Source organism: Magallana gigas, chromosome 3 (assembly GCF_963853765.1).
Source record: "Magallana gigas chromosome 3, xbMagGiga1.1, whole genome shotgun sequence".
In the NCBI taxonomy this organism is placed as follows: Eukaryota; Metazoa; Mollusca; class Bivalvia; order Ostreida; family Ostreidae; genus Magallana; species Magallana gigas.
Genome location: NC_088855.1, coordinates 26,923,656 through 26,984,603, shown reverse-complemented (window position 1 = coordinate 26,984,603; position 60,948 = coordinate 26,923,656). Strand labels below are relative to the sequence as shown.

The 60,948-nt window shown below is 33.2% G+C and overlaps 7 protein-coding genes and 1 non-coding gene across 10 annotated transcripts in view; 5 read left to right on the top strand and 3 right to left on the bottom strand.

Moving 5' to 3' along the window:
- Positions 1-236: 236 nt before the first annotated feature.
- Positions 237-308, bottom strand: Trnag-ucc (transfer RNA glycine (anticodon UCC)). Its single transcript has one exon. It is a non-coding gene; the product is annotated as a tRNA-Gly (tRNA).
- Positions 309-2,048: 1,740 nt separating this feature from the next.
- On the top strand, positions 2,049-7,369 carry LOC105327162 (ADP-ribosylation factor-like protein 2-binding protein). Of its 2 annotated transcripts, none has more exons than XM_011427477.3 (7): positions 2,049-2,161; positions 3,110-3,164; positions 3,280-3,341; positions 4,731-4,837; positions 5,197-5,282; positions 5,401-5,497; positions 6,011-7,369. In XM_011427477.3, exons 1-7 carry the CDS (start codon positions 2,125-2,127, stop codon positions 6,173-6,175), a joined length of 609 nt encoding a protein of 202 aa, XP_011425779.1. In that variant the 5' UTR covers positions 2,049-2,124; the 3' UTR covers positions 6,176-7,369. The 2 variants fall into 2 exon arrangements, with proteins under 2 accessions (XP_011425779.1, XP_011425780.1); XM_011427478.4 differs by lacking the exon at positions 2,049-2,161 and adding an exon at positions 2,498-2,651.
- Positions 7,370-7,371: 2 nt separating this feature from the next.
- LOC105327160 (gamma-glutamylcyclotransferase) lies at positions 7,372-12,056 on the bottom strand. Of its 2 annotated transcripts, none has more exons than XM_011427474.4 (4): positions 11,946-12,056; positions 10,832-10,945; positions 8,950-9,095; positions 7,372-7,826 (listed from the first exon to the last, which is right to left on the bottom strand). In XM_011427474.4, the coding sequence occupies exons 2-4, from the start codon at positions 10,937-10,939 to the stop codon at positions 7,550-7,552; spliced, it is 531 nt and encodes a 176-aa protein (XP_011425776.2). In that variant the 5' UTR covers positions 10,940-10,945; positions 11,946-12,056; the 3' UTR covers positions 7,372-7,549. The 2 variants fall into 2 exon arrangements, with proteins under 2 accessions (XP_011425776.2, XP_011425777.2); XM_011427475.4 differs by having other exon boundaries at positions 10,832-10,941; positions 11,946-11,979.
- LOC105327161 (beta-1-syntrophin) lies at positions 11,402-18,926 on the top strand. The gene is made up of 6 exons (XM_011427476.4): positions 11,402-11,866; positions 13,282-13,664; positions 13,935-14,077; positions 14,928-15,124; positions 15,550-15,758; positions 16,228-18,926. Exons 1-6 carry the CDS (start codon positions 11,413-11,415, stop codon positions 16,318-16,320), a joined length of 1,479 nt encoding a protein of 492 aa, XP_011425778.2. The 5' UTR covers positions 11,402-11,412; the 3' UTR covers positions 16,321-18,926.
- A 1,297-nt stretch (positions 18,927-20,223) lies between these two features.
- On the top strand, positions 20,224-23,223 carry LOC105327159 (origin recognition complex subunit 6). The gene is made up of 7 exons (XM_011427473.4): positions 20,224-20,395; positions 20,861-20,999; positions 21,370-21,533; positions 21,697-21,786; positions 21,933-22,045; positions 22,282-22,350; positions 22,790-23,223. The coding sequence occupies exons 1-7, from the start codon at positions 20,331-20,333 to the stop codon at positions 22,921-22,923; spliced, it is 774 nt and encodes a 257-aa protein (XP_011425775.1). The 5' UTR covers positions 20,224-20,330; the 3' UTR covers positions 22,924-23,223.
- A 4,184-nt stretch (positions 23,224-27,407) lies between these two features.
- LOC105327158 (RCC1 and BTB domain-containing protein 1) lies at positions 27,408-36,460 on the bottom strand. The gene is made up of 15 exons (XM_011427472.4): positions 36,349-36,460; positions 35,577-35,780; positions 35,323-35,430; positions 34,904-35,070; positions 34,537-34,627; positions 34,322-34,389; positions 33,785-33,892; positions 33,289-33,431; positions 32,990-33,180; positions 32,529-32,584; positions 31,054-31,124; positions 30,544-30,597; positions 29,956-30,053; positions 29,071-29,201; positions 27,408-27,808 (listed from the first exon to the last, which is right to left on the bottom strand). Exons 2-15 carry the CDS (start codon positions 35,743-35,745, stop codon positions 27,668-27,670), a joined length of 1,596 nt encoding a protein of 531 aa, XP_011425774.1. The 5' UTR covers positions 35,746-35,780; positions 36,349-36,460; the 3' UTR covers positions 27,408-27,667.
- A 48-nt stretch (positions 36,461-36,508) lies between these two features.
- On the top strand, positions 36,509-39,770 carry LOC105327157 (uncharacterized). The gene is made up of 3 exons (XM_011427470.3): positions 36,509-36,634; positions 38,292-38,666; positions 39,449-39,770. The coding sequence occupies exons 1-3, from the start codon at positions 36,580-36,582 to the stop codon at positions 39,595-39,597; spliced, it is 579 nt and encodes a 192-aa protein (XP_011425772.2). The 5' UTR covers positions 36,509-36,579; the 3' UTR covers positions 39,598-39,770.
- A 5,711-nt stretch (positions 39,771-45,481) lies between these two features.
- The window catches only part of LOC105327156 (CKLF-like MARVEL transmembrane domain-containing protein 7), a 19,975-nt gene continuing 4,508 nt past the window's right edge, over positions 45,482-60,948 (top strand). The window contains exons 1-4 of the mRNA XM_011427469.4: positions 45,482-45,582; positions 53,742-53,879; positions 55,571-55,738; positions 56,480-56,584. Of these exons, the coding sequence (XP_011425771.3) occupies positions 53,763-53,879; positions 55,571-55,738; positions 56,480-56,584 (390 nt within the window). The 5' untranslated portion in view covers positions 45,482-45,582; positions 53,742-53,762. The remainder of the gene's footprint in view (positions 45,583-53,741; positions 53,880-55,570; positions 55,739-56,479; positions 56,585-60,948) is intronic.

Genomic DNA, 60,948 nt, shown 5'->3' with positions numbered 1-60,948 from the left:
GATTAACGACATCAAAAAAAGAAAGTACAATAGATTGTTTGTGCTATCAAACATATTGTAAATCCCAATGCTGATGATAGAACAACCTATTTTGGCCGTTAAATTGTAGTAGTGCAGTTTTTGAAACAATTTAGGCTAAGATAAAAATTGTTAAAGCTCCATTCGGTTTTGAACTAAAAATTCTTGTTAGAAAACCAGGGTTTTACTGTGTGTGTAACATCTTATAAAAAAAACCATGCGTCGGCCGGGAATTGAACCCGGATCGACTGCTTGGAAGGCAACCATGCTGACCATTACACCACCGACGCGATGATAAATGTAGGTTTAAAACTGTTCATATACAATGCAAGGTTGATGATCCATTCGGCGTGTCTCGCGAGTTTTCCATCTAGGGTTTACGTTACGTTATGTTACGTAAATTTGCTAATGAAGTGAGAGTTCTTGAAAAACTTTTTCAGTATATTTCAAAACATTCCTATTTTGATAATGAGAAAAGAATCATTGATAGGAATTTTAAAATCAGGTCGGTTTTCATGCAGTGGCAATCGTAGCTATAGTATAGGATTTTTTAATTAGAATGGTGTATTCAAAATCGGCAGGGAGTGCAGGGCCTGGGGCAAAGGCTCCAGAAGCTCCTGGATTTTAGGTTTTAGCTTTTGATTTTTCCGGTTTTTTTGATGATGAGATTGTCTCAAAATGTTACAATATTTTACATACTGTACACGTGTAAAGAAAATGTTGAATTAAAAAAAAATGTGTATATGAAACAGAAATTAACTTGCATAACTCATATGACTTTTGATATAAGGCGTTTTGAAACAGCTCCATTTTTTTTAGAAACAAAACATATACGAACCATAGATAACAAACTTTTGATCAACAACTTTAAATTCAGATGGGACATTTGTCAATACGTTTTAATTTTTGTATGCCTGCTCCACTGGTTGTTGGGAAGTGCAGTTCTTTATTATTTGTTCCCGCAGACATTTTTAAGCTATATGATCATGTAAAATTTATAATCATTTATTTAATTTACCACCGGAATTTTTTAAATTTTTAACTGTTTTGTACTACCTAAGTCCTTAATACTAATAAAACTTCAGACTCCTGTTCACGAAAGCACATTACTTTTTTAAAGCTGCTTGGTCCGATCTTATATCAAATTTTATGCACGCTTTTAAACGATGGCTATGCTTAGTATATGTATAATAATAGATATTGCAGTAGTTTTACCCGTCAATTATGCCAAATTTCAATGAAGAAAAATACGTTCAAAATTTGCTAACAAAACAAACGAAATTAAAAGGTATCGCGTTATTTCGCCTCATGTTAAATTTCACGTATGGCTGTATTACGAATTAGACATCACTTTAAATAAAGGTCGAAATGATCAGACAAATTATAAATAAACATGTCTACGTTTTGTTCGCTAATATTTCTAAAGTTTGCTTTCTTTACAATTGATGCATAGCATGCGGGTTGAATAACCCCAATCATTCGGGGGACGAAACCAAGCGGTTTCCTTTTCTAAACATTCCCGTGATGCATTCTGGTTTGTTTTTTCGTTTGTCCAAAGAGAAATTATTTTATTTACTTTGAATATTTCTAACTTTGAAAGGAGACTGATTCTGCTGGTGTAAATAGGAGAAAGTCCATAACTTTATAAGATAAATGATTTGTATGAAAAAAAAATTTGATACTGTAATTTCAAAAAAATCGGACCAAGCAGCTTTAAACAATTTTACTATAATGAACAAGGTACTTGGCTTCTCTTTGAAACCATCTTCTCAAATTATATAAAGTCAGTTACTGTAAATTTACGCCAACACTCATACAGTTTTCAATATCAAATATCCGATTAAACTGACTGATAAAATATTTAACATTTTGTTTAATTAATATGATGGGGGGGGGGGTCTTTCTCCTTCCTAACTTTTTTTTTTCGAAACAAATACTTCTCTTAAAATTCACATATAAAAAATTAAATCTGAAGTGGTTGTCGCAATTAGGCGATTTGCACCGACTTCGCACCCACGTCCCCACCCCCATCCCACGGGTAATATCCGGATTCGATCGAAACTGAACTGATTATTATTATTTAATCGTATCCGGTGGAATGCCAGCATGGCGTCCAACTCCAATACAGAAGAAGGGAAACCGGGTATGTGTTATGTTTATTTACAGTAAAAATTTAGTTTTAGTTTAACTTGTAAGAAAATGTCCGTAAAATATATGCTAATCATTTATTTGATAATCCACGGGTGATATAAAAACGCAGATTATAATTAATGATTGAAGTAATAAATATTCTTTGTTTTCGTAAATTTACTAAATTATTTGTTCTTTTCATTTAAAATTCTATTGATGTTATGTAATGTTGTGTAATTCAATTTTAAAAGAATAGCGGCATGTTGTGCATTTGACACCAATCTCTACTTATCACGGTTGGGGTTGTAAACACAGCGAGCGCGCGTGAAACACCACCAGGTAAAGGAAAATAATTATAGCATGAACTTGTTCGAACACGAGATCGATCAGAGTTTTAAAAACAAGTTTAGTCGCGAAGGTCAACATTAGGTAGAATTGGTCAAACGGGTTGTCTAATTTACTTGGATTAATACTTTCAATCATTAAAATGAGTGTCTGTGTTTGTAAGTATTCACGTATTTTTATTGAATGTGAAAATATAAATAGTAAATTTTGTCTTTCTGTAAAATATGATAGATATATTCTGTGTATCAAAGATGAACCCAGAGAGCAAGCTACAATGTAAGAATTTGTGTGTTAAAAAGGTTTAAGCTGTTATGTTCATTCCAATTTAGTTTCAATTGGATTATGTTAAATTTATGTGATTTATGTTAGAAGATTATGTCAAGATTTTGTTTTATAAACATTATATATAGATATTTTTTTTGTATTTTTAAATGGAGGGGACTTTTGGGGTGGTTGCATGAGACTTCTGTATTATGTGCTATTCTAAGATAGTAAAATAGGTTTGTTTTGGAAATTGACTGGGAAGGTCAGTTGGCTTTCTGTCCACTTTCATCAGGTATTTAAAAAAAAAATTATATACTTACTACTATTTTTGTAAAATTTACTATCATTGTAGATGGGATAGAACCTATGGAGTTTGCCTTCCCGGAAGAAGACTTAGCCATTTCAAGGTATAATGTCATGACATGCAAAACAACCATATCATTAATGTTTGAACAAAAAAATAATGTGTTCTATCTAAAATAAACGCTTTTACTATTGTATATACTTTGTTTCTTTCCATAGTTCAAATGCCATAGATACAAAATTTGATGAGGCTGTAGGCCATATAGAAGACATTATAATGGGTAGGTATATTCCATTAACTGATGTATTGAATAATTTGATTTTGGAAATGTTCAATGCAGTAAGGTTAAATTTCTTGTTTTCCTTACCTTAGGCCAGCATTTTTTAATTTTTAGATTTACGAAATATTTTTCAAATTATTTGGGTAGGAGGAGGGAAAAAAACTAAAATAAAATTGAAAAATTTGTCCGTCGAGAAAAAAAAATAAAAATAAAACAATTTTTCAACAATATTTTTTTTATTTTTAAAATAAGAACACATGTCCAGGAGCTGCCATTTTTTAAATATATAAGTAATTTTGGTTGTTGATGATGTTCTTATCATAACATATTTTATCCATGGGCACTGAAAATTTGTGTTAATATATTGTATATGCATGTATAAAAACGAAGGTTTTTATTTATATATATACAAGTACATACTGTACATATACATTAAAACCACAAAAATTAAGGGAGTTTTCACTTCTTCCTTGCAGAAAAATAGGAAGAAGTTTGAGAAATCATTTATTTGATTAAGTTAACAATGCTATTCACAAATTCAAAATTTAAAATATTGTTACTGAAAATAAATTGGATTAGAAGCATGTCCATAAATGTCAGTAAAAAATCAAACAAATTTTTTTATTTAAAAAAGACGAACTAATTTTTAAAATTTTATTTATTTATGTAATTATACCTTTAATAAAGGAAATGTTTCGTTATTTTGTTAGCTTAATGACAAATAAAATCATTCTCTTTCCTTCAGTCATAAGACTCCTGTGTTCAGTGTGTTTAGGGTTATTAGTCCAACCCTATGACCCACTTACAACCATTATGTAGAGGATCTATTTCCAAACGGTTAAATTATGATTATTTTAGAATTTATTTTGCAAAAATGTTTTTTAAATAAGTAACTTATCATTTTCTTGCCAAGGAGTTTTTTTTTAAATTTACGGAATTGTGATAGAAAAAGAATTCAACTTCTCTTTCTTGAGGAAATTCTGGCTAAGTTGCCGATCACAAAACTTAAAAGGGTCGTAAATTGTAGGGTTGGACGAAAGCAAACAGAAGTAGGCCCAATGGTGTTTTTGTGACTTCTAGTGCCTGTGACTTGATCGGAAAGAACTTGGTCTTTTTAATTAATCAATGCATGAACAACAATAATTCAGACTACACATACGTGATTGCATCAACATTATTTTTATTTTTACCAGAAGGGAAATTTCGGGTCGGAGGAAAAAATAAAATTAATAGCTAGTTTAGGTCCTTTTATTTTTATTTGAATTTTTAAAAAATAGGGTCGGCGGGTTTGTAAATCGAAATTTCAAAAAATGCTGGCCTTACTTTTAACTTAATAAAATGATTTAATTAACTGAGAAAAAATTAAGTTTTGACATTTTTTCTTTGTAGAGGATGAATTCCAGACTTTACAGAATGATTTTATGGAAAAATATTACCTTGAATTTGAGGACACTGAAGAAAACAAATTTTGTTACACAGATATACACAGGGAATATGTAAGTTTTCCTAGCTACATCTGTATACTGGTATTCAGAACATTTTTTACACAGTAAATAGATTTATTCTGCAATAGCAAATTAATATCATTTGATGCTTTCAATTTTTAATGTTTTTTTTTCTATGCAGGTCTCATTTTAGCTTTTAATAAGTGATGTTTTAGCAGAAAAATAATGAATCTGTCACTAAAGCAACATATTCTTTAAGCTGATTTTACAGTATTATTATTTTAATATTGGACAATTTTCTGTAAAATTATATTTTTATCTAGAATAATTTTAGATGATAATGATATACATGTAATAAAGTCTGTACAAAGATAAATGTTTCTCTGACTTTGTCTGTTTTTAATCAACAGATAGAACTTATAGAAAAATACCTTGAAGAAGAATTATCCAAGAGGATAGAAAATTTTTCCATGGGGGAGTTTACCAAAACAATCATGTATGTTTTATATTTAGTTGGCATCTACTTTTATATTTCCATCGCATATCCTATACCTACCAAGATGTTATTAAAAGACAGAGTATTTGAAATTTCACTGAAACAATTGATTTTTTAGGGATCGCAAAAATGAACTTGAAGGCGAAATCTTCGAGATGCTTCTGACCTTCAGCGACTTTATGTCTTTCAAAGAAATGTTCCTGGATTACAGAGCTGTAAGTCTTGTATAACCTCATATCAGATATATTAAATAATATTCAATAAATATATAAACAGTGTTTAATCTTTCTAAATTTAGGAAAAATTCTAAATTATTTTACAGAATTGATAGTGTGTTTGACAGGCTTATAGTAATTTTGATGTGAAGAGGTGAATTACCGTACTCATCTGAAGATTATTTCCAGTAGATAATTTTGCCTATTATGAATTTTGAAGCAGACACGTAGCATCAAAAGAAGCTTATTTTTCCCGCAGCAAACATTTTTCTTAAATTTACATATAGAAAATTGAATTTAGGAGGAGTTGGCCAAGTTACTTTGGCCCCCCCCCCCAACTTTTAAAAATGATGCTATGTGCCTATGAAGTGGCTTAATCTGCTCATTGAAATGGTACAAATTGTCTCCTGCCTTCCCTTATTGAATGTGCTCTGTAGATTGATGTTTACTTACATAACGTAGTACCGGTACATAGTGTTATAAACAATTGACAATATTCCTTTGATTTTACAGGAGAAAGAGGGGCGCAATGTTGATTTGAGTATGGGAATCACTGTTACTTCCATGCACGGTGGTCCCGATTTTGAGGATGATGATGACCACGATATGAACGATCATGACATGCACTTTGGCGGAGGATTGTCGTTAACTGGACATTCATTTGGACAACAACACTGATACCTAGAAGCCTTTAGTCCTTTTATTTCAAATCTTTTTTTAGTGAAGTTGCTTTATGTACAAATGTAATATAATGTCAAGTATCTTCAGTTTACCGTCCAAGTACACATTTTTACCTCTACCTCCGTCCCAAATTTTGAATCTTGTACTTTTTAACTCTCTTGCCTTTTTTTTTTTTTTTACTACTGGCTTGATAATGAAGTTTTCCTCCAAATGTAATGGACATTTTAACATGAATTTGCATTTGAATTTGCATGTGCATATGGTAATGCAGAATGTACTCGGTACATTTCAGTCAGGTGTTTAGTATGCATAGTATGGTAGTACTGCAGAATATTATCTAAACACTACATGTATAAAGTATTCTGTACACATAGTCAGGTTAATTCAAAATAACATATTTGATTGTGTTCTGAGTATAAATATCATGTTTTTGTATACAAGTTAGTACAATGGTATAGGCACATATGCAACACTAGTAAATGTATCAAGTCAATTCATTATTCATGATTTACCATTACTTTTATTTCTCTATTTATTATAAGTCCATCCACAGGTTTTTGAAGACATTGAAAATGTGTTTAGAAGGAATGTCCTGTGTTATTTCGTGGGCGTAATTGTAATTTACATATATGTAACATTCCTATTGAGGCTATTGTAAAATGTACATGCTGTAAGTGTATAACTGTTTGAAGGATGTGATGTTTCAATGGACTGATTTAAAGTGCTCTGTATCAATTGTTTTTTTTTATATGAAAGTAAAGAAATAAGAATTGAGGTTCTTTCCCCAAAAATACCAAGTTTGCTTCATTTTCTGCTAAATTTTTTTATGTCAGGCTCAAGAAGTATTTTTACTACAAAGTACATTTTGTAATGATCACAACTTTAATGTTATTCCATAACACGGTAGTAGCTATATATAACACATAATGTAAACGTTTGTTGTCTCTGTTTAATTTATCAATATTTCTGCTTGTGAAAGAGGATGAGAGAATAAATAATGGTTGTCATTTTATGTTATATTGTGTGAGATGACTTATATGAGAGAGTGCATTGAATAATATGAGTGGTTTGAAAATGAGTTGGTGAAAACTATTATTTGTCTTGTGTGGTCACTGTTTATCTCTTTCAAGCAAAAAAGATTATTATTTATTGGAACAGTTTTGATATTAAAAACAAAAAATCACAAACGAATGATCTTTCCATCTTCTATTTCATTTTATATACAACCTGTCCACATAAAAATGAAATTCTTATACATGTACAATGTTGCATTCATACAACCAAAAAGTTAAATTAATTAGGTAGTAATCATCCACAAATAAAAATCATATGTTCTGCTTTTGATTATGAAATAATACTTCGCATGTAGTATTACGAACCAGAGTTGAGAGTGTCCATGACTGAATTATACACGGGGATCTCCCCAGAATACCCGTTGTCTTCCACATTCTGTAGAAACTCTATGTAGGTTGGGGGTACGCTGTTCTGTTGGGCACCCTTCACTAGCACGTCCTTGTAGTGGGGGGAGGGGCGGTTGTCATACTTGTCCGTGATGTACGCCTCTTGCATCATGTAAGTGCGACACTTGTGGTTTTGGTTATCAGGTGTGATGACATCCACAAAAATGGGATCATAAACGCTTTCTTGTCTGTAAATATGATACACAGAAATGTGCTATGTAAACTCTTCATTAAAGGGGCATGGTCACAGTTTTGGTCAAATTCTATTTTTCTGTTTTTAACCGGGTTTTCCAACGGAAAAATCCGCTTATTAAAATGGTAAAAATGGCGGGCGGGCGGCTGCCAAAAGGGTACCCTCATTGTACGGATAATTCCTCCTACAGTTTTCAAGATAGGAAGTTGTTCTTATTGCTAGAATTTTGATTTCTGATTATATATTTATGAAAAAAAGTATCAGCTTTTGAACTTAGTCATTTTTTTGGCAAAATATTGCATATTTCACATTTCACTGGATACGGTAGGTAGTGTTAATCAATTCAGGGTTGACATGGATTCTGGATACAGTTCACATAAAAGAAAAACTCTGTTTGCTGTCACATTGACAGCTTTTCACTTGTTATTATTTACAATGCTTTTTAAGTGCATTTCTAATGATCAAGTGAAATTTGAGAGTCAATCGTAGAGTTATAAGCAAGATACAGGGCTTACAATTCTTTGTCAAGTAAACAAGGCTCTTGCCCTGTCTTTGTTTACGTAGGTTCAATATAACAGTAAAAATCTTTTTCGACCTGACTTGTCTATCTTCTTATTCATTTTAAGCATAAGAAAACAGTTCCTAATGTTTAACACGTTCATTTTAGGTTAAAACTGGAATTTTCACTTCAATATTCAAAATGTAAACAAAAGCTTTAGCAAAGAATTGTAAGCTCTGCATCGTCGGAACCCACGGGTTTTCTGTCCGTTACACTGCTTTCAATCCGTGGGTTCTGACGATGTAAGCTCTATAACTCGCTTATAACTTAACGAATGACACTCAAATTTTAGTTGCCTATTAAAATGCCTTACTGAAGCATTGAAATTGAATTTTTTTTTTACCAAAATCGTGACCATGTCCCTTTAAGAGTTATGTCAGAATGCCATTGACTTTATGTAGAATTGCATGGTCCAAGTGAGGGCTCTAAACCACGTACAAATAAAGCAAAAAACGTTCCTTGATTTGCAAAATTTTATAAGGACATGTAGATTGTGACAAAAACAAAGTTGTCCCATGCAGCCAATCAGATTGTGAAAGAGAACGATGTATATATATACCTATCGAGGTTTTCTTTATCTGTCTCATTCAGCTTCCACACTACTCCCCAGACCACTCCTCCAGAGTGGGGTTCTATGGTAGCGGCGCCACCCCTCCAGCGAGATCTGCTGGGGTCAGACGGTGATTTGAAATTTAGTCTGTAGTTCTGTTCCATTGGGAAGAAAAAAATATAAATAGGAACAAAGAAGATATATCAATTATCCAGTAAATCTTTTCTTGGACATTTTGATCACTTGTGTCGGATTTAACATAATAACGTGCTTGTACCACTATGCATTTAATGTTTGAAAGAAAATGTTTCAAGCAACAAAACATAACACACGCTCCCCCCTTTTTTGACAATGCTACACATAATGAATGGCAATGTAAAAAATCATCAGCTAAAATGCAAATCTATTCCTTTTGTCTATCAACTAAAAATCTTCAGAGTTCAAAAGGGCCTTAATTCCCGAAAATATAATGGAATCGAAATTTCCTGGTAATATGTACATCTACACATTGTGTTCTAAATATCTACACAGTTTTACGAAATTTCGTGCATCTGTTCAGTAGGACTTGCGTGATTCTGAACATGCAGTGCATACCATGCAGGCCAGTTCAATTGCACAGAATGCTTAACCACTATAGTTCTAAGCGAAATTTTGGTAGATTCATTTATACGCAAGTTTGAAAACAATTAGTACCATTAAAGGGGCATGGTCATGATTTTGGTCAAATTTTATTTTTCTGTTTTTATTATTTACAATGCTTTATGAATGCATTTTTAATGATCAAATGAAATTTGGGTGCCCGTCGATTAGTTTTAAGCAAGATACAGGGCTCACTATTCTTCGTTATGTAAACAAGGCTCGTGCCCTGTTTTTGTTTACATAGGTTCAATATACCAGTAAAAATCTTTTTCAAGATGATTTGTCTGTATTCTTATTCATTTTAAGCATAAATAAACAGTTCCTAACGATTAACACAATCATTTTAGGTCTAAAACTGGAATTTTCACTTCAACGTTCAAAATGTAAACAAAAGCTTTGTTTACATAGCGAGGAATTGTAAGCCCTGTAGCTCGCTTATAACTTAACAAATGACACTCAAATTTTGGTTGCCCATTAAAAAATGCCTTACTGAAGCATTATAAACATTAAAATCGAAAAAATAATTATTGACCAAAATCGTGACCATGCCCCTTTAAATACCTCATGCAATTTACTACTACTATTCTTCTCAAAAATAAATTACTTTATATGGTATGATTATATAAACCATGTAAATATGTCCAACACATTCAATTATGTAGATCAAACATCATCTTCGCTAGCTAAGTGTACGATTCGTTTTTCTCGGACACTTGGCTAGTGAAGATGATCAAACCTCGGGTGAGCATTTTGGCCTATGGGCTTGTTTTGTATTCACCCAAAGCGCTAAAATTTCATCAACCTTAATTATATTACAGAGATGCAAGTTGTAGTCTAATTCTTGTGTCGGTGGAACAAGAATTTATAAGACCTTGGCTAGCTCAGACCAGCGGTAGAGTGCTTTGGTGGCTATACAACCATAAAAATTGATATTTAAAATATATGCAAAGCCCCCCCCCCCCCTTTTTTTTTTTGCAAAGTTAGACCTAACCATTAGACACATAGCATCAGGGAGCCCCCCCCCCCCTTTTTTTCTCGCAGCAAGGATAAGTATACCCCCCCCCCCCCCCCCCACGGATTAGGATTTCATAATTTTTAATTTTTGGAATTATGGAATTAATTTTTTTGGCTTGTTAAGATTTCTGATGATAAATCTAGCCCCCCCCCCCACTTTCAATTTGCTTCCGACTCCACTGCTATGTATGTAGTATTATCAACAGCTTCAGTGAAAGTATTCATTAATGAGCTTTACCTGCAGTTTTCCAATGGCTTGGAATTGAGCAGAAGGGTTTTGCAAAGTCAGTCTTTGGCGTAAAAGGTTGCTTCCATAAGCAAAGTACATAAAGTATCTACCCTCCATATCTGTCTGACAATGTAAATTAAAAAAAAGAAGATAAGTATAAAACGTGATAATACATAAGATTACTATTTGTTTTTGCAACATTACGTTTCCGTTATATGTACTTTCGTAGCCAACATGAACAACCAAAGAAAGTATTAGTATCAAATGACACAAAAATGTTTACAGGTAAGGGGAGTTTGTCTATTGTCATATATAGTTTATGAACCGTTATCGCTTGAATAAATAAAACAATAAATAAAATAGATTTTGCTGATAAATATATATTATCACTTTTATGATAAACAAGATTGAAAAAAATAATCAATATTTTAAAACTTAATTCTTTGTTAAGGGACATAGTTTACATATATAGTAAATCAATATTTTAAAAGACGAAAATGTAATAATGTCCATATTATTTTTAGAACATTCTAAAGTTCCCGCGCAACTGTCTTGATGTCATGTGATACTTTCATCAGTCACGTGATACGATGGTTGTCAAAATGGCGACATTTTCGCCTAGGTCGGGATCTTTTGAAGTATATATACGCCAACAATGGTGTAAGGTGTTTGTAACTTTGAATGAGGATAATGTAACCTTAGCACTTGATGAAAGTTTGAATAATTCACTCCCCCTTAATATCAGCACGGAAAGCACGACCTCTAAACAAGACCAGCTACCCGAATCCATTGCTGGACAAAAACGACTTGTGAGAGTGATAAAAGAAGAGCAAAATGGACTGGGAATCAGCATTAAAGGGGGGAAAGAAAACAAAATGCCAATACTCATTAGTAAAATATTTAAAGGAATGGCTGCTGATAAAACAGAGAAGTTGTATGTTGGCGATGCCATTTTATCTGTTAATGGAGAAGATCTAAGAGAAGCAACTCATGACGAGGCGGTTAGAGCCCTTAAAAAGGCCAAGAAAATCGTAGAACTAGAGGGTAGGTTTAGCTGACTAGAGTTATCAATAAATCTATACAAATGCATGCATATATTATGTGAATGTTTTTGAAAACATACCTCTGACGTTCACATGCTAGGCATGGAGGCCGTTATGTCTGGTGTGGATCAAACAATTTTAAGGTGAAAATATAGGACATGTAAATGAATGGTAGCTGCAGCACTGTAGCTCTACTGGAAATTTGGTTTGCCAGACTTTAGAACTATATACAGTTCCAGCCATACAAAAACAATGTTTATTTATAGGGCACAAAAGGTTGTGCAGGGTTTTGGACTTATTAAATTGATTTAAAGAAATTTCATACCAAAATATGAGAGATTTTACTTCTGATTACCACTTTACTTGCCTCAAACATTTTCTTAAACAACTGACCCTAGTAAGTGAAGTAATTTTTGTTAAAGAACTATATATGGTTTGAGCGTAAAATGGCCCCCTAAAATGAACATTGTCATTTTACTGTAATTCTTTGTTTTATTTGTACAAATATACATTTGAAGTTTTTTCATAATTTTCATTTTGATTTAAGTGCCCACAATTTAAAAATATGACATCATATAGTTTACCTTTTCCCGCCATTTTCTCATTTTTAGCATAAAACGGCTTGTTTTGAGGCAGTTTTTCTTTAAGGAAACATTGAGCGACTTCTTGAACAAACAAAATATTTTCACCAAAGATGTATCTTTCCAATACTTATAAGTGACAAAAAGTTCGTTCTTGTTCAAAGAGTCGCTCTATATTTCCCATTCGAAAAAAGATAAGAAAAATGTCAATTTTTGGTTAATTTTGATTGAATTATAAAAATAGCGTCACTTCTGACGTCATATACTGCCAGTGAGTGCATATAAATCAAATAAATGGGTGAAAAACATATTTCATGTACCGTAAACTCTTTTATTAAATAACACAAGAAGTTATGTACCTGAATCATTTTAAAAATAGCGAATTTTAGGGGCCAAATTTGACTAATATCATATATTAATAGTTCTTTACATCTGGATCAAAAGTCACCATTTTTACCACATCCAATTACGTAAATTGTCTCAGGAATTTATTGTATTAAAATTTTCACAGAATGTATTCCTAAATTAGGATAATTAGTTGGAAACCCAGCGCAACCTTTTGTGCCCAATAAATATACAGTTTTTAACTTTTTTTGTATGGATGGAACAGTAGTTATATGTTCTATTAATCCATTAAATTTGCCGTAGAGCTACAAGTCTTAATGAGTGGTAGCTTAAGAATTTATGTTTTTGACATGGCCTTTGGGGGAAGTTTTAAAAGTTCATATTAATTAATCAGGCATTCAGATATTATGATTAAAATCATAATCCAAGAAACAGCATACAAAATAGGTACATTTTTGTTTTATAAAGATTTACTTTAATTACCTTTCAGTGAAATACATCACAGATTTTAGTCCCTGTTTCCGCAAGATATCAGCATTAAATGAGTTAGGGTGGGGAAGCCAGGAGGCCCAAAGGGACGCCGCCAGGGCAAACTGGACAGAGACCAAGACAATACCACTCAAACTGTGCTACCTGTGTAGGAATCTCAGCATGTCAGATCCGGAGAAACGGACCGTAGAGTTACACTCGCCTGACGGAAAATCCACCTGCATCATACGTTTTCCGGATGCAGCTGTAGCTAGTGATTGGTTCAATGCCATCCATTCTAATGTTACATTACTGCTGAGTCAGTGTATTGCAGAAGCTAATCAGGTCATGACCTCAGCTCCAAACTCAAGAGAAATTAAACACATTGGCTGGCTCTCGGAGCAGGTATAGCTAAGTGTTATTGATTATCAACTTTTGATAAACTGAATTTTGTTTTTCATACCCAGTAATGATTTGGTTCAAGTCCTTTAGTAGTTGTTTCAAAAGTAAGGTTTGTTGTTTAATAGTGAAATTAGATAAGTACCTACCATGAATATCATATATACATGTACCATATACTGGCCATTATTAATTAATTAACATTAATTTTAATATTTTAACTTATTTGTAATCAAAACACACTGATTACGAACTGACATTCCCTGATTCTTGTAGTTGATGAATGAACAAGGAAGCCTGACCTGGAAGCCAGTATTCATTGCCCTGACAGACAAGGATGTACTCCTGTATGACACAGCCCCCTGGAGTAAGGAGGAATGGGCCACTCCATTCCAAAGCCACCCTCTTCTTGCCACAAGGTACAGTATACATTGTACATAGTCATACACTGTACAGTACACAACATCCATGATGGGGATAGTAAAACACAATTACAGCCAAGTGCCAGGGATAATAAAATTTTGATTTCTTAATATGAACATATGATTTTTTTCAGCCGGGCTCTGCTGAAAGCAGAGTCCTGGCTATAGGCAGGCAAATCGCCAATGTTTCTATAAATAGCACAACTTCAAAAGTAAACAAAAAACCAAACAGCATCAAGGTAAAGCTTCCGCTATACCAAATAGTTACACAAAGCGCCACGTTTTGTCAAAAGTGTTGGCATTTTGTTTCTTTTTTTTTTAAATTTCGAATGAATTGTCTATCTTTTTTAGTTTTCTTATTAATAACCTGTTTTTAAAACATTACTATGCATTTTGGACACATACAATGCGCATGAATTTCCATGAACTACTTTGCTGCGCGATGAAGAAATGGGGATTGAATATATAATGCTTCTTGCAAAATTCAAGGCAGCAACTGTTGAACTTTTTAACTTCTACTCACTACTAGACAGACATATTTTTTGTTTATAGCCGCTTACAAAATTTGGTCGCTCTCTGATGCTTTGCCGACATTAAAAGCATGAGAGAGAGAGAGAGATTTTCAGTCTTTACTACACAATATGCATAAAGACACACCAAAAGAGCCCGGCTTTCAGTACTTTGATTTTATTTGACATAGTAAGTTTATTATACATTTAAGTTGATAAGATATCAGGGACTGTATACATTTAGCTGAGCTGTCTGTTTACAAAAACTCATGTTTATTTGACAAAAAATTTTCCTATATGTAATAGAAATAATTTTTTTTAATTCCTTTCTCCATTAGATTAGTTCACTCTGGTAGACTCAGTAATCCAGTGTCCGGCTCTGATGTTTTGACCTTTGGTACGAGATGTGGCACTCGTAATGGGGTTGAGACCCATATCTTTAGAGTGGAGACACAGAGGGATCTAGCCTACTGGTCCAGAGCCCTCGTGCAGGGCTCACACGGGGTCGCAGCCATTATCAAAGAGGTCACCTGTCGTAAGTGTTGCACGATTTTATCATGTTTTGACATTGTTACATTGTTAAAGTTTTATTTTCTTGATGACACTTCCAGACATACCAAAATGATTTAGAAAACTAAAAAAAAATCAGCTAGGTTAGAGTCAATAGATTAGAGGTTTGATTGATGATTTATCTGCACTTCATTTCTTTGAATGTTTACAGAGGTGTTTTAGATCTTATCTCTTCTTATTTCTTCCCACACATTAAATTTTCACCTAATAAAAAATGTTATAATTTGGAACAAACATGTTCTACTCTCCTTTAGTTACAAAAACTTTTAATTAGGTGTGTTGCTCCCTCAGAAAAGAATTGGAAGTCTTGTTCTCATTTTGTATTCCAAAGGTTAAGGTAATTCCAAAAACCTATATGCTCTCATATGTTTGAATATGTTTGTCTTCCAGCGGTGAAGTGGCAGGGAGGTGATGCTAGGCTGACCATCCACTATGACTCTGGGTTCACTCTCCACACCGTGGTCCCCAGTGAGGGGCCGGAGCCCTCCACCTCCACCCCCACCACAGTGGCCTGGTCCTATCCCTACGAAAAGTTACGCATGACTGGAGATGATGGACACAGGCTTCTGTGGCTGGAATTTTCTGATGGATCAGAACAGGTTTACTTCGATGAATATTTTTTTTTTTAAATTTGATTACGTACTGCTCACTGCTTAAGGTTTCATTTTCTTTTACATGGAATAAACTCCTACGAGGGTAACATTTTCATGTGTGATATTTCATTTCATAATGTGAATTATTATGTAAGAAAACAAATGAAAAATCTGCCAATCAAAGCAATGTCTTCTTGGTTTTAAAAAGAATATATTGAGAGAAATGGCATATTCAAAGCTTTATATAGAAGATCACGTTCAGATATGAAGCTTTTGAATAAATAAAAATAATCTGAATCAATTCAATTTAATGAATGTTTGCTGACAAAGAAATGCTTCTGTCTCTACACCAGTATATTTTATGGTTAATTGTATGGTGGAAAAATGAAACAGGAATTTAATGTATATGACTTTGAATTTTTACCTGTCAGATACCTGTCCGGTGTATAACAAAACTATTTCTTTTTATTTTCAGGAGTTAGATCTTGGTACTTGTCCAAAGCCTATAGTATTTGTACTGCACACATTTCTGTCTGCAAAAGTGAACCGATTAGGTCTGCTTGCCTGAAGAGACTTTGTACAGATATTTCAAAATTAGGTGCCAATCAGCTTGTCCCATGGAAACCAGTGACCTCATCTACTTATTAAATAATATAAACAATGTGAATTAGATGTGTTTTAAAATGAACTTTAAATTTGGTCTCCTTCACATAGTTTAAGGTTGTTGTGAAAGCACTAGTGCTGTCAAAATCATGAATTTTTTTTAAATTCCTTTAGAGTGGCACTTCAAACAATGTTCTTTCCTGTAAATTTTATTTTTTGTGTACATGTATTTATCTTTTATTTGATTGATATATTTTATTTTACCTTTAAAGTAACAAATGATATTCTTTTTAATACATATATTTTTTTTTAACCAATAGCAAATTATGCATCATATTTAATTACAAATTTATGATTTTCAATTTAATATGAAAAACAAATAAATTGTTAAAACATAAATATAGAAACAATATCCTTGTAATTTAAGATGAAGGGTAAATTTGATTCAGACAAGAAAAAAAAGGTAATTCTATTTGTGCCATTATAATGCATGTAAATTAACTTATACAACTAATTACATGTTTTTTTCTTCAAATAATTGAGATATACTGGTTTTTTGTGTTGTATGTACTACAATGTACAATATTGATACATTTATGTACTTGTTATTTGTTTCCAATGAGTACAGATTTTTTTGAGGTTGTGTTGCAGTAGCTCTTTCAATTTTATTTGTGTTCAATTTGTTTTCAAAAGATATTATTTTATAACACATTTTCTCAAGATTTATTATTGATGTATCAAGAGCTTAATATATAATTTTACATTACATTTAACGTATGCAGTAACAAAAGAAAAATACTATTTAATGGATAGCACAATGTATTACTGGTATTCAGTATAGTGTGATATATTCAAATTAATATCTAGAATGTAGTTTGTTACACCTGTAAAACTTTCTTGAAGGGAAATTAGTTCATGGTATTACGCTTGTAGTTATAATGCAGGTTTCATGATGTAGCAGAACAATTTTTTTTTGTGTTGTGTCAAAGGATGGATTTTTGTGGGGTTTACTAAGTTATAAACGATTTGGCAATTCTGTTTTTAGCAATATCATGGCACACACTGCATGTTTTAATGGTTTTTAAGTTATAATTGTGCTGTTTGGTAATCCTAACTGTTTACGTGCCAAGGGGGGTTGTTACAGGATATGGAATATTTTAAATTGATTAATTCAATTATGATAGAATGGTTTTTCTTCTATGCATTGAAATCTCAGCATTTATACTCTACAAGTATTTAATATGTGATGTATACAACTATAATCATGTGTTTAAGGACGTAATTGTGTGATATATATCCTTAGCTTTAAGTTAGACTTGCCAACCCTTAAACATAGAGGCATCTAGAGAGGAGTTATACTCTTAAAAGTTACAGTACAATGTGTTTCACGTAATATTTCTTCATTGAATTGCAATTCAAAGAGTGAATTGTAACCCGATGGCAATTTTGCCAATAAAAGCCAATGAACAATATTTATTTCATTTTTTGATAAATTTTCTTTTAGAAAATTATTATTCTGAAAACTAAATTTAATATGAATGTTCAGGGGAAATTGCATGTTAAGGGTCAGTGACCCTCGAATAATGCAGATACTGGTATAGATCTTATTTTTTATTAAAAGAGTCCAGTTCAAAGGTGACGTCTGTCAAATTTTAAAAGATATGGTGAATGGTTTACTGTAATTTTGAAATACATTTTTTAGGGGAAAATAAGCAAAATTTAATAATAGTGAACAGATAGGTGAAGAAGCTTTAAAGCCTCTTAGTATAATTAGACATATACCGGTACATGAAAGTGACTTTTTACATTTTCTTACAGTACTTTTCACATAATATTGTACTGTAGATGCAAGTGAAAAAAACTAACCACTTCATATTTTTACACAGTACAGTCTAGTAATCAAAGTTTAGATTAGTTTTATTCTTTTTTAATATTTCTAGCTTTTTATATTCATTTACAATACTCTGTACATCTCACTGAACTGTGTTTATTAATGAACATTTGATAGGACTGATGTGAATTACATGCATACCATTCATTTTATTGGGGGGGGGGGGGTAGGTAGGATTAAGGAAGAGCATCTTTTTTTCCTACTTAAGTAATATAGATTATTTGTAAATTATAACTATGAATAAAAAATGTTTAAGATTTTTCACAGTCTTGATTTCAACCATTTGTGAATTTAAATATTTCTTTTGTGTTTTTTGAAGAGTATGGGAATGTTTTCTGTGTTGCATTACCAGACTGATATGCCTTAGTGGTTGTATGATCGGCATTTGCAGGTTAAAGTTTGAAGCATTGTACTGTGCATGTTTTTTTTTAATATATAATGATAATATTGTGTGTTTTGAGAGGCAGTTATAAGCAGTCTGTAGTGTGATAGAAGTTTTTATACATGTACATGTGTTAGGTATTTGTAATTGATGTTGTTGATTCCTTCAAATTGTTGTTGTTATTGTTTTGAGATGAATTTGCATTTAGTTTAATTATAGTTATTTTATAAATGTCAGTGTTGTATGACATAGAAAAAATCAATAATAAAAAAGAAATATTAATTTTCTTTGTATACAATTACTTTGTTGTTTTGATGTTTAGCTCACCAAGATGAAGTCTGAAAGTGAAGCTATATATACCCCATCAAAGCTTGGACTCGGTTAATTACAGTGCTTGGAGCAGGTCCTTTATCAAAGCTATACTTATGGACTTAACAGACTTGGATGCTGAATCTGAGCCATATATATCAGATGCTGAATGAGTTTAATGTTTTTAGAGCAGTTTAAAATTTTTGGATCAGGGGCTCATAACATAAAGGATACTCTTAAGTCGAAGACAGTGCTTAATTAAGTAGGAATTGCAATGTTAGTACATTCTTAGACTTAAGTCCATAACTACATTAAGAAGAGTGCTTAGCTAGGATAATTTATTCAAAACTTAAGCAGCAGGTAATGGTGACCTAAGTTCATCTAAAGTATTGATTACACACATTTACAAGTCATTTTTACTTTATAGCTCACCGAGAGGGTCAGGGTTTTAGAGCAGGTTCTATTATCTAAGTTTTTAATGGTCCTAACTTCACCAAACTTGCATGGATGGTAAATCAGGGCTTACATTTGGAGTTAAATGACTTGGAATTGCTGAATCTGGGCCATGAATTTCAGATGCTGGAGGCGGTAAATGTTTTTTGAGCAGGTTAAAGTTATTGAAGAAGGTATACCCTTTGATACCGGTATTCATGCATATATCTACATGTAAGTTACTACTTGATTGTACTATCTACAAAGACTTGCATGGGTGGTACTTCTTATGATACTTAACTTAATATGCACTTGATGGCATTCTGAATGTGTATGGGGCACCATTTTAATATTTTTTAGGTATTTGTCAGAAAAAAAAATTTTGATATCAAGAATTTGAATTTCTGATATCAGGAAATGATTTTTGATATCAAAGATTCGAATTCTTGATATCAGAAAATAAGATCCATTTTCTGATATCAAAAAATCATTGTAAGCTATGTGAACCAGAGACAATATATTAAATAACACTGTTATTTATGTCTCTGATGTGAACATTGCATCAATATAAAAAATTAGTTTACATTACATTATATAGCATGTTTATGCACTCAACATTTTATGTTATAACCAAATTATATGCATGCAGCATTTTTAAAAGACATAAATAATATTGATGCATGTAATTATAAATTATTTGCATACTAAATATTAAGCAGATATAAAAATAAAAAAACACTTAAATTTTGGGGAAATAATTTATTTGTTACGGTTTTTTTATCTATATTTTATCATTATTATTGTTTATTTATTTTAATTTTTTTTATCTAATTGTCAACATTAAAAGGAGCAAAACGAGAGAACTTTGATAATATAATATCGGGATCGAAGTTCACATCAGAGAAACAATTTTCGCGGGAACTAGAACTAGAGTTTTAGACTGACCAGAGAGTGAGACAAAATGAGCAACAAGTTGGTGAAAAGTATATCGCAGAAGTTAAAAATAACTTCTCCGACAGTCTTAAGGTAAGTTTTATTGCATGTTCGGTGTATCAATTTTTAAGTGCCACACATTGCCTGTATACTTTTTCAGTTTTGGCAGATAATGAGATCTCGGGTAATAGTACTATTAGAACATTTTTTTACCTAATATATTGGGGAAAATAGACTTATAACCAACAACTGACTAAGGCATGAAAGATATTGTAATGACATGATAATCGTCGTGTTGCTGAATTAAGATAAACACCATTTCTATTTATCAGTGTAACTAGCTGTGTTTATTAGTCCTCTCTAACAATTAACAAACCGCAAGGTGAACTACAAGTATTTCTTATACAATTATCAATCCAGCAGGTGTTGAACATTGTTGAATTGACAAACGTTTTTCCATAAACAAAAGTAGATCATGTGTGTGTGTGTGTTTGTTTTCTGTTAATAGATAAATATATTTTACATGTGAGGTGTATTGTTAAATTGTTTTGTATACAGCAAAGCTGAAGAACTGACTCAGATGTTGGATGTCAAAGTAGGGAGTCAGGCTCTAACAGCCCTTAACCTGACTGGATCTTGTCCCGTTGTCATGTGCTTAGAACTGGCAGCTAATACAACTGGGAAAACATTCAACAAGGTACTAGAATAAAGAAAAAGATGTGCAAAGACAGTTTATTTACTTAATACAATTTTGGTACATAATTGATCAAAACAGTTCAGCTTAATCATAGGTATTAATCCATCGCTTCAAGTTGGTTCCAGGTAACTATTTCAAGAGTACCAGCATAGCTCTAGGCCTCCCTGTCTGCCTGATGTTATGACTCTTTATTCCTATTCTTATCCCATCACACTTTCACCTTTGCAACTTCACTCTCGCTTATCCTAAATGCCAAAGGTGCAAAGGTTGAAGTGGTGCCATCAGAACACCATACAATCTGAAATCTCTACTGAAAATGCCAATTGGAAGGAAAAACCATCCATGATAGCTTTCTATTAATTTTATCCAGGAGGAAGGTTTAAAGTTATCTGGAGTAAACAAGAAAGTGTATGCCAATGGCTTGAAAGCTTTGGAGAGTATGTTGGACCTTTCAACAAACATTACCATCAAAGATCTGGCCATTCAGTTTGGCTGCACACCAGCTACTGAGCTGGCTATGAAAACACTCCAAAGGTATGATACATTATGATATTGTAATTTTAAATTTTCAACTAAAACACTCAAGAGATACAATTAAAGATCTTTGTAATATTGTTGTACATGTGTACCGGTATTTATCATTGAAAATTTGGTCTCTCTGTGTAATATACTTAATTAGAACTTACTGTTTAAAAAGCTATGAAGATGAATTCAAATCAAAGTCTGGCACAGTAATGGATTTTACTTCCCCCATGTTTCAAGCCACTGCCCTTTGTGCAGCTTGCAGGTGAGGAAAAAAAAGAAGAGGAACGAATTCAATTGCATTTGAAATATGAAATACATTTTAAGGCAAAGCTTTTTACAACGTTGATTTTCAAATAGACATTGAAAGGCAATGCCTCTGTCAAATTTATACCTGTTTTATTTTAACAGAAAACTCAAATTGAAAATTGACTGGAATAAACTTCGAGAATTATGCAGCATAAAGAGATCTACATATGACAAGCTTGTGGCAGAGATGGAAATTCACGCGGTAAAATTACTGGGTAAGCAGTTGAATATACTCATCCTTCCTATTTAGAATCTGTCCTTTTCTTTAAGTGCCCTTGGTTGCGTTATAAATCCAATGTTACCAGTAAATTTTATTTATTCAACCCAGACTGAGTAACTCAATAAGCTATGTGAACATTACATCAATGTATCTAGATAAGAATAAATCATATAAGTTTACATTACATTTTAATTAGGAAAGATAATGCAAACTCATTTTTGTCTGCAACAGAAACAAAGACAGTTGAGAAACAGAAAAGAACCAGGGGTCTTCTTGATGAAGTTGAAAAACACCTCAAAGGTCAGTACCAAGGAAACAACCGCATCTGAATGTTGTTAACATAATGCCATTTTAATACAAGAGATTGGACTTTCAGTTACTAACTAGTTTGCTCATCAAACCAAGCTGTCAGATTTTAACCTTCTCTTTTCTAATTCACTATCAAGAGAAGCTCATTAATATTCATAGACTGACAAAATTGGAAAGTTTTTCCCCCAAAGATCTGTTCTGATGTGTGCAATTGATGCTGTTATATTTGAAGTATACAGCCCTGGATGAAGCTGGACAAGTCTCATCGCATTTAATGTATTCATATCTATTAGCCAATGACCGGAAAGTTGACCATGAGTAGATCTTAAGTCCATGCTCTTGTTAAAACGACTCTATTTATTTTTGTGAAACTTTAATTGAATCTAGCATTTATAGATAGCATTTTCATTCTGATATTTTTCCATATAAGATGAAGACATAACTAAGAAACAAAAGAAGGAGAATACACAAGAACAAGGTGAAGTGGACGATTATGAGGTGTGGAAGAAAAAGATTCTAGCTGCAGCTGCTAAAGCAAAGGAACAGGAAATGAATTCTACGTAGTATACATTTACCTTATTGTATTGGAAATTGGAGAACTCATCTAGGTGTAAAACACTTTATATTGTTATTTGTGTTGTGAAGGACGTGAAAGTATCAAATATGTCTGAATAGAATAAATTACTCTTTGTATTGAATTTCAATCAGAAGCTAGTCTTAATTACATTTATCAGTGCTAGAAGCACTAGATCACATTTGGCAGTGTATTTCCTGTCAGTGATAGGAATGATGTATAAATTATTATTATATACTTCAGAGAGTGCTTGTGTAATTGTACAATAAATATCTAATGTCTGTAATAATCATTCTTTGTGATAAAATGTGTACATGTAATTCATCAGCATTTTTAACGGGGTTTTCCAACAGAAAAATCCGGTTATTAAAATGGTGAAAATGGCGGGCGGGTGGTCGGGCGGCTGCCAAAAGGGTACCCTCATTGTACGGATAACTCCTCCTACAGTTCTCAAGATAGGAAGTTGTTCTTTTGCAGATCAATTGTACATATATCAGAGGTGTGCATATTGCTAGGATTTTGATATCCGATAATTTATGAAAAAAATACTAGCTTTTGAACTTAGCCATTTTTTGGCAAAATGTTGCATATACATGTAGGGTACTCCATTTCACTGGATACGGGTTGATATGGATTATGGATACAGTTTACATAAAAGAAAACCCGGTTTGCTGTCACATTGACAGCTTTTCACTTGTTTTTATATACCGGTGTTATATAGTGCCTTTTCCCCCTAGCTATCTTTCCCCCCAGAAAAATGGCTATATAGCAGTTCTTCCCCCCGGAAAAATGGCTATATAGCAGTTTTTCCCCCAGGGAAAGCTGACTATATAGTGGGCTTTCCCCTTTTTTATAGCCAGATTACCCCCACGGAAAACCTACTATATAGTGGATTTTCCTCCTTTTTTACATTCCGGCCATGTATATGGTGGACCATTCGTGGCAATAATTTGCAATAATTGATATGATATTAATTTCTCATAAAAAAGGATAATTATGGCATTTATTAATACATAGAATAAAATAGTATTTCATGGTTTTTTAACCCCAAATATGAACTAAGGCACGCGCCTCCATAACATTAATGTGTCATCATCGTTATTTCACCTGTTTTTACACCTTTTTGGAACACCTTTTACACGGATTTCGGAATACCTCGAATCTTTTTTAATCTAATCGATCCTTATCTACAGTTTCGACTTCGACGTTAAGAACACGTGAGTAAAAATACGCTGGTTTGGAACTTTAATTTTCCAATGTATTACCATCTCTGTATAAGCTTCTCCGAGGGAACTAACTGTACAATCTTTACTTAATTTTGTAGAGGAAGGGAATAAAAAGTGGAAATGTATTACTCCCTTCGTCCAAAAGGCTATCAATTTTAAATTAATACCATTCGAATTGACGATCTTAAAAACAATTATATATTTCTTCTTCTAAATATCAAACGGGAGACAGGGTGCAATGATATCATGAGAACTGTTTTATTTTGATTGATGGGGTTCTAAATCATGGGTAAGGGGTATTTTAATTGATTATATATTAAAAGCATGTGAAAAGTTAGTGTTTACAATTTTGTTTTAAAGTGACGCATATTCATATTTTAAGCACATTTTTACGAAACGCGAGATTTTATGATGTAAACATTTTGTTTTGCTGGTTACTTTGGAAAATGTGAAATGGAGCCGTTTTACTTCAATTCTTTTATTTCTTTGTACAGATATATATGTGATGTTTATACATAATGTTCATTTTGATTCAAGTGCTCACATTTAAGAAATATGACATCGTAAAGACAACCTTTTCCCGCCATTTTTGCAATTTTAGCATAAAACAGCTTGTTTTCAAGCAGTTTTTCTTTCAGAAAACATAGAGTGCATGCTTGAACAAACAAAATATTTTAATCAGAGATATATATAGCCAAGACTAATAAGTAACAAAAAAATATCTTTGTTCAAGCATGCGCTCTATATGTCCCATTCGTAAACGGATAAGAAAAATGTCAATTTTTGACCGATTTTGATTGAATTGTAGTAATAGCGTTACTTCTGACGTCATATACTGCAAGTGAGTGCAAATAAATCAAATGAATAGGTAAAAAAAAATATTTTAAATCATCTCTTCTAAAAAAATAACATAACATTTGACTGTACCCGAAACACTTTAAAAAATTGCGAATTATGGTGGCCAAATTTAAATCATATTATATGTAGTTCTTAAAAAAGAAAAGCAGAATCGTTATTTTCAATCATTTTGATAAGGAAACATATGAGCGATTGTGTATTTTTAAATGATGTTTTTACTTTTAAATGACCGTAAAAATATGTTCATGTGGTCATCTTTAGTTTTTGAGATATGGGGCCCTAAAAAATACATTTTCTTTATAATTGGATTTCAAACATTGGGCTCGAAAACAACAAAGGCCCCTACCCTGCATGGGGGCTAAAATTTTCAGTGTCATCTGCTAGTGGTATAACACTATCACTGTGAAAATATGGTTAAGTGGTCATCTCTAGAATATGAGATTCGGATCCCCACTTATAGAACACTATTCGATCATTATAATGGAGTTTTAAACATCGGGCCCTGAAACATCAATGGCCCCTACCCTGAGGGCTGAAATTTTCAGAGTCATCTACTAGTGGTAAACCACTGCCACTATGAAAATATGGTGATATGGTCATCTCTAGTTTATGAGACATTGGACACTTAAGAATATGCACTATAATCATTATAATAGGATTTTAAAAATCGGGCTCTGAAACATTGGAAACAAAATCTCTTTAAAAACAGACAGACAGTCTGATAGATTTATCAAAAAATTCTTAAATTCCATTTCACACATGTTCAATTTTCAGCATTGTCTATAAAGATAATAAATCGGCAAAACGAAACTTAGCCTTTATAGATGAATGTAGTTGTACATGTATGCAACCTGGGAGTGTAGAAACATTAATTTTAATCCTTACTGGATTTCCATCAATATTTTTTATAAAATCTGAACCAAAAACGTGAGGGAGAAACCCTACTATGGAGGAAAAGCTACTATATAGTTGCTTTTCCCCCCAGGGGGAAAGGCTACTATATAGTTGGTTTTCCGGGGGGAGAAGCTACTATGGGGGAAAAACTGCTATACAACACCGGTAACAGCATTTATATGCATTTTATATGGCCTGGGTTCTCTGATTGAAGTATCTGACACACTTTTACGATAATTCAGCAAGTGGTTGGTAGACACATCACTTGATTGTTTTGGACTAAATACAGTTTATCTATTTATAGTCAGTATCAATCCAACTAAAAAGAATTTAAACCTCACTCCTTTTCATAAGCTATATATTACATATAACAATATCTTGTATGGAGTCACCTCAGAGTGACCAATTCATAACTAATGAAATCAATGCTTCAAGCGTTTCACTGGTAGTCAAACAGGTGCCTCATTTTCACAAACCTAAATGCCAGAAGTGTCTAGTGTAGTAAACAAAGTCATGCCAAATTGCATGTCTCATTCTAAATTTTTATTCATAAAAGAATAACCGATTAAACTGTGTTTGTACTGGTACTCAATTTGAGTAGCATGAAAACCTCAGCTTTACCTAGAATAGACGGAACATTAAAAATTGAAAGAAGTGAATCTGTCAATATATTTTAAGGCTTGTTTGAGGCTTGAATCTGATTTGTGAATACTTGAAAGGTAGCTTCAAGATGACCTTTTATGGAATGTTGTTTGATCTTGTAAAGCTTGAATTTTACAAGTCTAAATTTAAATAAGATTGAGATAGTGTTAACTGGGTTGAATTAAGTAGACAACTGTGATATAAAAAAGATTTTAAAAGTCAAATCAGTAGCTATGCAATTTTTATTTCAATAAACAATAACAAAATCAACAAAATGCAAATACAGGTACAGCTTTTATACATGTACTAAATCTTTACACTCTTGGAGAGCTCTGTACATCCAACAATTACATTTAGATAATCCATAATCCATTGTATGAACAATGTTTCCTTAAACTAAATATTCACAACAAATACACATGTATGTACATGTAGACATTATTGGAAAATGAGAAATGCATTCCAATGTATGACATTATATGTGTCCATGTATGCTTCTTCAAGATACTGATTGGGCAATGTACCGGAAACTCCAGTGACCTTTGACCTTTAAATAAACGTCATTTACTTATCATTGCCAACCTGTATATGTGATGTACTGATAAGCAGAAAAGAAAAGCTAATTACTATCTAGAAAAGCAGAAAAAAAACTTGTATGCATACATTTTAATATTGCCATAACCTTGAAAAAAACATACCAGTCATTCACATATTTTTTTTTTCAATTACATTTATTTCATATTTCATTAAATTGTCATTCTGGCAAATGTTGCACAAAAAATGTTAAAATGCTTAACAACTGAATTCTTATAAATACAGTAGTTGACTTAAAAAAAACCAGTTGACTTTGTAAAAAAAAAACATTGTGCTTTCCAAATGGTAATACATGTATCAAGAATTGCTTTGATTTATATCTAGTAATGTCACCTAATCCTCTTCATCTTACAGACAATTTGAATTTGCAAATATTTCAAAAATATAGATAAGCATTACTCATATCATACATGTACATGCACGACCTCAGAAATGCTTAGCATCAAAATAGTTGACATCAATAATATTATCTCAACAAAGGGAATATAACTTTGTGTTTCTGTCATTCTTTTCATGTTGTTCAGTACTTAAAAGCCCCAGCTATGGCTGCTTTGCGGATAAATTCCTTGAGAACCGAATCGTCCAACTGAGAGAAAGCCTGTGTCTGCACCACTGCCGTCATGTGATTCAGAGCAAAGCGAAAGCAGAAGTCCTCAAGTTCCTGAAACATTTTCAAAGCTTAATACAGAAGATGTAAATATCGGTCATATATCAAAAGTACACAAACATTTACATATCTCTTTGACTTGAGCATTAAAGTCTTGATAAGTACAAAAGAAAGCATTATAGGGATTTCATGTTATTTACTAAAACCAAAAATTGAAATGTATGGTGTCCTCTTAAATTTCTTCGAATATGCAAAAAATAAAGATATGTGTAATGTTTCTTTTATTTTCAGGTACAGGATATCATTTTCTAAAATACCTGATTTACCCTTGAATACTTTAGGTTCCTTATTTTATTTTAGTGATATTGATTCCACTATTTAGTGTCAAATTGTGAGAATGTAAAATCAAGAGCACTGACCTTCCTCTCTGTCGAAAAATTAAAAGCAAGAATATAAAATGTGCGAGAGGTGTTTCTTATGATTTGACACAGATATTAGTTTTACATATTCAATCTACAGTAACCAGAAAAGGACTTGATCACAGTTACTTTATTTTTCCCTTTCTATTGTTTACAATGCTTCAATAAACCAACATACATGTATACTTAATAAGTAAACAGCATGTTAAAAAGTTCACCAGGATATGAACTTGGTTGGTCACATGATCAAATCCTGTAAAGCCCAAATACCGATATACCTGATCAAATCTTCTGAGAAGACCTTGTTCGTTCACAGGATTTGATCCCCTGATCATGCAACCAAGTTCATGTGAACTTTTTATCTTTGCTCTTTATTACTTGCATATACCTTATAGAAAGCAAATCATTCAGAATTGTTTTTATATTTACGATAGTGGAACCATCAAACGATAAGGGCGTGCAGTAACCATTGTGAAATCAATTGTGTGGCAGCATTGTGTTTCATCGAAAAGCTCGCACAGAAATGAACATTTTCACTATTTTTTTGGTACTTATGAGAAAACATATTTGCAAATATAATAATATGGCAATATCAGTAGTCAAGTTTGTCAGCCGTCTTTACCGTATATCTAAAATTTTTCGCATGTCGCAAAATTTGCGAAAATGGGGAAAATTTTTAATTTGTGACGTGTCAGTCATTTTTTGCGATTTTAAGAGTGTCTTATAGAAAATATAGGATATAATTTCTGCGTATTCAATATTTTGCGATTTGAAAGAGGTGGCGAAAATTAGATCATCACAAAAATTACTGGATATACGGTAGATTCTCAAAATCTATTATTATTTCTGTTATTCAAACATCACAAGTTTTGATATTCCACAATTCCAGCAACAAACCTTGGCTTCAAATTTGACAGCCGCAGCATAGAGCATGGCAACATTTTCTGTAGTTATGCCTTTCTTGATAATTTGTTCACACATGCGCTTCAACGAAGCCTCACAATAAGCATTAGCAAGGTCCAACAAACCTTAACAAAACAATTTGAAAGTCATAAATTATCGGTACACAAAATTATTACAGTGGTTCACATAATAGTTTTTGGTAGCTCTCTGCTAGCAAATTTTCTAAATACCTCATATATATATATGTAAACTGACATTCTAACAAATTGTTACATGTACTACATACTGTAGAATCATTTATTTTCGTGGGGGCCAATTTTCGTGGATTGTGGGTTTTTTGCTTATTCATGGGGATGTAATTTCGTGGATGAGTCGGATTTCAGTTTCAGTTGGTAAACTAAACCTTTTATAATTAGTTTTCGTTGAGGATGTAAATTTGTGGGCGAGGGTTACCCACGAATACCACGAAAATTGAGCCACCACGAATTGTACCGTAATGATTCCACAGTATTCATGTATTGGTATTTGTATACACATGAAGAGGTTTGTAATAGTCACTAATAAAACTGCATTCCAACTATGCAACATGTTTTTTGACTGACAACAAACATTAAAATGATTCCACATGTAATGCAGACAGTTGCATACTACATCTTTCCTAGCTGAGGGTGACGATCTCTGGTGTTTCTCTATTTACAATTACTTTATAGTATTGAATAGTGAATAGAGAAACACACTGGATCATCACCCTTGGCTAGCGAAGATGGCATAACATGACAGTTGCTGAACACCTTACCACTAAATTAATGTGTAGTAGATTCACTGGAGATCTTTAAAAGAGAAAATTTTTAATGCATGTAGTAATATTAATACATGTACCTATGGCCTCTTCTGGTTTTAAGTTGACTTGGTCTGTGTACAGATATTGAAGGAATGCTTTGTACACGGCATATGAAAACTGACTGACTTCTATGGAGCTGTAAAAAAATTGAAAGTGTATCATTTTACATGTAAAATTATAGTACATTAATCTCTGAACATCCTGGAACAGTGTAAAAAATTGTACAATAGACAAAAATCACCAGAGTAGATGTAATGTAAAACTTGTACCTGATAAATATTAATAAACAAAGTGAAGACACTCTTTCAGGATTAATTATCATAGTTATATGTACATGTACCAGAATTACATTTCCTCACTTTCCACTTAAATTTACCTGTACATTTTTATAGCCATATATATTTAGTGAACTTTCATTATATTCATGTTATTTATCACAACATGATTTTTATAATAAAATGAATGCATCAAATTCATCAAGGGGTTCTTAAAATATTGTCACAAATATAAATTCACTCTATCCATGCATTAGCTTAAAGCATAGTTTCACCGAAAATATACAGAATTCTTTCACTCGGACTAACTCAATGTTAGGTAGGATCATTCTAAACAATAGGTGTACTTACTTTCTTCCGTCTTCATCCCAGCAAGACTGAAACATCGAAGAAAAATGTTCACACCTACAAAGCAAAGAATGGCACTGTTAACCAAGTATACTATAATAATTAATGTACATGTATATATACTGTGGAATCATTAACTTTCGTTGGGGCCAATTTTCATGGATTGCTAAAATTTTACAGATTCGTGGGGACGTAATTTCGTGTATTCTCTTAAACCTACACGGGTAATATGACTTTATTACCCTAATTTATTAATTCGTGGAGGATGTTAATTCATGGATGAAAGGTATCCACGAATTCCACGAAAATTGAGCCACCACGAAATCTAATGATTCCACAGTATTCATTTAATATCCGCAAAAAAAATTGCAAGCAATCATTTATCATCCCAAACAAGTGGTACATATAAAACACTGAAAATAAATACACTAAATACCAATAATAGTTTGTTAACATTTATCATTAAGTGTTTAGTCATCATTGATTACTAGGGTTTTCCCTAAAACTGTTTACCTGATTTTGAGCACAGATTTGTGAACATGTATATCTCTCCCTTCCACTGTAAACTTGATATCTGATGTTATCTAAAACAGATGTGAAAAAATGCAAGAAAAACATTGTAGATATTACATAGAATGTACATGTGATGAAGCATAGCAAATAATTCTTGTACAAACAATTTATTGGATAAGCCTCTCCCATTTCTGGCTAGCAGAAGAAATGTATTCAGTATAACTATATGGAGGGAAAAACTGCATGTACATGCATGTACATTGTACATATATTGTACTCTAGCTATGTACAGGTGTTGGTGCAGTGGACTGATTTAAATACAGTTGCCCCGAGTTTGAGCCCGGTCTGACGCTATCATGTTATCCTTGTAACCTTGGGCAAGTTACTTTACTTGTACCCTCTCTTCACTCAGGAAATAAATGGGTGCCTACACATGATACGAGATTGCTATCTGAATGGCAGAGCATTATAAGCGCTATAATTTGGCAGTTCTGCTTGTATGCTCCCTAGTGAGTTGACAATGCTATGAATCATACAGGTCTTGACAGGGAATAATTTGTGGATGTTGTGTGAAGCAACTTAAGGTGGAATGAAACATCGTCACAAAATGGCTGGCCGCTGATCGAAACGACATTTCGTTTTATTAAAAGGATTTTATGGACTGAAATACGTAACTTACTCCATAGCCGAGTGGATAAAGTGTCGAACTTGTGATCCGTACACATAACAACACGTGCAACGTTGTGCCAAAACACTCACACACGCATTTATATGTACGCAACAAATATAAAGCGGTATCTTTCATTATAAAAAAAATTTCCTGTTAATTTGAGTGACTTTTTCCAGGTGTGTTATTCCAAATTAATTTTTGACCCCTACAGTACCAATCAGATCCAATCTAACACCAGAGTAAACCCCAACTAAAACCCAGGTTTACTTTGCTTTTGGGGTCCTCTTTAAACATTGAAATGTGAAGCAGACCTGTCTTTTACCTTATTATCAGTGATTCCCAACACTTTTATATTTCAAATCTTATCGGTACAAATGTAGCATCTGCCTCAGGGTCTACTTCTGATCAGAGTTTACTCTCTGGGTTTACTTTGTGTTTACTCTGGTTTTATTTGCGGTTTACTCTGCGTCTGCTCTTGTAAATTCAGAATAAACCCAGGGTTTAGTTGGGGTTTACTTTCTGTTAGGTTGGTACTGTACCTTTACCCTTATATTTATTGTTGTTAACCTTAAGCCAGATATCCACTCATTTCTATTATCCTGTGCTCACTTATTGAACTTTTCTCTGTTTCATGTCATTGAATAATTCATGCCTTGTTAAGATTGGTTTCTTCAAACTTTCTTAATAAGCATGCCAATACATAATCATAAATCATGTTTTAATGTGTAAGTGAGACTAACTGACCATGGGTTTTCAAGAATAATACATGATAAAACACAATATTATGAGTATAAACATAACTTACTGGGTCATCAAAGGCCTTGGATAGACTCTCAATAATGCTGAATCCTTTTACATGATCTATTAGAAAAACAGTGAACATTATTATAAAAATGTATACTTTAACACATTCAAAATTTTGCCTAATCTTCAACTGATTTAACATAATCGCAAATCGGTGTATTTAGAGCTACCCTTCTATAATATGTGTGTTCTAATCATATACTTTAACAATTGATTTAACAAACAAGAAGCAGCAAAAAGGGCTGCTAAGATATTATTATATCATTAATGGCCTGGCTACATACTATACATAAGCTTTATGAATTTTTCAGATCGAGCTTCCCATGAAAGTGCAAATCTACAGGTATGGACACATATTTATCGTAAATCCATGTAAATGTATACCTGTAAGAGCTAAATATTTGTAGGTACTGGTGTACAGTCACATACTTGAACGTGTAATATGCCTGGAAATGCACTCACCAATAGTATATGTTCTCCAGGTGACTAAAGGGGAGGAGAATGCAGAGAACACATCATCAGTGCAAGTGAACTTGGTGAGCATTGGAGAGGTCAACGACTGACCCCGACATTGACCCCACATAAAAACTTTCCCTGTTTCCGACATGGCTGCAGAGATGTGAGCATAATGACTGGCTGCTATCTCTACCATTCTAAAGTGAGAAAAATATTGCAAACAATCAAATCATATTCGTAAATGATTTTGTTTGAGATTTCAAGTACAAGAGTAGCAATACATAAACATCCTCCTTGTCACTGACCTTTCACCATTCATGGGGACCTTGGAAGGTGACACCTGATTGGCCTTGTTCCCTGTGCCCAGCTGACCGTAAGAGTTTGCCCCCCAGGAAAAGAGAGAACCTTCATCTGAGAGTGCCAAAGTGTGGGCATAGCCACACACCAACTGAAATAAGTAAATAATTCATTATATAATTAAATAATACATTATTTAATAATAATTTCATTAATATGATTTAATTAATAATATTATTAATTAATAATATTTTATTAATTTATAATAATAATTAAAATATAATTTAATAAACTAAAGGTGGTTGTACTGGTACATGTGTATCTAAAGGTACAAAATATTTTAACTCAAATGTGATTAATATTCACATGTAAATGAGATAACTTGTACCCGTTTCAGCAGATTTTTTTAAAACTAATTTTATGATCTTTCTTCTTTTTTTGCATATAAGAAGAGGGTCCTTTACATGTTATAAAACTCTTAAAACAGTAGCAGTATTTCAGTACCTGAGAGATAATGACCCCCTGGAGTTGCTGAACACGACAAGGATTTGGTTGATTGACATTGTTCCCAAGACCAAGTTGTCCGTTACCATTGTAACCCCATCCATACACCTACAAAATTAAATTCAATATGCCAATCATTAAAACAAATTTGCAAAATATTTGCGAATATTTATCATAACAAATGTTAGTTATATGTAAAAAATGGGAAACTTCTTAAATTAAGTAAAATCGATCTTTCTGTGTGCCATGAAGGCGCAAAAGGCCAGTGCTTATCCCTATAGTTTCCATTGTGCTAAGCCGATGAGAGTGATTGACTTCCCGTGGATGGGACACCAGTCCATTGCAGGTTAACTGGGTTGACTGAGACAATGTAGATACAGTGCCTTGTCTACGTGCACAACACATAACAAGAAATGACCACAGTGGGGTTTGAACCATTGACCGTTTGGTTACTGGCCTAATGCATATAACCACTGAGCCATGTGCTCCAACTTGTTCATATACTTGGCATTAAAAAAATATCATTAAATGAATTACTTCTCCATTCTCTAACAATGCCATTGATGAAGTCTGGCCACAGGCAATGGACAGTGCCATTTTGTTTCCTACAAGACAACAAAAAATCTGTTACAATGAATATCCATTTGAATAAAAATTCTGCCAAGATAGACTATTAATGGTTTAACTAAGAGGTTGAGAAATATGTTTCAAATGATAGATTTTCAATGAATATACATGTATATGCAACAAACCTATAACTGCCACAACTTTTCTCGGAGTTGGCTGGTTTGTTGTAGAACCAGAGCCAACTTGTCCACAGTTGTTTTGTCCCCAAGCAAATATCTAAAGCACAATATTCGCTTACATAAATGAAGGTAACTTATCTCTATGGATCTATTTTTCACTCCCTATTCTTTCCTTGAGTAATCTTTGTTATACAAAAATACCATGCATGTGTCCTTTCAAATTGGTAGAGACATGGGACAATGATAATTTAGTTAAAATCTTAAAATTGAACCTTTTGTTGGATTGGCCACGTAAATAAGAATACTGAGCATACAGAATCCATCTTTTATAGAGCCACTTAACAAAGTCTCTTATCATCAAAGACAGTATTACCTCTCCTTCTTGTGAAAGAGCCATAGAGTGATGGCTGCCACAGGCCACTCTTAAAATCTTTTTACCCTGTAGGTTTGTATTGATTAGAGTGGGAGTTAGCCCCTGTCCTGAACCCCCATTACCAAGCTGACAGTATCCATTGTGACCCCAACTGTACATTTCTCCATCTGAAGAAAAAATTTATTTTAATCTACATACATTAACATAATGCTTGACACAATCATGATTCTGACCCTCCTTACATGTACTCTTTTAAGCAGTGTATCCTATAGAAGTCTCAATAGTAGCGATATCAAAATATATCTGATAGGTATATATTTTAAAATGTGATAGAAGGAGAGGAAAATAATCTTGAATATGAGGGTCTCTGCTCTACTATGCAAGCATATTTAATTATGATTAAAAATAACAGTAATTACTTTTGGACACTGCAAGAACATGAGGCCCACTTCCGAAAGCTATATCAACAATTTTTTTCTTGCACAATACATCCACTTTTCTTGGTTCAAAGCTGCTGTGAGCATCACCTTAATTAAGAATATAATAAAAAGAAAATTATGCAAAGTTTATTCTAGTAATCAAAATATCAAATTTGCATATAAATAACTTTCACTTTTTTTTTTAAATTTACCAGATACATGCATGGTTCATTAATAAATATTTGGTAGCTTACCCAACCCTAAACAGCTGCTGCAGTTCGATCCGATGGCATACACTTCATCGTCATTTGTTATGTATATTGCTTCATTTCCAGAACTTCCAAATACACATATCTTCTTTATTTTCTCCAAATCCCCTTGTTCAAGTATACTAAAGATTGGCCACTTGCTGGCATCAAGCATCTTTGCAGAAAAGACTACTTCCACATTGTATTAACCTTCAAACAACAAAAAATATCATTTGTACTTCTAGTGTAAAAAGCAGATCAAAAGTGGGTAACATATATCCTGGATATGGGGTTGTTAATAAGCTTGAAAGTAAAAAAAAATAGATTCAATCATATTTTCTAAAATTCTGATTGTTCAGGAATGCCTATAGCGCCTACTGCATAGTGTAGTATATTCTCTTTTGAGAAGTGGACAGGCATAGCCTACATATGTGGACATAGGTGATGCCTGTCCACTTATCAAAAGAGAATAAGTTTAGTAATGGCTACACCAAGGATAAAAGACTGGGGTTGCTCAGAGACTACTATCAGTGATAAAGTAAATATCAATGATTTTATTATTCTAAACTTAAGTATTAAGTATTGTAGGCATTATGAACTCCAATCCCGTTACATGAAGGCGATGGCAAATGATAAATGACGGAAATAAATTACACAAACTACGCAGCATGTAAACCGTCCATATGTCCTCAGAGAAATGACAATGAAAAAAAATGCATACATCCTATACAGGCAATCTGATACAATTTGATGTGTGGTATCTATAAACTATACTCACAGAGTCACAGTCTCACTTTAGAAAAAGCTGGGTTTTTTTGACAATAGAGAAATTCATGTAGGACATATCAATTGCATTGTAATATACAAAATCCTACTGAAGCAATTTTATATCCGGAATATTTCCAAATTTTTAACCAATCGAAATAACTGTAACATAAAAAATGACCAATTACAGAGTCTTATGCAAACAATATTCGGTTGATTGTTAGTGCCCGTATTGTAAACAAATATGAAAATGCTTCATGTAGACACCAAATTGGGATCGATGGACAATTCAAAAGAACGTATGATAATTATGATGATACCGTATTATCAGGGACGTATATACTCTTAGTATATACGTCCCTGGTATTATAAACCCTGAAGACCTGAGTTTTGCTCAAATTGTCTCCTTACTTTTATCTAATTTAACTGGTTTTTGGAAGTTTATGTTTTTTTTATGGACAAATGTCAATATTCATTTTTTTAGCTCACCTGAGCCATCGCTCACTCACCTAAGCTAAACATAAGCTTTTCTGATCAAAATGTGTCTGTTTTCGTTGTTGTTGTTGTTGACGTCGTTGTCAATTGTGCCGACAGCATCATACACTTTTTTACATTTTCATCTTCTTATACAGAATCACTGGTACTTTTTTTTTTTTTACAAAACTTAGCGCATAGCATCCTTGGGAGACTTTGTTATCTCAAACTAAATGGGACTATTTGAAAACCTCAAGGTATCCAAGTATTCAAGATATCAAGGGTAAAATCCTTAAAAAAAAAAAAGTGGTTGGGAATTGCATGCAAATCACTTAAAGGGGCATGGTCATGATTATGGACAAAAATTATTTTTTCGATTTTAACGTTAAAAATGCTTCAGTGAGGCATTTTTAATAGGCAACCAAAATTTGAGTGTCATTTGTTGAGTTATAAGCGAATTACAGAGTTTATAATCTTCGCTATGTAAACAAAGCTTTTGTTTACATTTTGAATGTTGATGTGAAAATTCCAGTTTTAGACCTCAACTGAATGTGTTAATCCTTAGGAACTGTTTATTTATGCTTAAAATGAATAAGAAGATGGACAAATCAGCTTGAAAAAGATTTTTTACTGGTATATTGAACCTATGTAAACAAAAACAGGGTACGAGCCTTGTTTACATGATGAAGAATTGTATGCCCTGTATCTTGCTTAAAACTCATCGACTGGCACCCAAATTTAATTTGACAATAAGAAATGCATTTTTAAAGCATTGTAAATGATAAAAACAGAAAAATAAAATTTGACCAAAATCGTGACCCTTTAACATATCCATTGTATTCAACATATCAGTGTTCGAGATATCAAGGTTCAACTGTAATTTTTGAGAAGAATCATAGGCTGTTGTTTTGGGAAATAGATTAAAATGAAACTAGAGTGTTTAATACCTAATTCCAAGTTTATGAGTATTTCTTTCACTCCAGTGGGTCAGAATGAGATTTTTGGGGGGAGGGGGTTGTGTAGGATTATATATGGAAGAACTTCTTCTGAAGCAAACATCAGCTAGCACTTCTTGGGGCTGGCGGAAGAAGTAACAATGCTAAAGAAGTTTGTAATGATTTTTATCACATTTTTAAAAACTATTGAAGTCAAATTAATGTCTGAATCCAATTATGAAGCATAAACAATCAATATATAGATTACCGATAGCTGGTTCGCTGTAATTGTTTTGAGTGCAAGTGCCCTGTAATTAATGACAAGCAGCTTGCCCATCATAGTCTTTATAATGATTTGGCTACTATTGTGGTAAACACCTTTTTCGTAGCAGTTATTTTACCTATACATAAATGATTATCAATTTTAGATATCAATTTTGCTTTTGGGAACAATTGATTATAAAGACTACATTATCTGCCAAATTATGAGCCCCCTGTGTTTTAGATTTCAACTTGTATTAAAAGTTTTTGATCCTGTATTTTGCAGAAGATGATAGTTTAGAGGATCTAATGAGAAAATTTGCAAATCGACTGGACCAGGACTTGGAGAAAATAGATCAAGATTCACCTTGTCAGTCCAGTGACCAGAGCAACAACCATCCTGTTACCATGGAAACACATACGGCTTCTGGGAATGTGATCACAGAAAATGGCACCGATAATTCTCTCTTGTCTGTAATGACTGAATTTGCTGAACAACTAGATAAAGACTCTGTGAAACTCTCCAATCATACAGACCAACAAAGTGCAGCAACTGAAACAAACTCCTCACTTGCCTCTTTCCTTAGTAAAGTGGCTGACAAGATGGACAGGGATGGTCAGTCGGAAGACCCAGCATTTTCCAAAGATCATGAATCTCAAGGTTATTTAGAGTTTGCATAAATTAATTTTGTGGATCTCATATCTCATTTACTGTATACAGGGAAATATAGATTCCCATTGATTTTTGCCCCTTTCACCCCCATTGTCAATGGGCAAATTTAGGACTTAGAGAATTCAAACACTTTACATGTGTAATTAAAAAGAGTTTCTTTCATACATTCATATTCATATGCTTGGGTGAATTCAAAATTGGGTGAAACCATTTGCAAGTGTTGAACTGTGAAAGAAAAAACATGGGGTGAAAATAACCCTGTATTCAGTATTCATTTAATATTGCTTTCATTACCTGTAACAGCATCAGACATAGATGTATCATGGGGTTTTTTTTTGGTTCGAGCATTTAGAGGAGTGTAAGATTGTATGATCAGTAGCTTGAGAAGTGTTAAATCAATATCTTTTCTATGCAATAGAGATTATTGATTTCAATATTCATTGATGATGTTGCAAGATTGTTATGTAGGATCAAGGAATTTCATTTGAATTATGATTTTATGGTCAGTTGATCTGAATCCGATATAAACATGAATCTAATATAAACATGCTCGAGTTTTATCTCCTGTACCATATGTTGTTTTATCGACAGGACAGTGAACTAACTATAAGTGTATATTTTATCTTATATAACTCATACAAATTCACCTTGCAAGGCTAGAAAACCCTGTACAGGCACGTAGCATCAACTTAAACTTGCCATTAATGTAGTAAATGATTTAAAGTAGAGGGTATTATTTGTGTAAATTTATTTTTGCTTAATTGTTGTAGAATTGCTACAAGATATGATGAGAAACTTACACAGGGGAATAAAACACAGCGATTGGTTAAAGGAGAATACTGCAGAAAAATGGACGTCAGAAAATCCTGACTTGGCCAAAGAATTCATGGAAGCTGCATCTAAAGGAAATCCATCTTGATGAAGGGAAACGTGGGAATTGAATACGTTAATAAATTTTGATGAATTTAAATAATATTTGAGTATTATGATTATCAATAATCATGCATGTATATAATAACACTAAAGTTTTATTTATGAACTTCGGTAATCAAAATTTTAATATACATGTATTAAAAGATCCATACAATTTCACTGAAGTTAACATTTTCAATAAATGTATGTTTTTCACAGGCATTTAACAGACAGGTTTAATTTAATGTTGTAATAAAAGAATAAACTCCTTAGATTACCAGGTATATGTAATAGCTACTTGAGCATTTATTGGTTGATAAGGTTTGGCACATTTAAGTAGCAAACCTTATAGAATTTAACTTTAACTTGAATCATATCATAATTTCATACACAGGGCCATCTGATATAGGTTATTAGAGCCCCACTCTGAGGGCGCTCTATAGTGATCACTTGTCTGGAGCATATTTTCTCCCACTTTGGCCAAATCTGGCTCATACACCACCCACAGACATTTTGAGTAAAGGATGTGCATGCTTTGACCTTAAATCAAATCAATAATTGATTTATTGTTAATAAGGTCATAACAGAATTATAGGAAAAATCCATGTCCGGATCGTGTATTCTTTTCCTTTTGTTCATACTCCACCCATGAAGTGTTTGATTAAATAGTGTGTAGTAACCTTAATGAAGTTTATAAGGTTCAAGGTCATATCAGACTGTGTTGAAAATCCTTTTCAAGATTATAAATTCTCTCCCTAAGCCCCATCTGACTCATATTTCAAATAAAGAGTACTTTAGGGTAAAGGGTGTGCAGTGACCTTGAACCATGTTTCTTTTTTTGGGAACACCGTGTTTTTTACTGTTGATCTTAGATTTCAATTTTGATCTTGGATTTCAATTTGTAAAGTTGTTTTACATGTTTCCGGTGACCTTTAATTTCTCTCCCAAATCATTCATGTTAAGATTAAACCAAAAGAATGTCTGTAGGTAAGAGGTTAGCAGTGACCTTGAATAAAAAAAAACTTTCATCATATGCCCTTTATTTACATGGGGCTCTTTGAGATGGTCATCATCTTAACTACATGTATGTCTAGTTTACGTATGCTGCAAAATTCACAAAATAACGAGCAAAACATAGTATTAGCTTCACAGCTGATATACTACATGAATATTTTACTCTGTAGCCTATATTTTACTGATGTAAACTAAACTTAACACTGAAAACAAACGCTGGATTTTACGACTGCAACAACAAATGTATATAGTGAATTTTTGTTTTAAATTTTTTTAAAGCATTAAAACTTATATCGATCTGTTTCCCAAGTTAAGTTAGATAAAACACTAAATATTTACATTTACTTTCTTTCCCTCTATTAAATTGCACTAGTGATATTTACGCATAACACAGAAGACCCAATCACCAAATCTGGTGCGTAGGAATACATTCAGTATTCCTTCAGTATTTCTCGAAGAACATAACTGACTCTTCTCGCGACTTCAAACCGGATCACGACCTGATTTTATACTTACGCTGATTAATATTTCATTGATATAAATATATTTTGACGGTTAAATGAATTCAACTGATTAATTTCTTAGTATACCAACAGTTAATTCATTAAATCACAGAATGAAAAATAAAATTGTGTTATTAAAATTTAAAACGCTGTGCACTATTTTTGTCAGCATAATTCGGCTGTTCCAATGGCTCTTCCGTTAATTTCGCATTACTCGTTGAATAAGTCAGAGCTTTTTAAAAACAAATCATATTTGCGGGAAGGAAATAAATGTTTAAAAACGTAAATATAAGCATTGAATCATTATTTTTTTAAAGATGTGGTCTCATAACTGCAACGGTGTGTGCAATCAAATTATCATAACGCGCTAGCGCGCGTTATTCAATTTGTATGCACACACCGTTGCAGTTATGAGACCACATCTTTCAAAAAATAATGATTCAATGCTTAAATAAAACTGAGCCGCAGCATTCTAAAACTACTTCTGAATTTACAATACAATTACATCGCCCACCCCCACCTCCTAAACGATTAGTATTTTGAGGGTTGGCGAAAGATTTTGGGTAAAGTCTACCCCCCCCCCCCCCCAACTTAATTTGCTTCCGACGCCTATGCATTTATTTAAACAATAAAATGTTTTCTTTGGTGATTCATTCGGGATATGAACGTAGCGACATCGCAGAAAAAAAAATATATAACCCGCGTTTTTTCTGCAACGATCGCTACCTTCACAACCCAATGAATCATCAAAGAAAGCATTTTATTGTAATTCATACTAACATCTTTATTTTAGCTAATTGATTATGAAAAGTAAGTAAAATTTACCAAATTACTGTTAATGTACGTACATGTAAGTACGTTAGCTAAAAGAAACAGCCAAATCGTCTCCTGTGAGACTTTGAGGCTGACATCGTCATGATTATTTCGTGCAGTCCGTGATTTTTCCTAGGTCGCTGTAGGTTTGGACCAATCGATAAACAGGGCGTGTCGATTTCTGTCTAGCCTGGTTCCGGCCTACCCATAATGCTACTGTGCGGAGCATTATGGGTAGGCCGGAACCAGGCTAATATCTGTCCTGTCATTTTTTTTGTCAGTTTCGGCCGCTGTAGATTTCGACCAATCGAAAAACGGGGCGTGTAGATTTCAGTCTGGCTGTTTCTATAGAGCTATGAATTAACTATAAGTTATCGTTAGAAATAGATAGAATTATACTTGGTAGATGTAAATATTATATAAATAGTGCCTGTTTGGGAGGGTAACAGTTGAAATTGACACCCCGAGAAAACCATTGTCAACCGACGCGAAGCGGATGTTGACAATGGTTTTCGGGTGGTGTCAATTTCAACTGTTATCCTCCCAAACAGGCACTATTTATTTTGTTATTCTGAATGTCTTTTTTAAAATTTTTAAGAAAATTTTACTGCTTTTATATAGGAATAACGTGAATTCTACAGCGAACCGTACGCGCATAATTTTCGCGCATGTAACATTTTTTAATGTTACCCGTTGCCAAGTGCGTTGCTAACGCTGAGGGTAATAGTAAATATTATTAACTGCGTCTTAACCAATCAGATTTCAGTATTTAACATGAAAGTATAACAAATATATATATATATATATATATATATATATTGATATTATGTATATTTATCAGCGAGATCTATATCGCTAACGTCTTTTTACATACCGATAAACATGGATTATATAGATATGGGATTATATGGTGTTTTAGACATGTAAACTAATACACGGTATTGTTATTAACAAAAACAATGCATGTACAGTATTCAGTATGCCCAATGTATCTTTGAATACGTATTCATGAAAACCAGTAAATCATCACAAAATACACCTCCATGATTCTCTCGAACTGCAATTTGTTTACCACAGATAACCATATATTTTCAATGCCTCTTATAAAGCTCAAAAAATATATTGATGCATAAATGGATCAGTCTAATTAGTTTTAGTTTGATATGTTATAAATTGCCTATTCTTATACTGCCCCCCCCCCCCCCATATTTCGTATCCCCTGTCACTTTCCCGTTCATTGCATGTATTGGGTACCAATGACTTAAAGGGGCTTTTTGAGTACATTTGCAGATCCAATGTTGGCTTCTATATTATATGTTTCAAAACAAAAAATATAGATATGGAACCTTGGAAACGAACGCGAATCAAAAGTCTTCGTGCATAATCAATAATTTTTAAAAGGTCACAAAGGTTTACTGGCTTATACATTCCTTAATCCTTTATATCAAGAAGACTTATTATTATTTATATCGAATTGTTGCAACGCAGTTTGGAATTATATAAATTAACAACAACGCACTTTTTGATTTTTTTAGTACCGTGTATTATATATGAGTGTACATCAAGTTTGGTTTATTATCGAAACATTTAACGCACTTTGAAAAAAAAATGTATAAATCACAAACCACATGAACTTTGTGTTTAACCAGAGGACAGTGTTATTATTTGTGCGTTGGTATTTCTTTATATTTACATCTAACAAGTATTATTCCCTCTATTTCTTACGGAAACTTATAGTTAGTTCATATCTCTATAAAAACAACCAGACTGAAATCTACACGCCCCATTTATCGATTGGTCGAAATCTACAGCGGCTGAAAGTGATGACAGGGCTGAAATTGACACGCCCTGTTTATCGATTGGTCGCAACCTACAGCGACCTAAGAAAAATCCCGGACTGCACGAAATGGTCATGATGATGTCAGACTCAAAGTCTCACAGGAGACGATTTGGCTGTTACTTTTAGCTAATTAACTTTTGTATGTTAACAGCAATTTAGTGAATTTTACTAACTTTTCATAATAAATTTATTAATTAGTTAAAAGAAGATGTTAATATAAACAATAAAATGCTTTCTTTGATGATTCATGCGAGTTATGAAGGTAGCGATCATTGCAGAAAAAATTTACATAACCCGCTAACGCGGGTTATGTATTTTTTCTGCAATGTCGCTACCTTCATATCTCGAATGAATCACCAAAGAAAGCATCTTATTGTTTAAATATTTACATCTACCAAGTATAATTCCCTCTATTTCTTACGGAAACTTAAAGTTAATTCATAGCTCTATAGGAACAGCCAGACTGAAATATACACGCCCCATTTATCGATTGGTCGAAATCTACAGCGGCTGAAACTGACAAGAAAATGACAGGACAGATATCGACACGCCCTGTTTATCGATTGGTCCAAACCTATAGCGACCTAGGATTATTACGTGCAGTCCGTGATATTTTGTAGGTCGCTATAGGTTTGGACCTGTTTATCGATTGGTCAAGACCTACAACTACCTAGGAAAAATCACGGACTGCACGAAAAAACCATGACGATGTCAGACTCAAAGTCTCACAGGAGACGATTTGGCTGTTTCTTTTAGCCAATTTACTTACGTACATTAACAGTAATTTATTGAATTTTGCTTACTTTTCCTAATCAATTTATCAATTAGCTTAAAGAAAGATGTTAATATAAACAATAAAATGCTTTCTTTGATGATTCATGCGGGTTATGAAGGTAGTGACATTGCAGAAAAAATACATAACCCACGTTACCGAATGAATCACCAAAGAAAGCATTTTATTGTTTTAGTAAATTCAGATGAAAGTGATCTATCGTCATCGGGAACGGGAAAGGACAATTAGAGGCTAGTATACCATTTGAATTGATTACATGACCCCCACCCCTCATCTTTTCTTCTCAAATATATCGTAATAATTTCCATGAACTGTTAGCAAACTGGTGCTCAATTTAAAAAAAAAATGAAAGAAAAAAATGAATAAAAGTACACCCACTTTGAATAAAAAACAAACGTAGCTGACAATCAATAGTTTCTCCCATGGTTTGGTGAAAAATCTGTCTTGTAGTTGTCAAAGCATCAACCCACTTACCAATTTCAAACCTAATAAATATTTTGATTAAATGAAAAGTAAGAAGACTACATGAATCGACATTAGAGCATGATTATAAGCTTAGAAATAAGATTTAGGGCTTATTCAAGCACTTTAAATTCTTTCAAAAAAATACATCACACAGTTATCAAATCATCAATAATTAATAAATGACTTTTGAACGTTTTGAATATTTAGAACCTACGGCTTTAATTGCTTCTTGTAGAAATTAAAAACGTCAATTTATTTCAAAGCGCGTCTTTTTGACAAATCGATGCATTATGAAAATAAAAACAAAACAAAAATCATATTGTATTTGACATAACTTAGTATGTTATTTGCCATTGTATTTGTTCACAATAAAATGAAAGCAAATTATTGATCTCCGTTAACTATAATAAAAATGTATATACCATGAAAATTCCTAATCGGAAATGCGAAAATATTTTATTCGTAGTTATCATCCGGATTTGCGCGTCCGATATTGCTTCAAACATTACCTATTAGTTCCGGTTGTAAACACTTCGAGGGAGTATTTTCATATTATTGATCAAGGTATTGAAATTGCAAAATTTAGCATGCATGAAATATAATTCATTTATTTTTTTATGATTGCTTCTCGTATGTGATTGTACCAAATGATTTTCATCTTTTTCTCGTGTTTTACTAAATAGCGTGTTGTTGATTTCAGCGAAACTGAGTCACAGATATTTCTGTATATTACTGGCAAAAGATTTCCGTATCTTTTTTTTTTTCAAAATTGATTCTATGTAACATGTCTAAGATATGTTAAAAACATGAGCTTTATGCAGTCTAACAAACAATCTGCTTACATTCATTTGGTTACCGGTACATGAAATAATCACTTAAGAGTGTAGAGAGGAAGAAGTGCTTTTAAATACGCAACTTGAACCCATGTGAAATTAAATTGATAGTAGAGATGAATCAGTAAGAGTCCATGATATCACAGGGTACAACGTAAACCAATTAACATGTAAATAATGAAAGGCTGATAGTGGCACAGTGAGGTATTTTTATATAGTATATGTTCATAGCTTTAAACGGGACGATCACGACATCTATTGATCAAGCTTGAATTGGCTATATAGAGCCTTATTAGGCTATTTAGAATAGCTTAATCTAAAGCTCCTTATACATTGTATAGCAGTTTCCACATTATTTTATAAGAGTCAGTCAAAAGTCATGAGTTTGTTGATATATTTCACATTTCAAAATGCAACTTAAATGAAATGTTTTAAATGCCTTATATTATCAAAAAAACATTAATTACAAATTCTCTGAAGGAGACATGTATTGATAAACAGTATTTACAAAAAAGCTCAAAATGAAAAACTATCACTGAACGACAGTTCAACTTTCACTTTCAATACCTACTGAAAAATCACTTATTTTAAGTAAAAGGCTGGATAAAATAGCTTATTAAAGCTAGATTGCATGTGCAGGAACCTGTTGAATCAGTGATAGAAGCTAAGAAGGTAAACCAACATATTTTACACTAAACAGCAATTACTGGGTAGTTTCACAGAATTTTTACCATAATTTCAATGATGATGATATTGATATGCTTCTATATCTCATGGCATTTATTTTAATGAATGAATTAGATATTTCCTCAAACTTTAAGTTTTTTTAAATGGAGGTGGAAGTATGATGCTTGAGTTTAAAAAGAGAGAAGTGTGTACTTAATACTATGCTGGCAAATAAAACTGGCTATTTTTCCCTTTCCAATTGAATTATTGAATTATGAATTTAAAAACTAATAAAAGGAAGGAAAATTAGCATATTTGATATTTATGACCTGGGGACATTGTTCCAAAGGAAATAGTTTTTAAAAAATCAATTGTGGTGCAATAATACAGTGCAATATTTTGTAATTTAAAATGAGATTTTTATTTGTATAGAAAATTTTAAAAAACTTTACACACACTTCCTTCAAAATTCTTTAAAAGATGAGTATAAGGCAGTAGCTGAGACATTTGAGCAGTGGCTTGTTAAATTGTATAACAATAGAGGAAACGTTCTGTGAAAGTTGCCGTGTAGTGTGGATACCTTACATTCCTGACCATTAGTAACATTTACAATGCAGCAAGTACCGTATATATTCACCTCTGTAGCCTATGGACACACCAGTGTTTGGTTATTACCTCGGGTGTAATGGTGTCGTATTACCAGAGTCACAGTTTTACCTGTGTATCACCTTGCAAGCCTTTAAAGTGACAATTTACAAATGGAACTCCGGGGGCATGAATCTAAACTTTATCATGATACATATAGTGAAGTAGTTTCTTGAACATGTTAAATTAGACTTTACTTCCACTAGATATATTATTTCAAATTCATCCTAGTTATATAAAAGCTGTTTCAGATACAGTTATTTTATTTATTTTTTTTGTGGGTTTTTTTTTTGCCATTTTGGATTGGGTTGGGTGTAAATACATGCAGAAATGAAAAGGCAATCCTATTATCCTTACAATATAAAGGTTTTAATAGAACTGCATGCATACATAGTACATACATAAAAGTATCTGCAGAACTATTGCTTTACAGGAAAATTCAGATTGATCTGTCAATCTGAATTACTTGTACCGAGCACCTGTACAGTTCTGCAGCTAAGTGTGGTGGGATCACTATCAGTCTATGACAGAAATGTCTGTTTCTTCTGTGCTTCAGATCAGCCTACATGTAGTTATAACTGACATACAACTTGGGTTTGGGGGTTACACTTGTGTACCTGCATATACTAAGTTACATCTGTTTCAACAAGTGTGCATGCAGACAAATTAAGTTGTGAATGCTTGCTTGCTTCAGAGTGATAAATTAATGTGTATACTTTATATTATATATATTATATTATATACAGTATGAGATGTATAAACATATATATACTCATTTGTACAGAGGGCATGTACATTGCATATGCATGAATATTTGTATATGCATCAGTATTTTCTAATGTTGTGGTTTTATCTTTAGTCATGAATTTCATTGTTGAGTCAATCCATGAATTCATCAGGACTTCAAAACTTGTTAATTTAGAAAATTTACTTAAGAAAATATATGGTAAATTTCATCATCATGTAAAATTAACAGAGGTTAATTTTCACTTTTCAAATTTTGACAAAACTGCATCATTATTAAGTTTTTTGGAAAATAATCTTGAATCGTGATCTGTGAAAAATATGCAGTGTTTTACTCTGGGTGGTATGGAAGCACAGAAACAGGAAGAGAATACACTGTATGTATGATAATCTCTTAAGTTGATTAAAACTTTTGATAAGAAATGTAAGGGTATGGAAAAAATATTATGCAGACTGTTTAGTTAGTTGCTCTAATGAATAATTTCATGGCTGCAGGCCTTAATTATGGATTCTTCTATGAATTTGATGCAATTGGTATTTATGTGTATGTATTATGCACATTAATTTGTCAAAAAGAACTGGGTACGTTAAGTATAACATATCGGCCCTGTTGAAATGTGAAAAATCAAACACATGATATCTTTAAAATGTTCGCCGGAATAATTTATGTAGGACACCCCATGCATGAAAGAGACTTTCGTTTGCTAAAATTCACGTGCGTTTGGTAATTGTAAACTCGGAAACCGGACCTTGTTTACGGATTTTGTAAAATATATGGGTTTTTGTAATGTTTGATCTGATATTTCTATAAGGCCGCATTCGAGTACATACACCAATATTTCAGAATAGCACAATTTTAGACTGCTTATTAACATAAAAACGGAAAAAAATATGTACAAGACTGCGGCCACTTTCGTTTTTTATTTTTTTTCTATTTTCAAGATGCACAAAAAATGAATGTTTTCATTGGTTAGCTAAGACGTAAGATGAGTTTCTTTAACATGACAATGCCTAAATAAATACTTAACTGTAAAAATAGACTTATGTTGACAATTGACTCTAATTAAAGAAAAATAAAACCGTTCTATGGAAAATTTGAGTATTTTTATTAGTTTATTAGTCCTTAGACACAGTGTATTTGATTTACTCACAATTACATACCGTGTATTGCAGATAAAATGGTCAACATTGTTGTGTAGTGAAAAGAAATATACAATATTGATTTCAGGATGGATATAAGAAGAAATATTGTTTTGAAAAACCTCAACATTTCTTATAATTTGCTATTTAATGAATATAAAGTTATCTGTGTGGCGTTGTACTCTACATAAATGACGTAACAAGTGTAAGCAAATGACGTCACAAAGTAGCTGAAAGGAGAGAGAGAGAGAGAGAGAGAGAGAGAGAGAGAGAGAGAGAGAGAGTTTATACAGATACATTTAAAATTTCAAAAGTTTTATTATCAATTCAGAAGTCAGATTCAAAACATTATATTTGTGTAGATTTATATATTTGGTACGTTATCAGAAATATATACCAGTAAATCAGACACTGAATGTTTGCCGATCCTGTTGAAGTAATTAAATCAAACTTAAAAAAAATATTTTCACAAGAAAAATATAATAGTGATCATATTCCTATATGCATGCATTTTAAGCGCCCAGTATATTTACTAGTACATGGATGTCATTAGTCTCTGCAACGGGACATGTGTCTAGGGGTTAGGCGCGTACATATTCTACAGTATTTAAAAAAATACAACATTTTGCGTAAGAATGTAGGAATTCAAAACTTATGATAGATTTAGCTGTGTTTAGCTTTTTAAATGACAACTTTAATTCTAGAAAATGCATTAAATACTTTTTTTTTTACATCGTTCACGGATGTCTTGCGTTAATTTTTTCTTGATCGATCTAAACTATCTATTACGGTAGAATGTTGGTAATAATTGGTGTTTGGTTATCATTATTAACAACAAATAATCAGTTCAGATTAAAACATTGTCAAATATATATTCATGTCGCTGGAATATTAACTGGAGGAATTAAATCGCCGCACAGGGGTATGTCCCGATTTTTGATCAATTGATCTATTTCATTCATCTTGAAAAGATATAACTCGCGTGTCTTACTAAATGTACATTAATCAATTAGTAGTCAAGTGTGCATAGTGTTTTTTCGATAAATTTCTTCTAAAACATTCAACCTAAAGTATAAATATATAGTTGTTACAAACAGATGTAAAAAAAAAAATCATTTGACCCCCTCCTAATGGATTTATTCAAAACATTGGAGATCTAATCCTTTGGGTGTTCGGTAATTTAAAAGCAGGTCTTCGCGCGATAACTTCACATGAATTCATAATGTCTGCGTGCCGATTAGTGGACGGGATCATGAGAGTACCCTAGAGCACACCGTGTGTACACATGCAGCTTTATAAAAAACTGTTTCTATTACTTTCCTATCGTTGGAAATGACAAAAAGGCCTTTGATTTTCCATCTTAAAGCTGACATGAATTCATAAAAGCATTTGGTCGCCACATTAGTTTCAATCGCTCCTCTACGGCCACTGGGGTATATATACCGGTTGATAAAGTTACGGTCGGTTGCTTTCCGATCGAGGCATTCACGTTGCACATACTTCTAAATGCATGAACTACACATTGTACTTGTAGTAAAATGTAGTAATAAAGAATAAAGAAAACAATAATCAATGAAATACAAAATATATTTATTCTTTGAAAGGATGTCCAAGGTATCTGTATTATTTTGCACAGACAGTGCTGCTTTACTTCGCATGCACATCGAACACGTGTGTCGTTCATACAGAGTGTATAACATCTGCATCTTCTTAAAAACCTTGGCGACACTACATCCAAAACAGTAGCTAAATGATAGTAAATCCAAGAAAGTAACAACGTTTCTATCCGTTCCTACAAAAACTCCCCGTTTATAAATCCATGCGATAATTGACATTGCTCGATCTGCCACAGTGTGTAGTTTGCGCATGTGCGATGTTACAACATACACAGGAAACGGTCTACAATTATCGAGGAATTTCGGAAGTATCTGCGCCTGTATTTCAGTCTGTCTTGTTTCGTCGTTTATTGGATATATCTTGCCAGTGAAGTGGTTGTCATATTATTTTTGTTCAAAACGCGTTTTTACAAGTCTTTTCGTCCAAGGTAACGTGTTCGGGTGTATGAAATTCCTGAATGCGGTGAAGCATGACGAGGGCTCTCGGACTTATATAGGAGGTGTGAAGCGATGAGCAGAACAATAGAAATCGACAACTAATATGGCGGTAGTCGGAGATAAAAGGGAAGTAATGCGTATTTATGAATTCATGTCAGCTTTAATATAACAAATACAATTTAACTGCTTTATCTTTCAAGCTTATATGCAATTATTTGATACATGTACACTTCAAATTAATTTGAAATAATGAAATAAATTAATTTCAAATGATATACATGTACATGCTCCAGCTATTATGGTGTTCCGATGGGGCCACTTCGACTTTCGCCTTGAGGGCGAAGATGCGAGAGTGTGAAGTTGCGAAGGCGAAATTGTGAAGGCGAAGGAGCGAAAGTGCGAAGACGCGAAGGCGAGAGTGCGAAGGCGAAGGAGCGATACTACTATCGCTCTTTCGCCCATGCAACTTCGCACTCTCGCCTTCGCAACTTCGCACTTTCGCCTTCGTCTTTTTTTTATTGCATTCAGCATGAGGTATCGGTCGATTCCAATGGAATCGAATTTGTTGCAGGCACGGTACTCGCCCGAGGTTTGCCGATTAATCTCAGATGTTATTGATACCCATGCGCTATAGGCCATTGTGCTTACTATGAAAGTTTATTAATATTTTACTGTGTTATGTGACATATATGTTTACCGGTGCTCACTATGCCTAATCATTATGTACTCCTCATAAAATGTAATGTCCGCAATAATGTGTACACATACACTTCCAGACTCCCGTCACTTATCAGCTGTCTGTTTATCTTAAACCAACATCGTAGTTCAAACACATTACCATTTCATATTAATTATGCGACATTCCTTTTTCATGCACGGATGAGCTGGAGAGGGGCCCGGACCCCCCCCCCCCCCCCTTTCCCCCACGGAAAATTAATATCACACAGTAATGGAGAGAGGGTCGGACACCTCCCCCCCCCCTCCACCCCTGGAAAATTTAGTATTATTGATTTCACATAGTAAAATTCCAAAAAATATGCCTCGGACCCCCCCCCCCCCCCCCGACTAGTACAATAGTACAGTTATCCCTCAGACCCCCCCCCCCTATTAGAAATAATGAAAATATTGATCTGCGCAGGGTGTTGAAAATAAATTCTCAAAAGTTAATCTTCTGCCACAGATGTTATTTTATACAGCTAAAAATATCTCTAAACGATAGAGAGCTCCAAAAACATAAAAGGCGAAGGCAAAAGAGCGAAGGCGAGAATGCGAAATTGCGAGGGCGAAAGAGTGAAAGTAGTATCGCTCCTTTGCCCTCGCAACTTCGCACTTTCGCCTTCGCATCTAGGCGCTTCGCCGTCGCATCTTCGCACTTTCGCTCCTTCGCCTTCGTACCTTCGCCTTCGCAACCACGCATCTTCGCCCGAAATTGCAAAGGTCGAAGTGGCCTTATCGGAACACCATAAGCTATATATCGAGGAAAACGACTGAATTTTCTACTTCCGTTTATGAATTTATGAACAACAGCGAAAATTAAAATTCATGTCATAAGATACGGTAGCCCTTGAATTATTTTGTTTAGTCGAGCAAGCTTTTTGGAAGGCTATTACTTGTACAGCTTACACTTCTGTCAACACTGGAGAAATAGTATGTCACATGCTCAAAACAAGGATGACAGGCACGGGTTATTGCTGTTTTCATTCTCTTGTCTAATCATCTTAAAGAGAGGACAAGCATTGTGGGCAAGTTTATAAGATTATAGGAGTTGACACTACTGCTGATTTCTATAAAACCAGCGATCAATCTGGAGGGGGCAAAACCTGCCCTTTCAATTTTTCAAAAATCCGTCAAACTAGATAATGTAATCATGCAGTTTTTAATTTTTACCTCGGCTAAAAAGCTCTTACAGTAACTTTGAAAGAAAGATGTTCACATGCATTCGACATTTAAATTGATTTTAGATAAAAAAAAAATACATTGATTTTAAATACATTTTGTCCATCGTCTCAGTCAGTTCGTACATTAATCTTGTACATTGGGCGTTGTCAGAGGTGCAAGCGAAAGTTGCGTAACACGACCTCTGGTGAGAGAATGCAAACTATTATGATGATGATGTATAAATTTATATAACATGAAACATAATTAATTCCTTACTGCAAAAGGCAAAGAAATAATGGATTAAATATGTCTTTTTTACATTATATACCAGAACATCCTTTCTATAATTATTATTTGAAGAACGTTGTCAATACATTTCATGACGTCATGACGTTTTTGGTTAACTGAATAGCTATAAACAATGCTATGTTTAGATAACTATTATATAGAAACCGTAAAAGATATTTTCAAAAATCAAACTGTTTTGAAACCGGTTAATTCTCCAAATATTTCACTCAAAATTTCATTAACTTTGAAAACAGGGCCGATTTTGCTGCTTACCGTACCCAGTTCTTTGTGGATAGATTATAAACTAATGTCATTTAGTAACTGATCAAATCTATACACAGAGTGTATGGTCTTTTATCTGTGACTCATTGAGTTCCATCCAATGTAGTTCATCAGTCACTAACACATTAGCAGTGGTGCAGAGAAAAGTTATTCTTGACTGAAATGTTTTGTTTCCTTCTGATGATCCCTACAGGCTGACGAGTAGAGAATCAAGATGAGTACAGAATACGTGGAGAGAACTGAGACCACCACGACCTCCACTGGTGATGGGATATCTCTACAGTCTGGCTATCTACGCAGTCTCAGGGCCTATTTAAAGATAGGAGAAATGGTAGGATCATTGAAATATGTGTACATGTCCTATTCAACAGGAGTGAAAGCATTGATGTAGATATGTTGAGATACCAAAATGCTTCCCTGTTTATTATTAAAAAAAATATAAGAATGTTGAAAATTTTCAAAAATTTTCAGAATTAATTTGTAAATGTCTGTAAATGTCCCAAAATGGTCAAGTCAATTTGCAAATCATTTTGTCATGTAAAGGTTAACTTTTATTCATCAAAATTATAAACTGTGGTTAAGGTTTATTCTTCTGATGCTTTGGCTGTTTCTAATTATTTGCATATACTAATAAAATTATGGTTGTATAGACACTGCATGCATGAAGCAGGCCCTTAGGATAAACCCCCACCAGAGCCGACGAACACACTGCGTATTGATCAGCATTTTATTGATGTGTGTCATTTGCATTGCTGTGTGCAAGCAGGAGGGAAAAAAGACAAACTGTTGTTCTGTACATCTGTTTGAAGTCACTGAAGACAGAGAGATTCTAGGAAATCTGCCTTGACAGTGGCAGGCTCTAGAGAAAAAATAAAACCCTGTGTCACTCACTTGGGGATGTTCTTAAGCTGTGATTGTGTGATTAATCAGCCAACACATTAGGATAAGGCTGTAGGGACATCTTGTTATATCATGAATGACCAAGTCAACTCATGCATGAGTCAAGTTTGTTGTGACGAGTAATGTACTCAATACGCGGCAACTGTAATGTGTCATTTTTAAGAACAAGATCCACTTGATGTCTAATTTGGCCCTCATTTTGATTTCAGAAATATACATTTTAAAAATGTAGACTTGTTGAAAAAAAAATAGGTACTACAAGACAAATAAAGTTTTAGATATAAAAAAAAAAAAAGGAAATTGGTTTGTATGATGTCACTAATAATTGCAATCCACCTTTTTCACTTTAAAGGGACTCAGATTAGCTTTTCCTTAATGGTCTCTTTAGCTGAAAGAAGTGCATTTGTAGGCCTACACGAAATGTAATGTAAATACAATGTACTCAAAAGTTGTGGTCATTGCATGCAAGTGACCAACCTTTACCAGACAAAAATCTGGATTGAATTTGTTTCTCTAGATGTTACAATGGTGTAACACATTGCAAATCAATTTAATTCCTGATTTTTTTGAAACACTTTATATTATTTTTTAAAAATTTCCTGCAAATTATGTTTTTCAAGAAGTACCGGTACACAATAACAGTTTATCAATCACAGATGTATAATTTACATGTAGCGTAGAAGGGGATGCTTTGAAATGATCATTGGTATTACTGTGTCTACACTCTTTTTTTCGATAAAATGAGATGACAGAACATTTGATAAAATAGGATACTTATGATAAAAATTTGATTAGCAAGAGTTGATTTTGAAATTAAAAACATTTATCACTTTGTTAATTAACAGCTATTTTTGATCTTAAATAATGATGAATGTTATGTTATATTAGCAGTTTTTGGCCCAGAAAGGACAAGTTAAATTGACATTGGAAAAACTAGTTTGACAATAAACTATTGCTTTTAAAACTAGAACTCCTGATTTTTCTTATTCAAGTAAGCTTTCTATTGAGCAAAATTGACATCCATTAAAAATCTTTTTGTGTTGTATCAATACCCAAATATGTTTATATTGTCTTTTTTATCAGACAATGTCAGATACAAGGTATATGTTTGCTTTGTTGCAGGTGCTGTGTCTGATTGCGTTCATCTGTAGCTCCGTGGACTGGTGGGTACCCCTGGGACAAGGCTGGGCCCAGTTTGTCTTCATCTCCGCACTGATAACCACGCTCATCTTCTTCATATTTCATCTATTCAATGTTTTCTCCAAGCTCCCTGGACCCTGGGTATTCATTGTAAGTGTGCGAATCCACTTTTCATTTTTGATGTTGATATTTTTCCACAATTCTTTGAGAAATAGTCATCTACATGAGTATTGATATTTGATTTTCATAATATATAGTGCATGCATATTTATACTTTGTGAAACAATTACTGTGCTACTGAGAGGGTTCTGCTTGCAAACATTGACAAAGCTCTCAATGACTGAACTTTATACTGATCAGTTTTCAAATTGGCACTTTTAAATTGTCAATTTTATATCATGAAATATTAACATGGATGAAAATGTATTATATTCAGAATATAATCATTGTTTTAAAAATGTCCTTTTGTACAATTAACAGGAATATGCAGTTTAAAAAAAATTATATAAATGCAAAAATGTATAAGCTTTATGACTTGCAGACCAATACCAGTATGCTGATGCACTATGCTGCAAGACATCTAGATAGTGAAAAAAAAATAAGTTCATTTAAATTATAGAATGATAATGTAATTTTTATAAGAAAAAAACCCATTAAAAATCACAACATAGAGCTGGCCAATACCTCCTTATCTACAAAAAAGCATTATAGGTACCTGTATAGGACTCTGAATGCATTTAGTTTTAAATCAATTTGTGCATAAATCTCAAATTCTTCCTAGAAAGATCTTTTATAGTATAATTATTATATAAGCTGCATATACCTGTATGACAGTTACAAATAAAGCAGAACTGACTCCCTTTCATGGATGTTTTAACTTTTATTTTACAGGAGTTTGTATACTACGCCGTGTACTGTGTCCTCATCTTTATTGCAGTCATAGTCTGTCTGGCTCGGGGAGCCCAGTATAATCACGGTGGAATTATTGCTGCCACGGTGAGTCCAATTTCCAGTAGTCGGCCTTTGAACTAGGTTTGCTTAAAAAGACTGCATGATAAACAAATTACCCACCAGATTTGCCTTAATTAGAATTTTAAACATATCAGACATTATTAGCGCCCCCGATCTGTGGGCACCCTATAGTGATCAGTCTGTTCGTCCGTCTCTCTGGCCAAGATCTCTTGTCAGGAGCATATCTTCTCTCCCCTTTGCCCAATCTGGCTCATACTTCACCCACAAAGTGCCTTTAGGTAAAAGTGACCTTGAACCATGTTTCTAGGTCAAAGCTGAAGGTCATAGCAGAATTATATGAAAAACCCTTGTTCAGATCATATCTTCTCCCTCCTTGGTCAAATCTGGCTCAAACTTCACTCACAGAGTGCCTATGGCCAAAGGGTGTGCAGTGAATGAAGTTTTTAAGTAAAGGCTGTGCAGTGACCTTGAACCAAGTTTTAAGCTCAAATGTGTAGGTCATAACAGATTTGAATGAAAAATCCTTGCTGGAGCATATCTTTTCTCCCTTTGATCCAATCTGTCTCAAACTTCACTCACAGAGTGCATACAATCAAAGGGTGTGTAGTGTCATTGAATGATGTTTGTAGGTCTAGTGTCAAGATCATATTAGATCTTGCAAAATTCTTTTTTCAGAGCATATATATACTCTCCACTTGGCCCTATTTGGTCCTACTTCACACTAACAGAGCTTTCGGGTTAATGGTGTGCAGTGAATTTATAATTTGAACCAAGTCAATATACCAGATCTCTTTATAATCAGTTTTAGACCATAGATTATCTCCCATTTGCTTAATCTTGCTCAGGTTGAACAAAAATGCCTGCATGTAAGGGGTAATGAGATTGAATTCAAAGTTTTATGCCAGCTAGAAAAATTTTAGGTTGTAGGTCAAGGTCAAAGCAAAATTCTCTGAAATGCTATTCATCCTATTGTCCATTATTTAAGTGGGCCCTTTGAGATGGTCACCATCTCAATGTTGTCTAGTTTGGTAATCATTTTGTGATAATAAAGAAAAATCCAAATATTTTAGGGTTAAAATTTGAATTTGTCCTCCGTATTAATCTTTATACAGAGCTCTTCATTTCAAGGAGATCATTTTAGTCTAAAAATGGCCGTGACCACCCAGCCCTCTAATGTCTAATGTCACATGATTGGTTCATTGATTTATTTCACTCCTATCTAGACATGGTTTCTGTCAGGTAGTGAAAAGATTTTTAGCTTTAGATAAAAACATTTCTTCATGTTCTGATCCTAGTAACTATGAGGAGATTTTGTTGTGTCAATATTAGAAAATGCTGGTTTAAGCTTTGATAAGAGAACACAGTGGAAGGATTGAAGACATTTTTTATCTTGTTTAACATGAATTATTTTATCCATTGATCCCAAGAAACACTATACGAGTATATTGTTTTCTTTTCTTTTTTCTTTTTTGGCATTATGTGTAGCAATTTGAATTTTCATTACATGATGCTAATGGGATAACAAGTTAACAACGTTTAACCACATTAAAGCATTAAGATGACTCCCAAAAAACTTGAACATCTGAATTTCTGGGGTTTTATTTACATGACTATTTAATCTTTGATGCAGATAATCTCATGAATGCCGCTTTAATTAATCTAAAAGGTGACCACAGAAAAGATATACATCTTCCTTTGTAATAGGAATACATTGTAATACATGTACTTACATTGTTTTAGAATTACTTTAGCTGGACATCATATTTATAGCTCTTTATTATACCCAAGAGCAACTGGATACATGTTCTCCTCTGATGTATTTCATTAAAATCTGAATGCACTGGTAATTAAGTCTCCCAAACAAAGTTTGGAGACTTATTGTTATTGTACGGTTTCCTCTTCTTCTTTTTCTTCTTTCCCGCTCTGAACTTGTCCGTCGCGTTTCTCAGAGATGGCTGAACAGAATTGTGCAAATCTCTAGGATACGATAGGCCTGCATATTTAAATGTGCACGCTGGTTTGATTTTTCTCATTTGGGGTTGGCCAACTACTTTTCTGGGGGGTCAAAAGGTCGTGGGGTCTAACATTGAACCTTATAGGAAAAATCTTAGACTCTATTGTAAATGGTTATAACTTGAAAACAGACAAAGATAATAATAAAGGGTTTTCAGAATCATATATTGACTGTTACAGGCATTATATAGGGTTTATTAGATCTGACCCTTGGGGTCATCCCCACCCCCCAGGAATTGGAAATGACCATAAATCTCAGAAACTGTTAGAATCCTGACCCCTAAACCATAAAATCTTGTTCCATGTGTTAAGGGGCATCAAATGATATGTAGGTCATGGGCCCCAGGGTGGTCCTGACCCCCCTCAAACAGGAAGTGCACATATAACTTGAAAATGGTTAAATTTCCCACCCCTAAACCATATATATTTTTGTTCCTTGTGTCAAGGGGCATCAAAAGGTACCGGTATGTAGGTCCCTTGGGGTGGTCCTGACCCCTCTCAAACAGGAAGTGCTCGAATATCTTGAAAACGGTTAAGATCCCCACCCCTTAACCATATATATTCTTGTTCATTGGGTCATGTTGGTTCACATGATGTATAGTAAAGGACCCCTGGGGAACATCATGAAACTTCAGAAATAAAAATAATCAAGTTCTTAATCTTTTTGTCTGTAAAGTTTGACCCATGTGGGTCATCCCTACTCCCAATGATGGCCTCGTTCGTTTGGGAGACGTTATAATCGCCACGATTATAATTACATCTTGTTTTTTTTTAAGAGAAGAAAGTCCTATTGGATTCTCCTTTATAAACATGAAGAGCCGTGTTAACTTGCTAGATCTTTCATATTCTTACTCATCAGTACCAGGCTGTCACAAGATTTACAGTTTGTAAACAGATTCAAACTGTACATACCATATGCCTTCATTATCTGCAAAGACATTTTTCATGATTTCAAAGTTCTATCTTTAATTCCTGATGGCTGATTTTTTTCTTGACAAGATAGACATTTTCATTTGATATGCTAATAAATTTCATCACATCCATATACTGGGTAGTCTATTGTCATGAGGTTCACCTAATCTATATATACTTAAAGTGACGTATTTACCTGGCTATTTTTGCATTTTAAACACAATCTAGCTATTAGCTAGACCCCCAGACCCCCCATCTTAGTACTTTTTTATTTCTTCCTTCTACTTCAATTTTTAGAGACAACCCTGATATATTCACCAAAAAAAAACACAGTGTTACACTTCTGAACAAATTTTCCTTTTATACAGGCTAAAAATCCTCATAGATTAAAAATATATTTGAACTCTATTCAGGAAGTGCTTTTGTATTAAATTTAGATTAGCATATTTTTTTGAAGTGGGTTTATAAATCCCCATAAAGATGATGTAAAAAAAAACAAATCAAAACGGCCCTTTAATTTTCCTAAATAGAAAGTTATGAACTTGTTTTATAATTTAGTTGCAGAAATGGATTTATAATGTAAAAAGGGGATGCAAGAGCAAAAGGATGCTTTGCTATAAAGGTTCGATTTATTCAATGTATCATTTGAGATAGAAATATAGGTTTGGTAAACAGGGAAGGCTTAGCTTTGTCCTTCCTAGTCAAAACAAAAGGATGAAATCTGTAACAGGAAAATCAAAGACAAAATGACAAAACAAAATTTAATTGATACTTGATATCTTTAGATATATCTTTTATACTAGATTAAAATTGTTGTTCATTTCTTATGCAATACATGTAAAATAATGGAAAGGATACAGGAATACCCGTATGAAAGAGACAATATATAATATCATGAAATTACTAGAGTATACATTTTTGGTATTTATAGGCTACTTTAATTTGCTCTGCCAATTGACTGAAATATGGTTGAAATTTGATAAATCTCACTTGAATACTGATTATGAGAGAGAGAGAGAGAGAGAGAGAGAGAGAGAGAGAGAGAGACTGAATGTAGTTATGAACAGTTTTGATACTTCTTTCTATATTTTCTCAGTTGTAGCATGTAGGGAATGTTTCATGAACTGTTAATCTTTTGTGTGGGATATATTAGCATCAGATTTTAAAATCTATTACGAGGAAATTTCACATTTATGTTGCTTTTTAGCTATTTTTCCCTATTCAAAACAATAGATATATGCTGTCAGCCTGTGTATTATAATTTTGAGTATGTGTCTTTAAAAAGATAAATTCATGAGTTGTTTCAACTTGATCATATCATAAAAAGGAAGGAAACTCTTAAAAGTATTCAGTATGAGAATTTGCATCTATATAATCGTGTCATCAATTCATGCTTAGCCAATATATACACTGCACCAAAGTTTTAAGTGTTCACCCTTGCAATGTAATGTTTTTTTCTATAT

What these genes read in the sequence shown, in the direction of transcription:
- LOC105327162 (XM_011427477.3), top strand. Translation starts at nt 2,125, where the DNA reads ATGGCGTCCAACTCCAATACAGAAGAAGGGAAACCGG. An exon ending in GAGTTTACCAAAACAATCAT is followed by an intron (nt 5,283 to 5,400) that starts GTATGTTTTATA and finishes TTGATTTTTTAG; the next exon opens with GGATCGCAAAAATGAACTTG. An exon ending in TGTTCCTGGATTACAGAGCT is followed by an intron (nt 5,498 to 6,010) that starts GTAAGTCTTGTA and finishes TTGATTTTACAG; the next exon opens with GAGAAAGAGGGGCGCAATGT.
- LOC105327160 (XM_011427474.4), bottom strand. Translation starts at nt 10,939, where the DNA reads ATGGAGGGTAGATACTTTATGTACTTTGCTTATGGAAGCAACCTTTTA. An exon ending in AAGCCATTGGAAAACTGCAG is followed by an intron (nt 9,096 to 10,831) that starts GTAAAGCTCATT and finishes CCAATGGAACAG; the next exon opens with AACTACAGACTAAATTTCAA. An exon ending in GATAAAGAAAACCTCGATAG is followed by an intron (nt 7,827 to 8,949) that starts GTATATATATAC and finishes TCATATTTACAG; the next exon opens with ACAAGAAAGCGTTTATGATC.
- LOC105327161 (XM_011427476.4), top strand. Translation starts at nt 11,413, where the DNA reads ATGGTTGTCAAAATGGCGACATTTTCGCCTAGGTCGGGATCTTTTGAA. An exon ending in TTGGCTGGCTCTCGGAGCAG is followed by an intron (nt 13,665 to 13,934) that starts GTATAGCTAAGT and finishes TGATTCTTGTAG; the next exon opens with TTGATGAATGAACAAGGAAG. An exon ending in TTTCTGATGGATCAGAACAG is followed by an intron (nt 15,759 to 16,227) that starts GTTTACTTCGAT and finishes TTTTATTTTCAG; the next exon opens with GAGTTAGATCTTGGTACTTG.
- LOC105327159 (XM_011427473.4), top strand. Translation starts at nt 20,331, where the DNA reads ATGAGCAACAAGTTGGTGAAAAGTATATCGCAGAAGTTAAAAATAACT. An exon ending in CTGGGAAAACATTCAACAAG is followed by an intron (nt 21,000 to 21,369) that starts GTACTAGAATAA and finishes AATTTTATCCAG; the next exon opens with GAGGAAGGTTTAAAGTTATC. An exon ending in GCTATGAAAACACTCCAAAG is followed by an intron (nt 21,534 to 21,696) that starts GTATGATACATT and finishes CTGTTTAAAAAG; the next exon opens with CTATGAAGATGAATTCAAAT.
- LOC105327158 (XM_011427472.4), bottom strand. Translation starts at nt 35,745, where the DNA reads ATGCTTGATGCCAGCAAGTGGCCAATCTTTAGTATACTTGAACAAGGG. An exon ending in GTCCCCATGAATGGTGAAAG is followed by an intron (nt 33,181 to 33,288) that starts GTCAGTGACAAG and finishes TTCTCACTTTAG; the next exon opens with AATGGTAGAGATAGCAGCCA. An exon ending in CTGTCAAATTTGAAGCCAAG is followed by an intron (nt 27,809 to 29,070) that starts GTTTGTTGCTGG and finishes AAAATGTTTCAG; the next exon opens with GAACTTGAGGACTTCTGCTT.
- LOC105327157 (XM_011427470.3), top strand. Translation starts at nt 36,580, where the DNA reads ATGAAAATGCTTCATGTAGACACCAAATTGGGATCGATGGACAATTCA. An exon ending in GATGGACAATTCAAAAGAAC is followed by an intron (nt 36,635 to 38,291) that starts GTATGATAATTA and finishes TGTATTTTGCAG; the next exon opens with AAGATGATAGTTTAGAGGAT. An exon ending in CAAAGATCATGAATCTCAAG is followed by an intron (nt 38,667 to 39,448) that starts GTTATTTAGAGT and finishes TAATTGTTGTAG; the next exon opens with AATTGCTACAAGATATGATG.